Source organism: Electrophorus electricus, unplaced genomic scaffold (assembly GCF_041902795.1).
Source record: "Electrophorus electricus isolate QZ-2024a unplaced genomic scaffold, ASM4190279v1 Scaffold47, whole genome shotgun sequence".
Taxonomy (NCBI): domain Eukaryota; kingdom Metazoa; phylum Chordata; class Actinopteri; order Gymnotiformes; family Gymnotidae; genus Electrophorus; species Electrophorus electricus.
In genome coordinates, this window is record NW_027658765.1 from 2,395 (window position 1) to 74,483 (window position 72,089).

The following is a 72,089-nucleotide window of genomic DNA, read 5'->3' on the forward strand; positions in this document are numbered from 1 at the left end:
AAGGTGCTTTACACTGCAATGAACGAACAGTATTCAGTAATAAAACATTGATCAAATAAAACAGTTAAAAGTCACAAAATATAAATGTAGAAAATGAAATTAATTGAAACAGAATTTAAATTAAACCGGCTAAACAAGCTGAACAATTAGATCAAGCTAAACAAGCCACTATTTAATCTGTATTAAACACCAATAGAGCTTGCACTCTAAATACTTTCTGGACTATTCCAAAGTATCGGAACGATGAAACATGAAACAGATGAAACATGTTTCATCAGCCTTGTTATTTTAAAAGATTAGGAAGTAATGTTAAAGGAATTAGTCTTATTTTCCTTATAATGTGCTAAAGTAGAATAAAATAATTTTGATTGTATTGTGCAATTAACAAAATACAACATGGACCTGAGCTCTATGAGTGATTCATCCATTAAATAGAGAATAAGAATAACAATCTATAAACTTAGACACAAGCTCTCTCAAAATAATTTGATCATGGATTTTAGTTCAGGCTGTTGATGTTTGAAGAATGACAAACAAACAACATTTCCTTATATATTTTTTTTGTTTCCATAGTAAAATTCCTTCACCTCCAAAAGTGGCACGGGCTTCTTCAGTATTTAAAAAGGTGAGTTTAAAATGACCAAATTTGTTATTCATCATAAAATCGAATTGTTGCTAATAAGTGAGATGTCAGCACAGTTGTTATGTTATCCTGATATTTAATTTCTTTTTATTCAACCTCTTCTATGGTTCTCAAAACAAGAGCAAGTCAAAAAGCACAAGACAAGACGAGAATAAACCTGTGAGGAATGACAGCAAAATGCTCCTTGATAGAGCCAAAAAAATCATCCCAGACTTGGAGAAGCTCGATATTGCACCAATCTTGACCCATTTTGTGATGGATCTGACTAATGAGTATGCCATTTTTAAACCTTTTTTTCTTCTTCTTCTTCTTCTTCTTCTTCTTCTTCTTCTTCTTCTTCTTCTTCTTCTGCTTTTTCAATTTATCATTTTTATTTTTGGTATACTTTTGAATGTATGAGATTTTTAGAATAAATATTAATTATAGTTCTAAAGAATGCTTTTATTCACATTCTTTTAGGCAGTGGACATCTATCCGGAAAGCAATCCCTAGTCCAGTAAGTCATACTACATTGCTTACACATCAACATATTTTAAATGGGATTCATATTAATTCTAAACCAAACAACCAAAACCATTTTGGAGCAATTTTCAATGTTCGCCTTTCTATGTTATCTCTCCTTTCTTTCACAGGAGACAAAGGTCATGATCTCTCATATGGGTTCATTCATTGCGGACATTGTCACTGAAGTAACTGTGATGGGTCTTCTTTCATCTCTGGAAGAAATGTTAGATGTTGATCTAAAATCAGTGTTGCTTTCAAATTCCAAGAAGGAAACTGCAGATTTGCTGAATGCTTTCCGTACCAGATCTTGTGAGATAAATCATTCAGCTTCAGTCCACGTGAAGGAGGGGACAGCTCATATAGACTCTCTAAGCAGAGATGTTAGGACTGCAGTTATTGATACGCATCGCAGTTGCCTGGATGACCATGAGAGAGACCAAATTGTGATGAAATTCCACTCGACTATGGAAGATACAAATTCAGAAGCAATGAGTGAGCTTCTGATAGGAGATACTGAGAGTTTGACATCGTTATCCTCAGATGTCCATGACGATGGTACATCTAGACCTATAAGTACCATTCCTATAGCTGGCTCTCCGGTTTCGGATATGCTTCAGCGCTTTGATGATGAGATGGAGGAATTTGCTGAACTGTCGCAAGACATCAATCCCCACATAAAAGGAAGGACACATTTTTTGTCCCGTCATTTAATAAATCCTGACCTTGAAGGGGTCTCATCTTGTGAGCTCTGTGGTATGGTCATGCCAATCTACCTAGAGCAGGATGACTTGAAATCATCACAGGCATCATCAGAGCTATGCACAGATAGTATGAACACCTCCTCCGACGTCATGGCAAGCCAAGTTATGGAGTTGGTTGTCCCACCCTCTGTGAAGAAGGCTCAAGAGTCCCCCAGTGTACACAATGACTGGTCTTCCCTGTTCAGCATCGATATACATAGCTCTCCATCACTACAGTCTGAGATGTCTGCTAGGTCACCATGTACTGAGCCTGCTCTGGACAATCAGAGCAAAACCATGAAAGCCCAGAAGGGGAGATTGCATTTCCTATTCCCCTTCAGTAAGGTCTCAAAGAACTTAAAGGTAAAACATTTGACTTATTTCTTATTTAGATTTTGTTACATTATTAATTTTTAAAGTAGTGCATATTTGAATTTCATTTCACACTGAATGTGTATATATCACTTTGCATAAATGACATAATTTGTTCTAAATTATATTCTGTTGCATTATTACTGGTTTGTATCTGTACTTTTAGTTATAAATGTACTTATGCTCTGATATTTTTCTACTAAATCATTGTTTTGTTTTTGTTAGAAACTCAAAAAGAAAAGCAAGGAGCACCCTAACACTGTGGCTGCTGCTGCAACTACAGGTAAGAACATATTGCTAGAAACATATGACAATTTAGTTGTTAGACAGAATATCACAGTTATATCCATTTTTTAAAAATCAATAACTTTTTTGTCTTATGATAGGTAGTGAAGATGTTTCCCCCATCTCGTCACGTTTCACGAGGATGTTATCGTTCTTTACAAGGCAACGCTCAAATCATCAATAAAGCCTGAAACATCAATTTGCTGAAAATGTGCAAAAATGGCTGGTTTTTGATTACATTTACATTTACATTTACAGCATTTAGCAGATGCTCTTATCCAGAGCGTCTTACAAAAGTGCTTTGTCCTTTACTCAAAGAATATATCCTAGTACAGTACAGTAGGTTAGAGTCCAACATACCAGTGAACTAGAATATGTAAAAGTAGATTTGGTGAATACATTGTAACATTGGTAGTGGGATGGACAATTCTTTGTGCAAGAATGATGTTATTGGTTCATTTTTCTGCGGTTGCATTTAATATCACTATCCTTATGTATTTATATATCGCTTTTTACTGCAGATGTTGTCACAAAGCAGTTTTACAAATGTCCAAGTCCAAGCCCCCAGTGAGCAAGCCAAGGGCGACAGTGGCGAGGAAGAACTCCCTAGAGCATGAGGAAGAAACCTTGAGAGCAACCAAGACCCAAAGGGGAAGCCCATCCTCCTTTGCCTGGCAACGCTCACCACAATAATATCAATTTTAAGAGAGAAATAAATAAATAAATGAAAAAATAAGCAGTTAATGTCCAGTCCAATTTGCTAGAGGCCCTAGTCTTGACGCGATGGTGTGCATGTGTCCAAAGCCCATCCCACAAGAGAGCATCCATTAAGAGCAAGGGAGAAGCAGTTGGCTAGGGTGGAGCTGTGGTGGCCTACAGCAGGGCACATCAGGGGGTGGTGGGAAGAGCCATGGCAGCTGAGACGGGCTGAGGCTCAGTAACATCATGACATCAGGAGTAGGTGTACCTCGGCAGAAAGAGAGACTAGATTATTAGGCATGTCCAGGTACAAGGGTGTGTAAATTAGGGAACTATAATGTGCAAAGATGGGCTCCGGCAGATCTAGCTATGGCAGCACAGCTAAAAGGAAAGAGCCAGAAGGAAACACAGGCACGAGGGCACCCTGGAACATCAGCACTCCGCCGCTCTCAGTCAACACACTCGAGTGACAAAAGAGAGGTGAAGTGACAGCATCATAACATCCCAGTTTATCATAACTCTCAAAACCCATGGACCCCCAAGATGGGAAGTAGTTAATAAAATACCTGACTGTACAGATACTAAAAAGAAATCTAGGATTATTTTTGTTATTTTCTATTGGGCTCAAGAGATAAGATGTTCGAGCAGTAATAAGTGTTTTTCTATAGGTGAGTAGGCTCTCCTTCCATGCAAGCTGGAAGACTACGGGCTTAGTGCGGTGCCATTTATGTTCTATTCTTTGAGTGTTTTGTTTTAAATTGCGAATGAGATCATTATACCAAGGTACTACATTTTTGTAGCTAATTTTTTTATTCTTAAATGGAGCAACATCATTAGGTGCACAGCAGAATACTGATTCTAAGCATTCAGTAATTTGATCAAGTTCCGTTGGGTTTGAGGGAATCCTAGGCGCAAATTATTAGTCTGGGAGATTCCCAATAAATCCAGGTGCAGTGGACGATGTGATCGTGTGTCTGGTATGATAGCGAGGCGAGGTTACGATAGTGTGGCTCATGCATAGTTTAAATGAAATTAGGGAATGGCCTGAGATGGCACCTGACTGGGGTAGTATAACTACCTTCTCCATGTCTACACCGTATGGCAGTACTAAGTCAAGCGTATGTTTACATTTACATTTACAGCATTTAGCAGTACGCTGTTATCCAGAGCGACTTACAAAAGTGCTTTGTCATTTACTCATAGAATATATCCTAGTACAGTACAGTAGGTTAGAGTCCAACATACCAGTGAACTAGAATACTGTAGAATACTGGGATCAATGCTGATACCTAGAAGTACAAAACACATAAGGTCTATCTTAAACAATGATAAGTGCAATAAACAATAAGTGATAGAGTTTGTTAATCAACATCATTGTAATAAACAATACCCTACAATAAGTACTAATTTAGTCAGTCAATATGAGAGCAGGGTAAGTATGTCCACCAGAGTGTGTGGGTTCTCTTTGTACATTGAAACCAATTGATTCTAATATAGAACTAAAGGCCAAGTTCAGAGGGTGTTGGGCACTATCAAAGTGAATATTGAAATCACCAACAATAATGGCACTTTCTACTAGAGCAGATCCCTCTCAGTATCTACAGCTAGACAAAACGCACCTGCCACCTTGTGGTCAGTTGAAGTATTTGCTAGTGATTCTAGACAGGTTTTCCAAGTGGACTGAGGCGTTTCCTTGTTCTAAGGAAGATGCCCGCGCTGTGGTTAAAATCCTAGCCAAGGAGATAATACCGAGGTACGGTGCGCCTCGGGTAATAGATTCAGATCAGGGACCCTGTTTCATTTCTATGGTAACTCAGAAACTATGCACCTACCTAACTATTGACTGGAAGTTTCACATCCCTTACCATCCTCAGTCATCTGGCATTGTTGACAAAATGAATTATACATTGAAACAAAGGCCATGATGGAAAACAGGAAAGAAATGGATAGATCTTGTCCTTCCTAGGTCTTCCTAAGTTCAAGACTGTTAACTCAATACACACTTTAAAACACTCAATACACAATTTAATTTTTTAATAATACTTGTTCAGGTTCCACTATTGTTCTCCAAACCATACATTATTCAATGTATGCATATTAATATTCAATACTTACACCAACCGGTTCTTGGTACCATTATGTTCAACCTGAGCTACTTGCATTTTATTTAAAAGGCGATCCTCTTCCATATCACCGGATGCCCATATTGCTTTTATTACCTCAATCTACTGCCAGCAGTGTTGTGTGAGATCAGAATGATGCCCAGTGCCACCACCAAATTGTCACTATTTGAGGTCGTTTTTGGTAGACCATTTACCACCCCATGGGTCAGAGGTAACCCAGGTGTTTCTCAGTCAGGTGACACAGCCATAGCTGATGACTGACAGACAAATCCTCTAAGACTTGGCTTGCGTTGCTTTGGTGTTACAGGAAAGGTTTGAAGCCCTTGTTTTTGTCTGTCTGGCATTCAGATTTCCTGAGCAGCCATGTTGTGGTTCCTAATTAGGAACATGTTCCAGCCTGCTCCATGCAAGCTGGAGCACTGGATCCACTCTTTAAATGTGCCTTTTTAAGGTGACAGCTTATAAAAGTCATCTCTGATTATTTTTTTTGTTGTTAGCTTTTTAATCTGTCAAGTCTGTAATTTTCCAGATTTATATCCATTAAAAAAACAGATGCTCTAAAGGGAGGGGGTGGACTCCTTCAGTGGTACAGCAGAAGTTGATAACTTCAAAATCATTTACAGCAGCTTCAACCTTGTACTAACAGAACAAATACGGACACAGCATTAACTGAACTATGGCCTGAGTGATTTAAGTAATTAGTGAAACTGGCACAGCACCACCAACCGTTTATTAAAGAAAACGTGTATGACACATGATTATCTTAATTCTTTTAATTAAAATAGTCCCTTGCAAGGCATATTATTCAATTATGTTCAAAGAGGTACATAGAGCATGCTGGCAAAACCGAACCGTTGAAGATACTACAGGAAATAAGAAATTTCCATAATGTGAATGAAACATTTATTTAAATGTATTGAATATTGCACATCTCAGAGCCTCCAGAGGTGGAAAAGACCAGGCCAGGTGAGCCATAGGTTGAATTGGACCCCGAATCCGAGGGCCAGGGTGTCCCCACCCGAATCCGAGGGCCAGGGCTCCCGCCAGACGCATGACGCTCGAATTTGATCTTCTTGAAGTAATTAACTAGAGTTAATTGAAAGCGGAAGAGGATGCCTGGAGCTGCGATGCCATACCTTTAGGGAAAGATGAAAAAAGGAACACGAATCAAATAAATGAGACTGTTTGTTCTTCGAGGCTGAATGGGATGTGCCATAATAACCTTCAATTACTATATTGGTGTCCAAGCTGAAATTCAACTTGATTACAATAGCCGCAAGCCATGCAGATCTAGTTATGGGCTTTATTCAAAATTAAAACTAAAACAGAAGTAGATTTTAAAAAACACAACCACAATTCTGTGATTTATCTAATGCCAGCTAGTTAACTTCATAACTTATTCTCTGTTGATTTTCCCACCCTTAATCTTGCAGAAAGAAGGCTCAAGAAAATCAAGCGGATGTAAATCACAATCATCCATGTTGTTTTGCCTCCACATCACCCTGAAAGCGCTTTATTTAAATAATCTAGCTGTGCTGTATCGACAGGTATGAGAAGATTCCCACAGAATATCAATTTACTACTCTATGGATTCTTCATGACTTGGCAGTAAGGTAATAATAACAGGCAGGTGTAGCATCTAAAAGTGGAAAGTCCAAGTGCACGTGTTATTAGCTAGCCAGTAGACAAGATCAAATACAAGGTCACAAATTTTAACCTGCCCTTTATATGGAAAATCTGCAATATTTTATATTTGCCACATCGTTAGTGGATAGGTAGCTAGCTATAGTAATTAACCTGCAAAATGTGTTCTTAATCTGTTGATTGCAACTGTCAAACATTTTTTAAAAATGTGTTGAATATTACCCACTCACAGCCTACAGAGGTGGAAAAGACCAGGCCAGGTGAACCATAGAACAAGTTGAACCCTGAATCCGAGGGCCAGGGCGACCGCGCCCGAACCCGAGGGCCAGGGCTCCCGCCAGACGCATGACGCTCGAATTTGACCCTCTTGAAGCAGACGAGCCCACTAGAGGTAACTGAAGCGGAAGAGGATGCCTGGAGCTGCGATGCCATACCTTTCGGGAAAGATGAAAAAAGGAACACGAATCAAATAAATGAGACTGTTTGTTTTTCGAGGCTGAATGGGATGTGCCATAATAACCTTCAATTACTATACTGGTGTCCAAGCTGAAATTCAACTTGATTACAACAGCCCCAAGCCATGCAGATCTAGTTATGGGCTTTATTCAAAATTAAAACTAAAACAGAAGTAGATTTTAAAAAACACAACCACAATTCTGTGATTTATCTAATGCCAGCTAGTTAAATTCATCACTTACTCTCTGTTGATTTTCCCACCCTTAATCTTGCAGAAAGAAGGCTCAAGAAAATCAAGCGGATGTAAATCACAATCTTCCATGTTGTTTTGCCTCCACATCACCCTGAAAGCGCTTTATTTAAATAATTTAGCTCTGCTCAATTTCAGCTTGATTACAATAGCCGCAAGCCATGCAGATCTAGTTATGGGCTTTATTCAAAATTAAAGCTAAAATAGAAGTAGATTTTAAAAAACACAACCACTATAGTAATTAACCTGCAAAATGTGTTCTTAATCTGTTGATTGCAACTGTCAAACATTTTTAAAAATGTGTTGAATATTACCCAAGTCACAGCCTACAGAGGTGGAAAAGACCAGGCCAGGTGAACCATAGAACAAGTTGAACCCTGAATCCGAGGGCCAGGGCGACCCCGCCCGAACCCGAGGGCCAGGGCTCCCGCCAGACGCGTGATTCTCAAATTTGACCTTCTTGGAGAGGGAGATCCCACTGGAAGAAACTGAAGGGGAAGAGAATATAACTTTAGCGAAAGATGAAAACTGACCACTAACCAAACGAATGAGAGAGATTGTTCTTTGAGGCTGAATATGATGTGTCATAATAACCATCAATTACTATAAAGGTGTCCAAGCTGAAATTCAACTTAATTACAATAGCTAGCCAGCAGCCAAGATAAAAGGTCACATGCCACACAATTTTAAGCTTCCCTTTATACGAAAGAACTGCAGTATTTTAAATTTGCCACATCGTTGGCGGACAGGTACCTAGCCATAGTAGCTAATTATCCTAGCTAGTTCACACTTCATTCTCCCCCAAATGATCCCATTATCGACAGGTATCCGTGCTTAGACATGAAGACAGTTCATCGACCGAGGACTGACATGCAGCTGTCACAGCTCTTTTAGAGCAATCCGACGGTTAGCGAGCCAATGCTAGATAATAACGTTAATTGCAGCTACAGCAAATAGTTGGCAGTTAATCTGCAAGTTAACTAACGTGCTCCATCGCCATGAAAATTAGAATCTGTTGCCGCAAGAGATGTGCATAAGTAATGTGTGAACTAGCTAAGTTAACCATCTCAAATAGACAGCTTGTCTGTTAGCTAACCTAGCTAGAGAGCCCAATGTTACCTGAGTCGTTGAATTCAAGTCCGACTTGACACTTTAGCCTTTCCCATTAGGCCTCATCGTCTTTTTAAACAAAATTAACATACTATTCATAAAATCCATATAGAGCAAGTTTTATGGATGATCTGCTCAGTGAAGCTGCATTATTTCTGTTATAATACGGACACGGCAGCATTTTCACGGCATGTTTTCTTAATCTGTTTATTGCAACTGTCAACACATACGAATGATTAATAATTAATGTAAACTGTTATGCAGCGAATTAAAGATACTATATTTTCCTGTTTCCCTAGAAATAATCCAAACTGCAGTGTCTGCTTATTTATGCTGAAGCACACTTAAGTGGGTATAATTTTTGTGGATTCCACATATACATTAAAAGGAAAATGTTGCCCAATCATGTCAGAAATAGCAAAACAAAAAAACACAGGCTCCGAGTTACTGAAAGAGAAGTACGCGATGAGGTCCTGGTAGAGCATAGGCACAGGTTGGTCATACGTGTTTATGAGGAGTTTAATTTAAGCAAAATCCTCATCACACACCCAAGAAGTCAAAGCCTGCAAAATCCCCAAGCAGCAAGACTGCATCAAGTTAGCACTGGCTGAAGCAAAAATAGTGCTGTGTCCTGCTCTGTGGCTCATCCACTCTACCAGTCTCTTAGTATTGGGCTTAGTGTGCTTAATTCATCTTGATGTCCTAACTGACATTCAAAAAGAAATGGATGTGAGAAGACAGTGTAGGAGTTCAAATTTGAATTGGCTTGAAATGTAGGCTGAAGTGCTCTTCTGCAGCTGAGCAGCTCATTTTCTGCTGAGCATCTTCACAGCCCTTACAAGGAGAGCATGAAAATGATGGAGGGGACAAGAAAAATCAGAATAATGCTTTAAGGACTGGACACATTTACAGCTTCTCACACTAAACAAAGTACTCCAAGGTAAAAAGTTCATCAAAGTAAAACATGTTTCATCCATCTTTCTGTGAACTGATATTTTAATGACTGACAGACAAATCCTCCAAGACTTGGCTTGGGATGCTTTGGTGTACAGGAGAGGTTTGAACCCCTTTCATTAAAGAAAACGTGTATGACTCAGGTGCTAGGGTATTATCAGAATGTAATTTATTCCAAATGTAAACACATGATTCTCTTAATTAGAGATTCCCTTATAAGGCATATTATTCAATAATGTTCATAGAGGTACAAAAAACAAAACAAAACAACAAAACCCTACTGAGTCTGGAAAAGAACATCTTTATCAATAAAAAGTATCAAATGACCTGAACACAGTTGTACCACCATTACAAACTCCTTGCTTGAGTCTGCATGTATACATGTATGATAGTAACATATCAGCCAATGAATGATGGACTCGAGTTTGTACTCGAGGAAAGAAAGAAATTTTCATAATGTCATAAAGAATCAAGTGTTTGGAAAACGTCTAGGAAAAGAAAGAAACATTTATTTAAATGTGCTGAATATTGCACAAGTCGCAACCCTTGAAAAACCAAGAAGAGTTCTCGGTCTGCTTAAGTACTGTGTACTGCAAAAACACAAGTAGAATTGAATTTTCCACAAATACACATACAAGAACCATAGAAGAAAGCATAGTGTTGGTCTTATAGAACGAGAGACACAAAAACCTCAGCTACAATGATCAACAATTACACAATGAAGTTTGGATTCAACGGAATTTCGTTTTGAACTACGGTAGAGGGGCCTCTTTATCGGCTACTCGAATACTAGGCAACAACCTGATTCACCATTTGTGGATCACATTTGAGCAGTAACATGATTTGGTAGAACACTTGCATTTGAAACCATTTTTGTCTTCTTTTATAGGTGGAATCGGAGGCCAGTTTGGTGATGTTTTAAATCTACTTGAAGAATAACAAACAAACAAAAAGCCAACCCTAATGTAACATTTAAAAGAAGCACCAAAGTGGGCATCAGATTTACCATCAAACAGGGTCTTGCTGCTGTCGAAGCCTGTGCACTGCCGCTTGCAGATCTCCATGTTCTGCAAGCAAGATTTCACACTGCAGCGAGAGACACACACACACACACACACACACACACACACACACACACACACACACACACACACACACACAGGTGGGGGGGGGGGGGGTTACAGTACTAGCAGAGAAACTCTGATGCTATTTGGATTTCTAAATTAACACGGTGTTCCTTAAAATGTTTTTGAAACACTGACATGTAGATTGGAAGGCCTGGAGCAACTCACTGTGCACTCTGAGGGAAGTGGAGGAGGTGGGTCATGGTCAGAAACAGGTGGTTCACGGTCTTCACTGGCGTGATCCTTTTGTGAGCGTCTAGCGTGAGCATCTTCTTTAGTAGGTCGATGAACTCCCGCCGGTCGGCCTTCTCCGCCAAGACGTCGGTGCCTTTCAGACTGGTCATATTGACCTGCGAGAGAGACCCATGGGTGAGTCATATTATTCACCAGCAGAGGGCGGCAATGCACCCAATACGAACGAAGTTCTGCAGCAAATTTCTACGCACTGCTCTGCCCTTCGCAGATGCCGTTCTCCAGAGCGACTTACATGCGCTACTCATTATGACAGCAGAAACGCTCGACCTTTCAGCTAGCACCTTGTTCTACCTGCTCTATAATGTGAGCTGCGGGAGCCCTTTGTCACGTTCTTCAATTTCACATCGCAACACTAAAAGAAATGCGTATAGTTACGCGCACAAAAGCCCAAATAACCTGCATCATGTCGTCAAGGCAGTTTAAAATGTACTTCCGAGTCTCTTTGGACTTGATGCCACGCTCCGCCTCATGCTCCGAAGGTGTCTGGAGAAAGGAAAGAAAAAACAAACCATTCAGCTCCACCATTAAGTTACATGAAGTCATTAAGTTACGTCCCTTATAAAAAACACATGGCATTTGGCATTTGAAGACAGGCAAACCTTGAGTCTCCACAGGGGGTAGCAGTAGAAATAGTAGTGCGTCTTGGTCCCTGCGCTCAACATGCACTCTGCTGGTAGGCCCTGCGTCTCGGAGATGTAACGGATCTGCAGAGACACCATACGGCAAAAGGATTATGACTTTATTTTGAGTTAATCCTTTCATTTTCAAAGTGCATGTCTAAAAAAACAGGCCATAGAAACTCATTTATATTAATCCTAAAAATGAGCGGGCCGACAAAGCAGCTAAAAGGTCAAACTACACACACACAAACACACACACACACACACACACACACACACACACATATCACTACAGCCACAAAACCACTACAGGTCTGCACCACTGATGCTGTACGGGCGTTAAGGCACAGCTCAAAGGACCATGTGCTTACCTGATCATATTCGGAGGCTCCGGGATACAGGGGCCAGCCCAGGAACAGCTCAGCAATGACACAGCCCAGGGACCACATATCGATGGCCTCACAGAATGGGAGACCCAGGATGATCTCAGGCGATCTGGACCAAAAACACAGAGATCGCCATCATGAAATCAGCCTCGGCTGATAATTCCGTGGGGGGGGTGTTTGTGTTCCTAGACATTACACACCCACTATTCTAGTGTAACATGGAACCAACACTACAATGCACCAACACTACAATAATGTTCTGTTTTGCATTAAGTAAATACAGAGTACCAATGCAGTTAAACACCCGTTACTCAGTATATTACACTGTTAATTAACAGTGTAGCTACAATGTAATAGCGGTTTTGTACAGACTTGCTAAATACTGATATTACCAAAGCCTGCAGTTCAGCGCATCCTAACTAATCTCAGACACCGAAGACGGTTCATTAGGTGTTTTGCTAAATAACAGCACTCACATGACCCAATAAAAATAAACCACTTATAAATCAATCGTGCTCCAGTTAACTGTAATGCTCATCATAGGCTTTTAATGTGTAGCAGGGTTATTACAACTGTCCACAACATGCAGCTCTACTCTCAAGCACACTAGAGTGCAACGAGTGCATACTTATTTCTAACACGCCTCAGCACGTGTCCCTCACCGGTAGTATCTGGACTGCAGGTAGCTGGGGCCCTTGGAGAAGTGGCTAGCTGAGCCGAAGTCGATGACCTTGACGCGGTACGGCTGCCTGACGGGGTCCACCAGCATGATGTTGTCGGGCTTGAGGTCGGTGTGGATCAAGCCCAGGCTCTTCAGTTTCATGAGCGCTTTGGCGACCTGCTGCAGCACGGGCCGGATGCATTTCAGCAGCAGTGGGCTGAACTTGCTGCGCTTGAGGAAGTCGTAGAGGCTCTGCCCCAGCATCTCGAACACCAGGCATATGTGCTTCTTGTGCTGGAAGCACTCGTACGCGCGCACGAAGTTGAACTCGTCGGCGTTCTCCCTGCTCAGCCGGCTCAGGATGCTCACCTGAGGAGGAGCAAAGGAGGGAAGACAGAATACGCGTTAAGCCGAAGCTACGTGGTCACAGCTTCAAAGTTTGATACTGCTGACAAATAGCCTACTTATTTTCAATAGCATCAAGCACTTTGTGTACTTCCCTTCAACCATTTACTTCTACAGGATTTGGGAGATGCAATTATGGAAGTGGTCCCTTGGAAATGAACCCATGAACTTGCTTTTGGTACTCAAACAATGCAGATTAATGCTCTTTCATAACAATAACATTTTTAATGCACATCCAAACAGGCATGGCTTACACAACTGAAGCTAAATCTTCTTTTTAGAGTAAGCTTCAAGCTGTCCGTGTGTTATCCGAACTAGTTCCTACTGAACTAGTGAAAATTAGAACTAGTGTGCCAAACAAGTATTTCTGTGCTACCCTGGCTGTATACAAATTCCACGGTGTGCGTTAGCACATCTGACACCAACAGAACATATGTTGTAAAACTGAAACAAACAATAACAGAATCAGGGCTACAGCTGATTCTAGGCCATATCAATAGCTCATTTAAAGCAGGCACAACTTTCCCACCTCGTTCTGGCCCTGTCGAGCATAGGACGGATGACTTTTCAGGATCTTGATTGCGACTACTTCACTGGTGCCCCGCTTCCAGCACTTGGCGACCTGGCCAAAGGTTCCACGGCCCAGGGACTCCAAAACCTCGTAGCTGTTGGAGACGGAGCGGAGGATCTCGTTCTGCACCAGTTGGTACTCGCAATCGCTGCCCCTGGCCACACGCTTGGACAACCCAGGGGAGGAGAGCTCCTCCAGGATCTGTACACTGTTGCTGCTGTGTGCCTCCTCTCTCTTCCTCTTGAGGCTGCCCCGCTTCTGATAGCCGTCAGCACGCCGCGAGGTCAATGCCTCGTCTCCGCCCTGCCAGCTGGAAGAGGAGGAAGACGACGACGAAGCCTCGTCCGAGGCTCCAGAGGGGGAAAAGACCATGGCAGGTAAGCCATCGATTGAATTGAACCCCGGATCCGAGGGCCAGGGTGTCCCCGCCCGAATCCGAGGGCCAGGGCTCCCGCCCCGTGCAGGATTCTCAAATTTAACCTTCTTGGAGTGGGAGATCCCACTGAAGGAATCTGAAGGGCAAGAGAATATACCATTATGGAAAGATGAAAACAGGACTACTAACCAAATGAACGAGAGAGATTGTTTGTTCTTTGAGGCTGAATGTGATGTGCCATAATAACCATCAATTAGCTAAATTAGCTAAATCACAGAGCTTTGATTTTTTTTAAAACATCTACTGCTGTTTTAGTTTTAATTTTGAATATTTCTTTCTGAAGCAGAGCAGAGCCCTGATCGATGCCATTGTTTTTTGGGCAGGCTTTAGCAAGTGATTGCTTTCTCTTTACACGCTTCTCAGAAAAGACAAGTTCTTTGTCTTGCGTTACTCAAAGGTGGTTCTGTGTGCTAAAACAACATCTTGACCTTTCAGCGATGCTGCCACACTGAAAAACAGAAGGCCAAGAAAAAAACAGCTTCTATTCTTAGACTCTCTGGCACTCTAAGTGCTTGCTGATACCTTGCTGACTGCAGTATTTCCTACACCTTTCCAACTGAGAGGCTCCTGAACTTGCAGCACCTCTGTCAATTAATCAATTGCATAACAAGAGTTCATCCACTCTATAATTGAGGGAGATACCCCCTCTAATCATTAATGCTCATCATTACAAAGACCATTAGTGTAAGCTGATGAAAAATGTTTCAATGTATTTAAAAGGTAAAGAACAGAGTAGCAATGTAAAGATACCATTTATAATGCATTACATTTTAGTCTTTAACACAATCTCTTGCCCTGAAACAGTGTTTAGGGCGATTACAATGCTGTTTCAATATGTTTAAAAGGTAAAGAACAGAGTAGCAATGTAAAGATTCCATTTATAATGCATTACATTTTAGTCTAAAACACAAACTCTTGCCTTGAAACAGTGTTTAGGGCGATTACAATGCTGTTTCAATGTGTTTAAAAGGTAAAGAACAGAGTAGCAATGTAAAGATACCATTTATAATGCATTACATTTTAGTCTAAAACAAAATCTCTTACCCTGAAACAGTGTTGTTGGGCGATTACAATGCTGTTTCAATGTGTTTAAAAGGTAAAGAACAGAGTAGCAATATAAATATTCCATTTATAATGCATTACATTTTAGTCTAAAACACAATCTCTTGCCCTGAAACAGTGTTTAGCGCGATTACAATGCTTTGAAACGCTGTTTCAATGTGTTTAAAGGTAAAGAAGAGAGTTGCAATGTAAAGATTCTACTTATCATGAATTACATTTTAGTCTAAAACACAATCTGGGTTTGTGTGTATATAAATGATGTAATGTTACTGTTGTGGAACAAATTACTTCCATTTCCATTTTTAAGGCAAAAATATTAAATGTTGGAATTTATCATTACATATTCATATGAATATGACTTTAATTTGTATACATATTTGTTGACATTAGCTATTTTGATCAGTCATTTTTGTGTCTGGTTGTTCTAGCTCATATTTAGCACGTTGTCCTTGACCATGTCCCTCTGTCCACAGGGTGGTGGTGTTGGACTGTGTTACAGACACGCTGCTGTTTTCCTGCAAGGTGCTAGTGGTCGGATTTGTAGGTGAGAAATATAGAGTGAAGTCATGTGTATATTACCCATACTACACTTCATCACATTCTGACCATGATGGCACATGGCAACACACTTTAATAGGTAACTCTGAGGGTTTTTCTACATTCCCTGTAAGGTCTGCTGGCTTTCTTCTTCTTCTCTGGGAGAATCAGGCTGCCATATGACAATTTCCAGCTTCAGCTGCTGCATTATTACTGGTTGCCCGTTATTGTACGTATTGTAACCTCAGAAAAGCTCAAGTGCTGACACTTGCGTCTGTGTGAGAACAAAACATCAGCATATTCAGTACACTGAAGAAATGGTTCTTTCTTTTTTAGATTCCAAAATGCTTATTGACAGTGATTGTAAAGTCACTTTGTTTGTAAATAACCATGATTTACACATTTATTCTGGACAGCAGTTCCTCTCATAATACTGAAGGCCCAGCATGTATATCTACTACTGCTGTTTTTTTAGACGGTGATTGTGGGAGCTTATTTCATCGCGCAGGGCTTCTTTAGTGTGTACAGCATGTGTGTGGACACCCTTTTCCTCTGCTTCTGTAAGCTGCACACACACACACACACACACACACACACACACACACACACACACACACACACACACACACACACACACACACACACACACACTCTCTCTCTTCATTCCAGCAGTTCATAATGACATTGGGCACACACAGTCGAAAGCTTGTATGGTCTCGTCCCTTTACTTCAGGGAGAATAGAATTATAAAAAACATTATTAGCTCACATTTCACTCTCAAGCTACTACACATATGCCAATCATGAGGACTATATTGGTTTTATTTCCACTATGATGTTTCTGTCTCCTCTAGTGGAGGATCTGGAGCGTAACGACGGCACCGTGCAGAGACCATACCTCCGATTTACTCCTCCACATCAGCCGACTTTAAAAAACCATTTAAAGCTCTACACATCATGGATCACAGAATGTCTGTTATTAACGCTATACAAGAACTATACTAAGGCCATAGATCTAGACTAAGACTATAAAGTTATTTCACTTAGCTAAATAACTTTAATACATAATTTAAATCATGCAATGTGTAATAATATTTCTTGTTTTTGTTCAGGAGATGTGCAGACATTATCTGCTGTATTATTTTTGTGGCTGCCATTGTCACCTATATTCTTATTCGCTCCCTGGGTAAGAAACATTTCCAACTACACTTTCATGGGGGAAAAAAAATCATTATTATTGTGGGCTCAAGCGGAAGGTCTTTTACCCATGTATGGCTTGTGAGATATCCTTCTAACGGAGGTTCTAACACAGCGTGGCTGCTTGGAGACTCTCGTCATGTCGTGTTGCCCCAGAACTCCACTGGGATGTTTTGTGGAGCTGGAGTCAATGTGTAAGTCCCTCACATACTGGATAAGTATTTATATCTTCACAGGAATACCAAAACAGCACACCCAGTATGTAAGGAACACCGTCAGTATTCTTTCGAATGGACTTTAGTGAGTCGGACTAGGGTTACAATGGAGCTGTGCAGGTGCAAATCATGTGGAAACATGAAACATCAACAAGACAAGATGGGTTAGACTTTAGCTTTAAGATTTTCATGATTGGCACTGCACAGCAACAAGTGGAACCAATCAAATCACTTGTGTTTAATGATTGTCTCTAAACCAAGGGGTCCAAACTCAGGTCTAGGAGTGTCACAACACTGCAGAGTTTATTGGTTACCCCAGTCCAATTCACCCTCGAAGAAAGAACACTTAGCTGGGTAGTGGTGTGACTCTCCAGCACTGAATCCTGATACACATACTCAAAAAATTGAATAAAAATTGTTTATTTAATTGGCTAATATTCATGTGTCAAGCTGCATTTGTTTCCTGCATCCTCTCGTGTTTCAGTGACAAACCAAACGTCCTCTACTTTGACCTTCTGAAGTGTGCCAGAGCAACGACAGAAATGGACGCCATTCTAGAGGGTCTCCAGTGTCCAACCACTCAAGTGAGATTTCCACACAAATGTCCTGTTGACATTGTACAGAAACCAAACACGTATGTCAGTAGCCTTTTAGAAATATGCACATGAGACTCATTTATTACAAAACAGTTTAGCATGTAGTATGTGAATGCCAGTTTGTAAGTCTGGGGGCTTGGGTCTCCTTTTGCTGCTTGGTTTGGGAGCCTTTTGCTCTATCATGCAATGAACAATGTGTAAATAGTGTAGATAGAAATATAAAAAGCAACACTGTGTTTAGCTACTCAAATAAGATCTCCTTCACTCTGTGTGTTTGTGCGTTGGTTTGCAGGTCTGTGTTAAAAAATGCCCTTCAGAGTTCTGGAAGTTGCCCCCAGAGGCGTATGCCCCAAATGCCCTGCCTAAAGACTTCTTTCAGCAGCAGTATTGTGACCCTAGACTTGACCTCGCCCAAACCACATTGGTAAAACCTCACACTGCAAATAAGCAATGTAACCAGCTTCATCTCTGAGAAATAAACCCTCACCTCACTCTTGACAGAACAGAATTTGTCGTATCAAAAGTCTTTGCAATATGCAACTCTTTGTACATGTAATTCATGCATTGGCTTAGCCACTCACGCATACATAGCATTTGTGCATACATAGCATTCTGCATGTTAATGAGATTTTCACATGCATTTCCACTACAGAGTGTCCAAGACATCCTCAATCAAGAGCTTTGTCCATATTTCTACACGCCAAGTAAACCAGGTAAAGACAGCAGGATTACACAACTACCTGTTAATTTGTCCATTCTGTTTTGTAACAGTTTGACTATGCTATGTACCAAAACATAACCAAACCACCAGGAAAGTACTTATACCTGCAGTGATAAGTCAGCAGGTTTAATTGTTAGTCATATTATTTTCTGTCTCTCCCTCCACCCAGAACTAGGGAGATGTCTGCCTAGCTTTGACTGGCAGGACGTTCCTCCAGACTTCTCTCTCCCTGGATTCGCTTCCGTTAATGAAACAGTCGAGCACATAAAGGGATATATGGAGTAATCCTTCACACACACATTTCACTCTCAAGCTACTACACATATGCCAATCATCAGGACTATATTGTTTTTATTTCCACTGTGATGTTTCTGTCTCCTCTAGTGGAGGGTCTGGAGCGTAATGACGGCACCGTGCAGAGACCATACCACATGCCCAGGTCTCTGTGGCAAATCCTCCACAAGAGAGACAGCTTTCTCCCTTAATGAATAAACCATCCAGCATATATTTGAGTCTTTTTTCTGTTGTTGTAACTGTAAAACTGTTCTCAACAGCATTTCGACCACTGTTTTGTTCAAAAGAGATCTGACGGGGCGGCCTCTGGACTGATCCAGTTTTGACCGAACGGCAGACACACACTGGATGTTCTGGCAAACATTTACATATCTGGCTGGACCTTAACCATGTTGCTCTGTTTATTTGATACGCCTACTCTTTTCATATACCGCACTGCTTATTGTGTAGGAGTAGGCTTGCTCCTAAATGTGGAGTATATGAGAGGCTTAAGGGGAAGTTGATATATTTAATTGAGTTTTAGTTCTTTGCCAACCTCTCTCATTATGTGTGAAAGATCACATTTCATGGGATGCTACAATATATTTTTTTTAATTCCTGAGTGTAATAATGTCAAGATTGGCCACCCTCCTGGACTCCCTCTTTCCGTGGTTTCACGTCTTGCGCTGCAGGCCGCTCCCCCCTGCAGCGTTGGTCAAGACGGGTAGACGCTTACCTGGGATCTCGTCGTTATCAAAATAAACGTGAGCCTGCTTCTTCCGGGAACGACGAGATGCCCGTGTACAGGCAGCCACGACCAAGGCACACAGCAGGGTTTAAATACATGAACTAGAAACGAGGGACAGGTGTACGCAATCAGTGTGAGGACAAAATGAAACCGTGGAACGGAACAAAACACAAGACATGGAAAACACGGAACATGGAAGGGACTGATCGTGACAATCAGCATAGATTATTTAACACAAAGATTCAGAACTGCTGGTGCTGTGTATTTAATCATCTAATATAGACACCAGTACCTCCACTAAAGCCTGCCATAATGATATCAACATCAAATGCAAAAAAAGTAATTTTGTTTCCAATAGTAAAACCAAAAAAAAAAGCCAAACAAATAAAACGTGATGATGGACATGCGCCTCTTTAAAGGATTTTCTCAATAAATATATGTAGAATTTATGACTATAACAGAAAACAGCAAAGAGAAAAATGCAAGAATGCATATGGCGAAGGACGTATGGCAAGTATGGCAAATTCCTCCTAAATGTCTATATGGTTCCATCAATGCAATATTTGAAGCTCTATGAAATAAACAAACCAAATTGTTATCAGAACACTCCACTATATTCATGAAAAACACTTTCTCATGTACTCATGGTATAACTCATTTTTACTGTAGGAATTTGGAATAATAGGATGGCAAAATCCTGTTCATGCCTATTCTGTTCCATATATGCAATAGTTGAAGCACTATAAAATACACAATTCATATTGTTATCAAATCCTTCCAATATATTCTTGAAATACACTTTCTTGTGTATCCATACTATTACGTTCCAATGTTTTTACTTTAATTTGGAGTAAAAGGATGGCAAAACCCTGGTTTTCTGTATGGCTTTAGCCACTCCTGCTGCATGTTGGGTGTCTTTTTTCCATGTTGTCTAGCTGTGTGCTCACATGCATGAGTACTTGTCTCTCTCCCCCTTTCTTAGCTCACAATCTGATTCCAGTTTTCGAGTGCAAAATACAATCCTTGCTGTCACGTAGGAACCCAAACCAGGCGAAACTCTCTCTCCTGGGGGCTACGTGTTGACATACAAGCTGACAGCAGGGCCCAAACTTCGGGAATTAAACCTTAACAAGCTTGCCTCTCTAGGTAACTCAATTAGCGAGTAGGCTTAGTTAAAATAACAGCTTTAGTGAGCAAGGCTCCGATGAAAAACGTAAGTTATGATGGCCATTCACACTCCAGACACATTTTTTCGTAACTCAACAATGACTCCTAAGTTCTTTCAAACTTCTCAGTAAGGAATTCAAATCTGAAAAAGGACGTTCAAGAATAGTTTTGAGATGTCATTCACCTGGTTCTGAAAACTTGACTTGTAGAGTAACATACCATGCTGATGAGGTTACAGTGTCAAGCGTGAATGTGTGGAAGCTTGACTTGGAAAAAAGACAATGAATTGGCCATCAAGTCTACAACAAAAGCATGCCAGCTAACATTGGTACTCACCCCAACCTGCCTTTGCACTGTGCAATTCCAGCAGTCTTAAACATTGTTTTGCATTTCAAACTGTACAAGACGATGCATCTGAAACCTTGACCAAACTCCATGGCACAGTGCTCCATCGATAGTTGTTCTCAATATTGGTCTACAGATTTTCTGGAAACTATCATGCTAGATCATTAAGATATTGTGCTTTTGTCACAACAAATGTGAAATCAAAAAGGCATTCTATCTGCTGCCACAACTGCACAAAATATTTTTGTGTCCCACATACTTCATGCTCATTTCGCTATACCGCTGTTATTTGTAGTTGGCATGTGAGCTATGGCAGGCTGTTTCCTATTGGTTGTTTTTATACGCGTGTTGCGTATATGTGTACTGCGAGATTTTAGAGCAAAATTTCTGACACTGCATGAGGAGACATGAGATGCCCAGTCCAACATTTCAGTAAAAAAAAAAAAAAAAAAAAAGTCAATCATTCATATTTTGAAGCACTATAGACTTTTTATGGTCTGAAGCTATAGTGGAATGGTTTTCCAGGCTGGACGAGGTATGAAGTGAAAACACGGACTCGATCATCTCCACGTGTGGACTCTGTGTCCAGCAGGGCCTCTCCAGGAGCCTGGATAGTGACCGATTTGTCCCCTCTGCTGTCCCTGCTCTTAGAGCGGTGCCTGTCTCTCCGATCCCTGAAACAGCACCACACACGCACGCGCACACAGATGAAAGGATGGCAAAATCCTCATAAACATGTATTCGTTCCACTATATAATCAGTTTTTGAAACTCTAGAAAACAAACTAGTCAAATTGTTATCAGATCCCTCCACAATATTCATGAAATCCACTTTCTCATGTACCCATGGTATGACTTTCAAGTGTTTTACTGTAGGAAGCTTGAGTAATAGGATGGCAAAATCCTCTTAAACATCTGTTCAGTTCAACATATATCACTACTCGAAGATCTATAAAATACACAATTCAAATTGTTATAAAATCACTCCACTACGTACTTGAAATAAACTTCCTCCTGTACCCATGATATGACTTTCAGTCATTTTTACTGCAGAAATTTGGAATAATGGAGTAGCAAAATTCTGTCGAATGTCTATTCAGTTCCATATATGTAATAATTGAAGCTCTATAAATAAATCAAATCAAATTGTTATCAGATCACTCCACTAAATTCTTGATATACACTATCTTATGTACCTGTGGTATGACTTTCAGTCATTTTTACAGTAGGAATTTAGAGTAATAGGATGGCAATATCCTGTGAAATGTCTATTCAGTTCACTATATATCACTACATGAAGCTGAGTGAAATGCACAAATCAAATTGTTATCAAATCACTTCATTAAATTCTTGAAATACAGTTTCTCTTGTACTCATGAATGACTTTCAGTCATTTTTACTGTAGGAATTTGGAGTAATAGGATGGCAAAAGCCTGTTAAATATCTATTTGGTTCACTACATATCACTTTTCCTTGTACCCATAATATAATGTTGAATATATTTACTGTAAAAATTTAAAGTATTGGGATGGCAAACTCATGTAAATTGCCTGTTTGGTTATATACATGCAACTTTAGAAAGTCTTTAAAATAAACAAATCAAATTGTTATCACATATCACTACTATACTCTTGAACTACTATACTATACTACTATTCTCATAGTCAGTGTAGACGTAGTTTAGGTAGGGGACGGGAGACGTTGTCACTTAGCCTCACAGGTTACATCTTGGCGATAAGCCTAAGGTTACATTATTATGTAAAGATTATTTTATTATTTGTGTAGCTTTTTTTGTACGTTAAAAGCACAGTAACCACGGACAGTTTAATCGTATAGGCCTAAATATTCGATACAGGACATGGAAAATTGAGCGCGAGCATCCCATAGCATGGAAAGCAGGTGCTCGTGACCAAGCTGCCTTTGTTGATGAGCTAAGAACGAGAACGTGCTGTGACTTCCAACATCACAATGTGTCAATAACCTGGAATGATGCGTCATAAGAATAGATTATCGAATGCAAGATTATTTTTTACTGAAACATTACACATTGCGGACTCTGTGTGATGGCGCTTATCGAAAGTGCAAGGGAGTGTACTGTAGTCAGCATGCCAGATTATTGCGGTGAGTTTTGTTGTTGTTGTTTTTTCCAGATATAGCCATATGCCAAAGATTTTATGAGAACCCATACGTCAAATACAATGGTTAAAAAAGAAAAAAAAAATGTACAAAACTAGCTTGTACATTTCATGTTAAAATAATAAATGTTCTTACGTACTTGGTAGGTCTACCTTATATTAAAAACATTTATATAGTGTACGATCTGTAACTGTGTATCAGATCGAAAGCGTATGTGTGCAGAAGGTGTCATAAAAAAAAAAGAAAAGTGTTGTAACGGCCCTAGTGTCGCTGGACAAGGAGCAGGACGGACAGACGTGTATTAACACACGATAAAGACACCGGCGCTCATATGCAACATAAACAGTGAACATAAAACACGAATACAGATAACGAACTATGTGAACACGAACATGGGCATTGACCGACTAAGATGCACACTCCCACAGCGGTTTAAACACACAGACGTTACAAGACTAAACCATGTGCAGTTGCGCGTTAATTACACAGGCGTGGTTACAAACAAGACTATGAACTCCCACTGCACGCGGCGGGCCGTACCACATGGCTAGTGTGAAGGGGAGCGTTCCATGACAACTGTATATAAAATGTGTTAGACAAAATATAGCGTACCGGTCAAAGGTTCAGACACGCGTGACTGAATATATGTTTTTCAAAGGTTTAAATTCATTCTAATGTAATGGTATATACTTAGAATTTATAGAATATATATATTCTTCAATTCTATCTTCTCAGGGGAACCTCCTCCGTATGAGCCCATTTTCAGGCGACCAGTTAACAAGAGGCGAGTCCGGCAATCTCTCAGTGCTTCTCCGATTTACTCCTCCACATCAGCTGACTTTAAAAAACCATTTAAAGCTCTACACATCATGGATCACAGAATGTCTGTTATTAACGCTATACAAGAACTATACTAAGGCCATAGATCTAGACTAAGACTATAAAGTTATTTCACTTAGCTAAATAACTTTAATACATAATTTAAATCATGCAATGTGTAATAATATTTCTTGTTTTTGTTCAGGAGATGTGCAGACATTATCTGCTGTATTATTTTTGTGGCTGCCATTGTCACCTATATTCTTATTCGCTCCCTGGGTAAGAAACATTTCCAACTACACTTTCATGGGGGAAAAAAAATCATTATTATTGTGGGCTCAAGCGGAAGGTCTTTTACCCATGTATGGCTTGTGAGATATCCTTCTAACGGAGGTTCTAACACAGCGTGGCTGCTTGGAGACTCTCGTCATGTCGTGTTGCCCCAGAACTCCACTGGGATGTTTTGTGGAGCTGGAGTCAATGCGTAAGTCCCTCACATACTGGATAAGTATTTATATCTTCACAGGAATACCAAAACAGCACACCCAGTATGTAAGGAACACCGTCAGTATTCTTTCGAATGGACTTTAGTGAGTCGGACTAGGGTTACAATGGAGCTGTGCAGGTGCAAATCATGTGGAAACATGAAACATCAACAAGACAAGATGGGTTAGACTTTAGCTTTAAGATTTTCATGATTGGCACTGCACAGCAACAAGTGGAACCAATCAAATCACTTGTGTTTAATGATTGTCTCTAAACCAAGGGGTCCAAACTCAGGTCTAGGAGTGTCACAACACTGCAGAGTTTATTGGTTACCCCAGTCCAATTCACCCTCGAAGAAAGAACACTTAGCTGGGTAGTGGTGTGACTCTCCAGCACTGAATCCTGATACACATACTCAAAAAATTGAATAAAAATTGTTTATTTAATTGGCTAATATTCATGTGTCAAGCTGCATTTGTTTCCTGCATCCTCTCGTGTTTCAGTGACAAACCAAACGTCCTCTACTTTGACCTTCTGAAGTGTGCCAGAGCAACGACAGAAATGGACGCCATTCTAGAGGGTCTCCAGTGTCCAACCACTCAAGTGAGATTTCCACACAAATGTCCTGTTGACATTGTACAGAAACCAAACACGTATGTCAGTAGCCTTTTAGAAATATGCACATGAGACTCATTTATTACAAAACAGTTTAGCATGTAGTATGTGAATGCCAGTTTGTAAGTCTGGGGGCTTGGGTCTCCTTTTGCTGCTTGGTTTGGGAGCCTTTTGCTCTATCATGCAATGAACAATGTGTAAATAGTGTAGATAGAAATATAAAAAGCAACACTGTGTTTAGCTACTCAAATAAGATCTCCTTCACTCTGTGTGTTTGTGCGTTGGTTTGCAGGTCTGTGTTAAAAAATGCCCTTCAGAGTTCTGGAAGTTGCCCCCAGAGGCGTATGCCCCAAATGCCCTGCCTAAAGACTTCTTTCAGCAGCAGTATTGTGACCCTAGACTTGACCTCGCCCAAACCACATTGGTAAAACCTCACACTGCAAATAAGCAATGTAACCAGCTTCATCTCTGAGAAATAAACCCTCACCTCACTCTTGACAGAACAGAATTTGTCGTATCAAAAGTCTTTGCAATATGCAACTCTTTGTACATGTAATTCATGCATTGGCTTAGCCACTCACGCATACATAGCATTTGTGCATACATAGCATTCTGCATGTTAATGAGATTTTCACATGCATTTCCACTACAGAGTGTCCAAGACATCCTCAATCAAGAGCTTTGTCCATATTTCTACACGCCAAGTAAACCAGGTAAAGACAGCAGGATTACACAACTACCTGTTAATTTGTCCATTCTGTTTTGTAACAGTTTGACTATGCTATGTACCAAAACATAACCAAACCACCAGGAAAGTACTTATACCTGCAGTGATAAGTCAGCAGGTTTAATTGTTAGTCATATTATTTTCTGTCTCTCCCTCCACCCAGAACTAGGGAGATGTCTGCCTAGCTTTGACTGGCAGGACGTTCCTCCAGACTTCTCTCTCCCTGGATTCGCTTCCGTTTATGAAACAGTCGAGCACATAAAGGGATATATGGAGTAATCCTTCACACACACTCACACACACATTTCACTCTCAAGCTACTACACATATGCCAATCATCAGGACTATATTGTTTTTATTTCCACTGTGATGTTTCTGTCTCCTCTAGTGGAGGGTCTGGAGCGTAATGACGGCACCGTGCAGAGACCATACCACATGCCCAGGTCTCTGTGGCAAATCCTCCACAAGAGAGACAGCTTTCTCCCTTAATGAATAAACCATCCAGCATATATTTGAGTCTTTTTTCTGTTGTTGTAACTGTAAAACTGTTCTCAACAGCATTTCGACCACTGTTTTGTTCAAAAGAGATCTGACGGGGCGGCCTCTGGACTGATCCAGTTTTGACCGAACGGCAGACACACACTGGATGTTCTGGCAAACATTTACATATCTGGCTGGACCTTAACCATGTTGCTCTGTTTATTTGATACGCCTACTCTTTTCATATACCGCACTGCTTATTGTGTAGGAGTAGGCTTGCTCCTAAATGTGGAGTATATGAGAGGCTTAAGGGGAAGTTGATATATTTAATTGAGTTTTAGTTCTTTGCCAACCTCTCTCATTATGTGTGAAAGATCACATTTCATGGGATGCTACAATATATTTTTTTTAATTCCTGAGTGTAATAATGTCAAGATTGGCCACCCTCCTGGACTCCCTCTTTCCGTGGTTTCACGTCTTGCGCTGCAGGCCGCTCCCCCCTGCAGCGTTGGTCAAGACGGGTAGACGCTTACCTGGGATCTCGTCGTTATCAAAATAAACGTGAGCCTGCTTCTTCCGGGAACGACGAGATGCCCGTGTACAGGCAGCCACGACCAAGGCACACAGCAGGGTTTAAATACATGAACTAGAAACGAGGGACAGGTGTACGCAATCAGTGTGAGGACAAAATGAAACCGTGGAACGGAACCAAACACAAGACATGGAAAACACGGAACATGGAAGGGACTGATCGTGACAATCAGCATAGATTATTTAACACAAAGATTCAGAACTGCTGGTGCTGTGTATTTAATCATCTAATATAGACACCAGTACCTCCACTAAAGCCTGCCATAATGATATCAACATCAAATGCAAAAAAAGTAATTTTGTTTCCAATAGTAAAACCAAAAAAAAAAGCCAAACAAATAAAACGTGATGATGGACATGCGCCTCTTTAAAGGATTTTCTCAATAAATATATGTAGAATTTATGACTATAACAGAAAACAGCAAAGAGAAAAATGCAAGAATGCATATGGCGAAGGACGTATGGCAAGTATGGCAAATTCCTCCTAAATGTCTATATGGTTCCATCAATGCAATATTTGAAGCTCTATGAAATAAACAAACCAAATTGTTATCAGAACACTCCACTATATTCATGAAAAACACTTTCTCATGTACTCATGGTATAACTCATTTTTACTGTAGGAATTTGGAATAATAGGATGGCAAAATCCTGTTCATGCCTATTCTGTTCCATATATGCAATAGTTGAAGCACTATAAAATACACAATTCATATTGTTATCAAATCCTTCCAATATATTCTTGAAATACACTTTCTTGTGTATCCATACTATTACGTTCCAATGTTTTTACTTTAATTTGGAGTAAAAGGATGGCAAAACCCTGGTTTTCTGTATGGCTTTAGCCACTCCTGCTGCATGTTGGGTGTCTTTTTTCCATGTTGTCTAGCTGTGTGCTCACATGCATGAGTACTTGTCTCTCTCCCCCTTTCTTAGCTCACAATCTGATTCCAGTTTTCGAGTGCAAAATACAATCCTTGCTGTCACGTAGGAACCCAAACCAGGCGAAACTCTCTCTCCTGGGGGCTACGTGTTGACATACAAGCTGACAGCAGGGCCCAAACTTCGGGAATTAAACCTTAACAAGCTTGCCTCTCTAGGTAACTCAATTAGCGAGTAGGCTTAGTTAAAATAACAGCTTTAGTGAGCAAGGCTCCGATGAAAAACGCAAGTTATGATGGCCATTCACACTCCAGACACATTTTTTCGTAACTCAACAATGACTCCTAAGTTCTTTCAAACTTCTCAGTAAGGAATTCAAATCTGAAAAAGGACGTTCAAGAATAGTTTTGAGATGTCATTCACCTGGTTCTGAAAACTTGACTTGTAGAGTAACATACCATGCTGATGAGGTTACAGTGTCAAGCGTGAATGTGTGGAAGCTTGACTTGGAAAAAAGACAATGAATTGGCCATCAAGTCTACAACAAAAGCATGCCAGCTAACATTGGTACTCACCCCAACCTGCCTTTGCACTGTGCAATTCCAGCAGTCTTAAACATTGTTTTGCATTTCAAACTGTACAAGACGATGCATCTGAAACCTTGACCAAACTCCATGGCACAGTGCTCCATCGATAGTTGTTCTCAATATTGGTCTACAGATTTTCTGGAAACTATCATGCTAGATCATTAAGATATTGTGCTTTTGTCACAACAAATGTGAAATCAAAAAGGCATTCTATCTGCTGCCACAACTGCACAAAATATTTTTGTGTCCCACATACTTCATGCTCATTTCGCTATACCGCTGTTATTTGTAGTTGGCATGTGAGCTATGGCAGGCTGTTTCCTATTGGTTGTTTTTATACGCGTGTTGCGTATATGTGTACTGCGAGATTTTAGAGCAAAATTTCTGACACTGCATGAGGAGACATGAGATGCCCAGTCCAACATTTCAGTAAAAAAAAAAAAAAAAAAAAAAGTCAATCATTCATATTTTGAAGCACTATAGACTTTTTATGGTCTGAAGCTATAGTGGAATGGTTTTCCAGGCTGGACGAGGTATGAAGTGAAAACACGGACTCGATCATCTCCACGTGTGGACTCTGTGTCCAGCAGGGCCTCTCCAGGAGCCTGGATAGTGACCGATTTGTCCCCTCTGCTGTCCCTGCTCTTAGAGCGGTGCCTGTCTCTCCGATCCCTGAAACAGCACCACACACGCACGCGCACACAGATGTATATAAACATTTATATACACAGTATACTCCAAGTTGGTACATAAAGCAACATAAAATGGATAATCGTTAAATAACGATACGGTGGTACCCTCAGTGTTTGCAGTAGTGTACATTCACATTTGTATGTTCTAGACAAAACATCAATGCCCGCCCACATTTAGGCAAAAGGGAAGAATGTCGGGAAATGGCATACGCACCTGTGCTTGCGAGAGCTACGGGAATGGGAGGACTTGTAGGAGTAGCCTGAGTACTGTGACTCGTTGTCCATGTCTGGGGCCAGTGCCTGGGGTTTGTGGACCTCAGCTCCACCCCTGGAACGTTCTGTTGCTCTGCGCAGTTGAGTTTTGCGCTCTGAGATAGATTTAGAGGATAGCGCCAGCGGCAGCTGCAGCAGTTCAACCTTACTCCTGAGAGAATCTATTTTGAAGGCTGAAGAGGAGGAGGACTAACCTGAGGGAGGAAGAGAAATAAGTATACCTTTAAAGCAAATACCATAATCCAGAGCAACACATCTCAGAGTGAACACGCTCCCTGTTAATCAAACCAAAGACTGGTGGTGTCAGCACAAAGCTCTATCTGCTCTTAAAGGTGAGCTACAAGTGCCCACAATTTCATTACAATCTGTTCTCATTCAGAATGAACAAGTGCATATAAAATCAGAGCAACACCATAATATGTAGAGATCTATAAAGATCTCTTTTTATATATTTCAATGAATCCATTAATGTCCCGGAACAGTGATAGTATAAAATTAAGTCACATTTTGAAAATGAACATCTTGAATACACACTGAAAATTCAAACAAAGGTTGTAGTCTTCATCTATTAATTGAACTGTGCAAGAATAATGAACAAACCAGAAAATAGCATTACACACTACTTCACCTTCAAGGTATTAAATGTGTTTCACCCTAAGGAAGCAATTTACAAAAACAGGCCCATCATTCAACAACTTTGTGAATCAGTGCTTTCACAATTCTCACACTCACCACAAGGTCTCATCACACACACACACACACACACACACACACACACACACACACACACACACACATACACACACACACACACACACACATTCCCCAGCCATCTCCCATCATCTCCAGGGTTACCAAGCTTGGCTCTTACCAAGGGAATGAATAAGGGGGTACAGGAGCAGTGAACAGTGTGGGGGCTACGTTTCTATGGTTACATGACCTTTAACCACACAACCCTATTTCTGGGGAGAGCAAAAATATGTCAGTGAGCTGTTTGTATGTTTACCTGGGTCTTTGTGTGTGTGGTCAGCTCTAAAATAACAGCAGCAACTGTCATTGAAGAAGCTGTTGTGTGGGCCTGAGTAGGTACTAAACACATTCTTAAGAATAGTGACTCTTAATCCAATTCCTTTAATGAAGAACCACAACTTTCCTCACTTTCTATTTCTAAATGTCTGTCCCCTTCTCTCTGATTGGCTGTATATGAAGGGAACGCAAACTTGATTAGGAAGCCAAAAACACAGACCTCCTCTTTCTGCTGTGTCTATGTGCATGCACTTCTCACTCACCCACTTGTCAGGGATTGTTTACAAAACTGATAATACAGTCAAGGATACTATTTGTCGAGGGCAGACTCCCAACACATGCCACTCATCAATCTCAAATAGGGGCTCTTGGATTCTCTCACACACACACACACACACACACACACACACACACACACACACACACACACACACACACACACGCACACACACACACACACGCTTCTCACAGGAATTGTAAAAACAGTAGGCCTACATTTGAACAGAATAGAATGGGACCATAACCCCATACATTTTATGATAAAGTTTAAAATAAAAACTCATATATAAAAACATAACTCTCGAAGAAAATTAAGAGATCAGTCCAAATTAGTATCTCTGCGTTTGGCAATGATTTCAATTCCACAGTCTGTTGAATTCCACCACATGTACAGCTCTTTGTATTTAATGAGATTCTGATTAGGTAATCAAAGCTTATTTAACAAGCAGTGTGAAAGACTGGTGGAGAACACCTCAAGATGCATGAACAAGCTACAATCAAAATCTGAGATATTCCACCAAATACTGATTTCTTAACTAATCCTAAATTAAAACATTAGTACCATAATCCTTAGTCCTTAACACTGATCTTAGACTATTTCATTCTTTTTTGAACCATAACATTAGCCATTATACAACAAAGGCCAAACTGGAGTCAGTGTAAAGGAGCCACTTCTACCAACATCTTAACAGATCAAAGTATAAATCCTTTCATATGTGTCAAAAACCAACCCTGGCATCACTGAGCCATTTCAAGAGGTGAGGGACGAGCTTCACAGAATTTACACTACACAGAATGTGCCTCTTCATCGGTAATGACATGATATCAGACAACAAATATGTTCCTTTTTGTCCCCTGCAATGTTGACAGGAGTCAGTCCAGAACAGGGCTGCACAAATAAGTATACAGTAATGAGCAGTGAAGATGATGTCTTGCCACAACACAATGGCAATCCCAGTAAGCCCTGCCTTATCCATTGTGCGTAAAGAGAGGCCAAACCTTTATTTTCTATTCTGTAGAACGCTTAAAGAAATAAAATAAACTCCTTCCACACTCTTTATTCTTTGCTCTCGCATAGTGTTAATTTATAAAATAAAGGATACAACATAGACATATGATGATATTAATGCAAAATACCCTCTTGGAGCCCATGTGCCTTGCAGGGGTCCCAGTGCAAAAGAACCTGAATTTGTTTAAGTCACCCATCCACACATTCCATAAGGCGAAGAGAGATGAGGACCACCATCTTGCCTCAAGTTGACATGGGCACATTATGGGTTCTCGAGCAAAATGGCACCTGTTGGATTGCCAGTTTGTCACTGATGGCGTGAGTGAGTATTAACATACATGTATTGGGCAAAGTGCTTGGGGGGGGGGTCCCTTTAGTGGGCAGATTCATTTCCTCAGCCATACATTTTCAGTCTCATTTTAGTTCCATTTCTTCATCTTCACTGACTAATTTTTTTTTTTAAACTGTCACCTCAGTTCCCTTGTTCCAACTTTAGCTTTACCTGATAAAAAAAAACACCTCACATATCTGGACTTTCATTTGAATGCTTTTTATTCCAACTCGGTGCATGTGCTGAAGGTTCGTCTGTCCTGTCTCTCTCTTCTCAGTTGCAGACAATACAATATTTGCAGGTTTCTCCCAGGAGAAAGGCATGCTGGGATTCTAGTAAAGAGCTACACCGGATGTATGAAATGGCAGGAATGCCACACCCTTATTGTGTGTGTTCATGTTTCAAATGTGTAAGTAAAACTCTTTACAATGTCTCGTGTAATAAATCAGAATCCTGTAGAATGGATCTCGGGCTGAGCTGGTTCTGTTGGCCCTTCTTCGTTACCTAAACAGGTTGGAAAGATGACCATACAATTGTTACAGTCTGCAGGGGTAGTACACCATAAGCAACATAATTACATCAACTCCAAAATCAATACTAAACATTATTCAAATACATACATAAAATTCTTAAAGTTGAAATTAGGAATTGCTACAGGTTTGACGGCCAGTTTTCAGTCTGGCAATAGCAAGACCCAAGATCTGCGGTGATGTTTTAATATTCAACTGTGTGCTCCATTTAAACTCAACCCCAAATTATCCCAGTGATTCCAGATTAGTTCTTTTTGTTTGGTACAATCAAAAAGAATTGTGCTACAGCATTAAACAGGTTTAGCCCCAGTATTTATAAATTGCTTCTTTGACACACTTACCATCGCTCGACCCAAGATAAATAGATGGTGTCCTGATAATGGAGGAAGACCCATGGATGGTGTCATCTGAACTGACTGACAGGTGACTTTTTTCTCACCATTGTGAGCAGTCTACACTGGTCTGCTTCAATCTCCTATGAAAATGAAAACAAGGAGTTAACCAGGATCTCACAAGTGCACAAAGCCATTCTTTTAAAACATAACATGAAAGTGCTAGCTAGCTGCAATGATAGTGTGTGTGTGTGTGTGTGTGTGTGTGTGTGTGTGTGTGTTTGAGAGAGAGTGAGTAATATATCCACTTTACCCTAAGCTGATGCAGGTTTTTCATCAGTCCCTCCATTCTTTGAAAGATTCCATCCACATTTTTTATCATGCGCTGCCGTATGCTTGCTCGTGATTGGCAGGGCCTCGTTTCATGCCTCAGCATCTCCAGGTGTGAACGGCCTTTTGGTGACTGGCAAGGCATCTCCTGCCCTTCTTGCTGTGAGGACAATGATGTCACTTTCTGCTTCTGACTGGCAGCCTCTAAAGGATCCAAGGATCCAAGGATCAACAGTCTTAGTGTCCTGACTGGCAGAACACAAAGGGTGCAAAAAAGTTGGTAAATATCTGAGCTGCTAAAATTCTATTTATAAAAACACCACCACCACCACCAGAAATATACTGTTTAACTATCATAGTGCAACAATGACTGTGTAACGGAGTGTAACAAATTCTTACCATCTTGAAAAGCAGCATCAGCCACTTTAGCTTGTCCTCCCACATAACCCTGCCCACCAGTATGCATGTAGGCTTCTGATTGGTCAGTTGGGATAGTAGGTGTGAGAACATTTTCATCATCACTCTGTGAATCTCTCTCTATCGAACCAGACTCTTCTGATAGGGAGCCATCTAGGGACCAAAGGCATCAGCCATAAGTACCACAGAGAGCAAATCCTATGACATTGTATACAAACAAAAACAAACATGGGCTTACCTAGACGACCGACTTGATTACCATGCAACCGTAGAACCGCAGACCTAGAGGAGATGTCAGGAGTCCAATCATTGTAAGTGCATCTTTGAAATTCTGCCTTCTCTTAACAGCATTACAGCAGCATTAGAAAACTTTAAAAATCCTGAGTACTTACGGAGCTGTTGATCCTTGCTCGGTGGCTTCAATGCCTCCAGAGGCCGAGGAGATGGTCTTTTCTAACAGGTTCTTCCATCTGTGGAAACATCGCTAAAGCCATCAGGTCCCAATTTCTACAACAGCACAATGTTGTTAAAATCATCTGAACATAAATGGCCTGACACCATAAATGTTATCACAAAACAGACACAGCAGTGCTGACTGGTTGACCTTGATGAGAAGATGGTGGGTCAGAGAGAGACAAAAAAACAAACTCACGTGTTTTTCTCAGAGGAAGTCCCAGCCACCAGCTCGTATATCTGTCTCTCTGATGTACTGATCACATACAAGGCCTTGTTATCTGATAGAGAAGAGCAGGCTGTCAAACAATGTATTCAAACTAACCCAAATGCAATTTGTAACTGGCTTCTTAATTTTTTAAAAATAAAATAAAGACATAGTTATTCCAGACCCATTCATCTATTCTGTCTATTCACAGCTGTAAGAATAACTACAAATATACCTGTAGCCACAGATCTGACAAGAGATGAATCCAAGCGAACAACGGGGCAAAAGGGGGTTTTGAGGTCCGTGTTCCTACCCCAAACCCCACCCAGTGAGCGCGCAGGACATCGCAAGATCAAACGGTCACCTGAACCCCTTTGGAGTAGCACCAACAGGTCTGAGAGAAGCAGAGCATGAATGTCTGAAACACACACACACACACACACACACACACACACACACATACAGAGTGAGAATGGACCTGTCAAGTAATCATTTGCAAGAGGAAAAACAAAAATGTGATTTGTTCAGCTGTGATGATCTCTTACCTATAGCTTTATCTTTACTAACTTTCCAAGTCAACGGTCCTTCGTGGATCATTTTCTTAGTGGTCAGGTCCAGATTCTACATAGAAAAAGAATATAGTTAATAATTCATACTCTGGATCAGGTGCTCCAAGACCAGAGAAGCTGTTTGGAAGGCAGATGGTGGATACATAGTAAGGCCGTACCTTGAACTGAGCAGCGACAGGACTGGCCTGCCTCTCCAGAGGGGACAAGTCTAGCCTGCGCTGATAACGGCTGAGCAGTTGCCGGTGCTCCGTCTCCCTGACGACCTCATTGACAGCTCGTAGTATCCCACGGCAGCACGCCTGTGCCCTCACCAATGTCTGCAGGTCTGGAGAACCAGCTGTTGTGGGGGCACATACTAGTGTTAATCCAGGAGAAAGGGTGTGTGTGCTTGCCTCCTTGGTAAACTGGTATGTGTGTGTATACTGAAGTGTTTTCATGGTTCAATACATTGTGTGTGAGTGTTTCTATACATGCCTTCTGTGTGTCTGATGATGTTATCCAGCAGCAAGGGGTATTTGGTGAGTCTCTGCATCTCAGACACTAGAAGGTCCTTTAATTGTAGTCGGCGGCAGTGAGGGCTGGCTTCACATTCCTAACACACACACACACACACACACACGAATGAGCCAAGGACATCTAAGTCCAAATGTGGATTCTGTTGACTGCAACACCAATTTATACCTAAAACAGCATCACTAGAAGTTATGTGCTGCAATAAAAGTCAAATATAAAAGACTGGATAGTCTCCAATTCAAAGTATGGGTCAACCAATTCACAACCCAGCCCACTAACAAATATGGCAGAAGCTCTAGTGTTTGTAGGTTTGTCCAAAGGCTTTATACCTCTAAAAAGTGTTACCTGTATAAGGTGCGCGAAACGCGGGTCTTTGCATTTATTTTTAATGAGCTCCAGTGCCTGACTCTGCTGACTGCACAGGTGAGACACCTGCTCCTGGAACTCCTCTCCTGCAGCGTCTTCAAACTATCACGCACACACACAAACACATGAGCTACTGACATATCAAGTAAAGCAACAAGTATATCCCACACTGCACAGAACAACCCCTTCATTTTAGACAGCACCAAAAGATGATGTGAACTAGAAAGGGAGTAACACTAGCCAGCTCTCACTCTAGACACCATGATGTCTCCGATGCCTTGAACTATAGAAGAGTCCCTCAGCCTCTTCATGGACTCACACAGATTCGCTGAAACACAAATGCAACACCACAAAACAGAATCTGTTTAAGCGAGCCAGTGTATATGTGGTTTGTTAGAAAGTTGTGTCAGTGGGCAACAGAACTCTACTTGTGTCATGAAGGCCACCGCAGAAACAACATGTACAGCCTCCAGTCCATACCTGCTCACAGTAATGGCATGGTGCCGATAGCTGATATTGTTCTGTCATTAAATTCTCAGTTTGGGTGGGTTTTACACTTCTTTAATCTTGATTATGATTTAGACACCAAGTAGGCTTCAGAAATTTAGGTTTGAAAACACACTAAGACAAATGGAGCAGATTTACACGCACACACACACGCTCGCACACAGAGAGACTGACCATGAAGACTGTAGACCTGGGGCAGGTTGGGGAAGATACAGGAAAGTTCTTCGACGGTCAAAAGGTTCCTCATCTTCTGGAAGAACACCTGATCGAGAACCCTGAGAGTCCGCAAGTGAGATGCTTCCGTTGTGAACAGCTCTGAGGAAGAGGATATAGCAAAGTCACTACAATTTCTTACAAACGTTACACAATTCAGAATTCCACATTTTCATGAGTCAGGATAGAATTATCATATGTGCATAATAAATAGAATACTGTATGTTCAAAAGATTTAGTAGCTATTTAGTTTAAGTTAGATCAGTAAATAATTTTTTTCATTTTACATGTTAACTGTGTACTGGGAGTTGTCTTTTATAGTCAGTTGCTGTGCACCACATTTGCTGTTTTACCATATATGACAGCCTGCCGTTCGATCTCCCGGGAGCCGAGAGAGGCGAGTGTGTGCGGCTCCACTGTCTCCTGCCAGTTCTGACAGTGGACCGTGTCCTCTTCCAAAGGAGGTGCATCAGGCAACAACGCCAGTGGTGTATCCACACTCCTACAGGAAGGGAAGGAGGCATGGGGAAAGAGAGAAAGAGAGACAGAGCTTCAGCAGCAACTTACTAAGATAAATCAAGGTGACGGATATGGATGTTAAAGAACTGGACGGCAGGTGTGCATGTGTGCTCATTAGCATCAGACTAATGAGGTGTATATAGTTATAATTACATCTCAGTCATGCTCACGGATCTCTGCGTCCTGGTGCAAGGCGGTGACATACCTGTCCAGAGTAGATGCTGGAGGCCGGACATTCATGGCTCAGGAACCTCAGCAGCTCTTCCACTAGTGTGTCTACTGAAATATCTTGAATGTTGGATGATCTCTTTAGTGTTCGTTTCAGTATCTGTTCATTCAGCTGAAGAACACCTTTTCTGAACGGGTTATCAGACGCAACAATGGTCCTTAAAAATTCCACATTACCTATTATGATGTAATAAACCGAGGTGTGAGAGCTGCAGTAGTGATCTAAGCCAGTTAGCTAGCTAGCTATGTTCTTGTCCAGACACTTTAATGCCTCATGGCTGGTGCAATGACACAATATTCAACATTTCCCTCTGATTCTACTTTTAATTATGTGACATTAGCTAAGCAACTATAAAGCTACTCTTGTCCAAAAATGCCAGTGTCGTTAGACGTATCAAAACGTATCAAACATAGCTTTAGCTAGGCTAGCTAATCAGACCTTCTATGAAACAATCACAACTTAGTAAATTCATAGTTGTTAATCACAGTAAAGTGTTTTTTCTTTTTGTTGTTTAAAAAGAGTTACCTTGTTACCTTGCTAGCTAACAGTTAGCTAGTAACAATGCCTTCAAAAGTAGTTCTCCACTGATACAAGATACCTAAGAGAAGTTTGGCTCGGAATGTGACTGATTGAAAAACAAAAATACATCACAAATAGCGTTATGCAATAATACCTAAAGTGCATGCATCAAATACAAACAGTCCCCAATGCAAACCTCTTTTACAAGGCAGCTATTTAGCATCTGCTACTTCTGCAAAACAAACCCAGTCTTGCATGTTAGTGTTAGCTATCCAGCTAGCTAGGCATTGCTCCAGGACAGGTTTTAGTATAGCCAAAATAATTTGATTGCCTGTTAATTTTTTTAAAAAGTTGATGTAGAGATGTGACATTTTACTAAGCGTGCCCTGATAAAAAGCTAATAAAATAGCTAAGGGCCAGATTCTGTTATATCATTAGTTAGTGTCATGTCCGTTGATGCAGGAAAGAAGAGACAGGAAACAGTGCGTTACCCTGTGGCCTTTTATTAATGCAGAGCTCTTGAGATGTCACTTCACAACACAGTGCGAGTGAGATCTAAAGCATAACTTTGCAACAGACAGACATATTTCTCTCGCCTTGTGCCACTTCTGCTTTTGTGTTTTTCCATCTCAGCCGTCACCTCTGTTTGACCGTCTCGTACACATGTCTTCTTGCATAATCACACATATGCACGTCTAGGGCATTTCCTGTTATGTCTGGACATACAGTAATTATTTTATTTATTCAAGCATTAGTCCTATTCCATTCTGCACATTATTCTCTACTAGTGTAAGCTTAGCATTCATTTAATTTCTGAAACTCCACAATTCCCCCTTTTGATCTCTACAAAGAGATCACCAATCACACTCCTTTATTCTGGCATCTCCTGTCTCTACGTCCCTTTCCCCCTGTATCAGTGGCATCATCGTGGTACCCTCATGCACATCTTTCCTTTCTATCATAGCTGAAATTAGTCTAACCATTAACGCCCTAATACATGGAATACAGCAGCACCCGCATGTCACAGCAATTCCTGTGAATGTGGCTAATGAAACCATCAATGACACAATTAAGTCTTTCCACTGACCGAACCGGCTCACCATTCAGGATTCCAACTGGTTGTTTATGCCTGAATTCTCATGCATTTCCTCTGATAGGGTCTTCAAACCATCCAATGCTCTACTAACTGACCCATCCGGAGCGGTATTATTAGGAATGAATGTACAACACACATCCTCAAGCATAGCGCAGACACCCCCCTTTTCCGCCAACAACATGTCTAATGCCATACGATTTTGCACCGCCATCAGTGAGGTTGGTCCCAGCTGATCTCTAAGTCCTTCCACTGCATCCCTAGTCAGGTTGGCTAGCCTGAGGACATTATAATGTACATAGTTAATCCGATCCACATTTTTATTTGGAGTAATGGGGAATAATGCAGAAAGTATCGGAATATTCTCAAATCCCCCTGCTATCTGGTCTGCTAACTTATATCTGTCCGGAACTCCGCGAGGTATTCCTATTGCATCTATGTATGTGGGGGTATTCCTTGTTAAATCAAAACGGTATGCCTCTCGCTACTGTCTTGCTGCATCAGTTACCGGGTCCCTGTGTAGTTTTTTGCCTATCAGTAATAAAGGAGCTGCTAACCTGACCATGGCGCATGTCGCCTCCGAATTCTCTGGCATGTTAACAACCAAAGTCATCCTTCCACAATAATCATACAATCCTGCTCGTGCCCATGAACCCACAGACTCGTTCCCAGTGACCGTGCGGTTACACCATTCCGCCGGGATGTGCGGCAAGCGTACTTGAGGTGTGCTTGAACTTCTAACGAAGCACGTGTAGTTCCCCTCCCCCTTTTCGGGTGAAAATAGTCCTGTCCTGGTTCTGTTACTGATGGGGGGGAAAATAACGCTCAAAGTGTCACAATTCTTAGGGTTTCTTTCCTTAGTCAGGCCAATCATGCACGCATAACCCTTGGGGTCTTTTTGTGGGAATAGGGGTGCCGGGGTGGTTATAAGTCTGGGTCTTGCGGCTGCACATGCTACACATCCACCAATCTCTACCCCCATTCTTCTTCACCGTCTTGTTGTTAATGTTTTAATCCTTTCCTACTGCCATGCTATTATTTAACCCAAGCGTGACCAAACTGTAAATGGAAACACACAACACAATACACCAACAAATAATCAAACAACACAATTGTCCAGAAGTCATCACTGGTGTTCTGTTCTTCTTACTTCGGGGTCTAAGGGTGGACTACCTTGACCCTTTTGCTCCCGGGGATTATTCTGCCCCTTCCGGGTCAGGTGAGTTAGGTGATGTTTCAGCAAGGTCCCTCGCTGTCTCTTGCAGACTCCTCTGCGGTGACTCTGCGGCGGCGCACTGGCTCAGATGAAACCACGTTTCCCCTTTACCCTTCAGGCGTACGGCGTGGCTGGTTCTTTCTGTCACCTGGAATGGACCTGTCCACCTCGGCTCACTCCATTTTCTCTTGATGACTCTCAGCAGCCCCGAGTCCGTAATGGGTATCGTCTGGGTTTGTCTGCTCCCCATCCGGTCCCCCTCCTGCGTGGAGAAAGCTGAAACGATACTTTGCAATTCATTAAAGTATGATGTGTGTGTGAGATGTTTTTCTTTTCTCATTTATTGTTAAGGGTCCCTGGGGTCCTGGAAATCCTCAACCTGTCTGCAATTCAAAATGGGTAAAACCAGTTGTTGCATTCACTGAACATCTAATTTGCATTAATGCCAAAGGTAAGGCATCAACCCAATTTAATTTTGTCTGTGCACAGATTTTGGCCACTTTGTTTTTCGCATTTAGATTCATCCTTTCCACCTTACCTTGAGACTGAGGATGATACACTGCCCCAAATGAATGTTTCAGACCCAGCATTTTCTCTAACTCCTGCAAATTGCGCGCTGTAAAATGAGTGCCATTATCTGATCTCACCTTTCTCTGAAACCCATGGTGAGGAATGTACTGGTTCACCAGGAACTTTACCACTGAAGCACTGTCTTCCCGTTTTGTTGGCCACGCTTCCGGCCACCCTGTGTAGTTGTCTACGCACATCAATTCGTACCTGTCACTGTTAAAGCTGGAGACTATGTACTGGTGAAGGTGAGCTCTTACTTCAGTTTGCTACTCCTACATGTATATCTGTCTGTGTTGAGACTAAAACAGGAGCATGTTTTTACACACACACACACACACACACACACACACACACAGATATATATGAGCTGTATGTGTGGAATATTTATTCTGGTAAGCCTGTCTGTGATATGTAATATACATGGCTGTGAAATATACTGTACAGTTGTGGCTACATTTCCATGATTATTGGTGACTACTCTCTCCTTTAGAGATTACCTCAGCCAGCTCTCAGAGTCTGCAAGGCCACGCCTTCAGCCACGCCTCCCTGAGTGATGGACACCCCAGACGCCTATTGATGCACAAGCAGCTGCATATTAGCCTGTAGGTTCCACCTTCTTAGTATCAGGACTGGGTGGGAGTGTGTGTCACAGACCTATAGGTCTTCCCAGCTCCAGCTCTTGGAAGCCAGTATGCTCAGTGAGGAGTGTTCACTGCCTCAGTCACCCTGTCTCCTCATTATCAAGCTCATTATGAGGTGATTCAGGCATGGTGAGGCAGAAAACCCCTGAAAATATGCAGGGAAGTTTCCTCAGAACTTGAGCTCAGTGTTCCTGAAGTGCAGTTTGAAATGAAATAAGGCTTTTCATTTTTTCATTCATTCATTTATTCAGAATCATGTCTGACTCATGTATGACTCGGTGTTAAAGGAAAGTTTTAACACAGATTTTGTCTGGGTACACACTTTGCAAACTTCAAACTGCATGATTAGCAGACAGTATTGTAGCTATTCAAGTTTATGATCAATAATGTAAGGTAAGTGTGTGTCAACTCTGGGTGGGTCAGGGTGTGTTCTCCCCTAAACATACTTCTGACATAATGATTTGTTTAAACACTACAATTCTCTATATCCTAATAATTACTGCCACATTTTAATAACCTGTAATACACTGTAAATACAGCATTTGTAAGCTTTAAATTTACAAACATGAACAATCATACTATAGCAAATACATGATACTCATACCTGTGACATAGTGTTTTGAACAGACATTTGCTGCCACACCTGCTATTTTAGCAGGCTAAATAATCTACCTTCAGAAATGCTAATATGCTTAATTTCATGCAAGTGCTAGTGTTCCTATTTGCTTGCTGATGTGCATGGAAGCACCATATTATTATTATTATTACTATTATTATTATTACTATTATTGTTATTACTATTATTATTATTATTATTATTATTATTATTATTATTATTATTACTATTATTTTTATTATTTTTATTATTATTGAGTCAAACTGCTATCAAGTTAGCTGGTTGCTCTTAACTAGTAGTGCGAACAGGACAGGGGACTTGGGGAAGACCCAAAGGGTGAGGTTTGTGTGTGTACATTCACAAGTCCTGGTGCACAGCCACTGACATACATAAACACTGCTATCTGGATCTGGAATTTTTAACATTAATGTACAGACTATTCTTTCTCCTTAAAAAATTCATTATGGTAATAATTATGGCAGTATATGTTCCCCTGCAAACAAATGCTAGGCTGCAGGCTGCACGATGCTGCAATCAACCAGCTGATGGCAAATCCAGACAGTGTTGTTATTGTGGCAAGAGACTTATTGTAAATGCATTGCCATTAATTGAGAGTCATTTTAAAATATTTTTACTCTCCCACTGCGCATACTCCCGTTTTCATAAATTGGTAAATATACATGTTGCTGCTTGTCACACAAACTTTTGTTGTACACAAGTAATAATGAGAAAAGGACTCATCATATGTTTTATGATATAGCTAAAGCTATGCATTTATCAAGAGGATTTAACACATTACAGAACACATCTAGTTAATCCTTTCCATGATTGACCCAAGGGCAGATAGCAATTATTTAAGTGTTACTATGTTTTAATTTAATAATAAAAATGACCATATGAACCTTTTTGCTTTATATTTGTTTATATTCAGCTGCCTTTATAATGACAATTATTTATGACAATTTATGACAATGACAATTTACAATACATTTTCAGTGAGTGGTATAATTAAAGTAAAATCATTGTTAAATAAGTCTCATTCTTGTCTCAGATTCAAACACTACAAAATCTTGGTCTTTGCTTGAATGATTTTTTAATGGTCCTGACTACAACACTATCCTTTGATAAGCTTGGAAGTTGTACACTACTGTGAGAGGAAGTTACATTCAGCTAGGAAAGAACCAACAATCAAATAATATACACAGATTAAGATGGCCATTAAAGATCCCAAACTAAGATTAATGCACTAATTAATAAACTACAACTTGTTTGCAGGAGTTCATCAGTGTTTTATCATTGGCATAGGTAAAGGGGTTTTCAGGCACAAGTTAAAAAAGGCACAAGTTGTCAAAGCATAAGAATAATGACCATAATGATCATAAGAAAGCCTTTCTGAGCCAAAGATCTGAATTAACAGGGAATAACAGGAGCACTTGCAAAACTGTGCCTAAGTGTATCCAGAAAGCACTGTTGGGCTTTTGTAGGAAAAAAAGGTTACACAAAGGTTACACTGATAAAACAGTTTAATCTGAACGAAGAATCAAGACCCAGGAGCTGTAAAAGAATAAGTTAATCTCTGCATTGCTCTCTATATAGGGGGAGTTTTACAACATTGGAGTGCACAAGAAACCCGCTTTTGCCCCGACACCATTTTCACTGCCACCTGATGAAAGCAACATGCTGTATATGGGCATCTCTGCCTTCACTGTCAACTCAGCAGGCTTTGTGTAGAAAAATGCAGGAGCACTCACACTCAGAATCACAGACGACATGGTGAGTTTAAACCACTCCTTGCCATCACTGAGGGAAAGGTGTGGATGTGGTTACCTTACAAGACCAGGCTATTTAGTTAGAAGACTGATGAAGAAGACTGATAACTTTATACTGTTCTCCCAGTGCACATTAATAATCCCTTAATAGTGTAATAAATGAATGGACAAATAAATGATCAACAGTCCCTGAAAATGAAACAAACGTTTATCCTTCCAGATTCCCAGAGCCTCTCCATATCGTCTGAACACCAAGACATTTGAAGCCTTAATTCCGCAGGTATAAGAGATCACTTTCTGTATTCATCACACAAGCATGCAGAAACTGCGGATTTTATATTCTCACATAGGTTTCCTAACACAGTAGACTTTGAATCTTAAAGGAATAATAAGGTTTAAAGAGTAACAAATAATATGATCTCATTAGCAACACAACCATATTTAGATGAAGAATTTCCGAAAAGAACAACATTTCACATGATGATGCTTGGATGAAATGTGTTGAAAACACTGAGTTCTTTTGCTTTTGGTGCTAAAGGCACTTGCAAGTACACCTTACACAGATTGATGGTGGTAGTATAGTTGGCATTCAGTTAAATCAATTAAACTTTGGACAGGGGTAGATTTGTCCTTCATACTGTTATTCAGCACAGGTAATAGCCATTTTGGGACTTTGTATCACTTTTGGGAGGCTGCCGTGTTCTCCTTAAAGTACCCAGGTTGAAGAGTGCTGGGCCCAGGAGTATTATCACCTGCTCCTGCATTTCTGCCGATGAAATAGTGAGACGGATCCACATGCTGCCTGCTTATTGGGGACGTACTGTTCAAGCAGCTCTTCCTCATCTGTCCATGCTCATACCATGGGTTGCTGTACTGTTTCCATGCTTATGTGGTACTCTTTCCGCAGGATGCTATGGAACTTTTGGTGCTCCCTGCTCCTCTCTGGCATTTGTAGCTTGACCTTCCTGGTGATTTTTTTGCAGTCCACGTCACTTTGCCAGGAGCTTCCTTTTGCTGATTAGCAGAAGCAGGAATACCTCCTGTCCTGCCAGGCTTTTGCAGTCATATTAGGCACATTGACTGCTCCGCTCTTACCTGCTTTCTATATCTTATGTTTGGGCTACTTGTGGAAGTGACATGAAAGCAGTGTTATGTTTATGTTAGTGTGGAGTTTGATATCTTGTGGAATTTCCACCACGCTGTTAGTATCATGGCCACCCACAAATTGTTGATCATGAATGTTCTTTAATTGATTTGACTGATAAATGGTAAGTCTGACTTTTAGATCTTTGCATAATGTTTGCTCTATGTCTATCCATATTCTGTCTGATATACTAGGTTTTATCCATTTTATTCCATATTGTAGTTGATTTGCAATAATCAACTACAGTTCTGTAATGTTGTGAGTTTGATTTTATGTGATTTATTTTTCCAGTAGAATCAAGTTATGATGTTGTCCAAAGATTTTAGACAGGTTGGTGGCGCTGGAATAATTGAAAACAAACAATTTCGTTTAGGTTATATTCTCATTTTAATTATTGCAGTTTGTCCAAAGAGTATAAGGTGCAACTTTGTCCATCAATGAAGTTCGTCGCTTATTGTTTTAATAATTGGATGACTATTTATTCTGAATAACAGACAACTGGGAAGTGAATTTAATACCCAGATATGTAATATGATTGGTATTCAGGGGGATGGGGAATGTTTTTAATTGCATCATAAAGATATGCTGCTAATATATAGTATAATACACAAATATACTACTGGAGATACAATTTGACCAGTTATGTGTGATGTTCTGTGATGATCATATAGAACACCACAGACAACTGTGTGGCACATCACTGTTAAACCTCCTGATTGCAACCCGGGGCATCGTGAACTGTACAACATGACCCTCAGACAATGATCTCTGAGTGAAAACGATAAACATAATCATCTTCATATCATCACTTTCTCTTCAAGTTCAGTGGAAGAGAGGTCAGTGAAAGGGAGTTTTAATACCCTTTCCATTTTTAACTTTAATAAAAACACAGATGGAAAAATTCCAGAAAGTGAGACAGAGAAAGGAAACTAGACTTTAAAATGGTGCTGCCCTCTTGACTTACAACTGTAGATTATTGAAATTATTACAAATGTCTGACGCCAAAAGGGATTGTGTCAGTGTTTCACTACTCAGTATTGCATTTGGTAGACAGTATAAACAAGCAGACTATGGTTAAAAAAATCACAGAAATAAAGCAAACACCAATATAATCTTGAACCACCTAGTGCCAGGAAACATTAGATTACTGGAACAAAATCAGACAACTAGCAGAACAACTTTTTAACCAATGATGCAGATGCACTTTTAGTGGATTTATTTATCTGTATTTCAATCCACTAAAGTTTTTCACTTGATCTAACATTACATTTAAGACCGAAATCCTGTTACGTCTCACAGAAGATTCCACTGATCAAGCTGCTACTTACCCATCCTGGTCCTGGAGTACCTTTGCTCTGTACACTTTAGTGATGTCTTTGCTACCAACAAGCCTATTTTAATCCATCAGATAGTAACCAAACGCTCCTTTGCTGCAGAGCACAGAAATCATTCAAATTTGCAGTCAACAGATACATCTGGGCCAGATTTTGGATCAATGGACTAGGCTGGAACTGCACATATACTGTATATGCAAAATTCAAAATACGGGGAGTGGTTGGTCTCTTTTGCAATCAAATCTGAATACTATGGAATTCGTTTCACATTTGTTTAATTTGACAGATTTTAAATGGATAATGGACATCACTAGACAAAAAGGAATAAACAACTATATGAAAAGGAACAAAACCAAAAACAAAGGAAGACTTTAACACAAGACTAAATCTGACAAAAATAGATCAACCAATGACATAGCTGTTAAGAAACATATTAGCCATTGTTTTCTTGATATCAACAGTAATTTTAACTGATTGTTAACATACTGTTCAAGTCTTCAACTGTTTTGCTCCCAACATACGAATGGGTACAAATGTGGTTCATTACCCACCTGCACAAATTGCTTCTGACATACTGGGCAGCTACAGGGTTCTTCTCCCGTGTGGATTCTGACATACTGGGCAGCTACGGGGTTCTTCAATTGTGTGGATTGTCTTCTGTTCCTCCATGTGGCCTGTTTCACCAAAGCCCTTCCTGCAGTATTTGCAGCACTATGGCAAGCGGACACCCTTGTGTGAGCGTTTAGGTGCTTCTCAAGAGTCTGGGCACATTTGAAACACCTGCCCCAAACATCACTGACATTATTTCTTTTAGGTGATTAGCCACGTGTTTCTCTAGCCACAAGTACTTTTGATTTATTTATTTTTTTAAATAGGTAATTTTATATATAATGGCAACAAATGACATTTTAAGTTTTATGACAAAATATGCAAACAAGCTGGCCTGAGAGGTGTGTAGCGGGATATGACTTATTGCGTCTCTGGTGCTGCTTTTGATGAGTACAGTGTCATGAGTGTGTCTGTCCAGCGGTGCAAAGAGGGGATACAGCAAGGCATGGCATGGTGTTTATTCATTCGTTTGCATAGAAAATGACGCCTTTTCACATTCTGGGGCTACAAATATGGCGGTCTTTTTTCTGCAGCGTAATAATGACGCATGTTGTGGAATTTTGAACAAACAGGAAGTCAGACGTTATTAAGAGAGTAATTTAATAAGAAAAAGAATAAAATAAATGTTTGGCTCTCCCGAGGTAGGGAGCCCCGAGTATACAAAACCATCTACTGCTCCGTAATTTGACCATTCGGAGCTCATATGTTTAAACATTGAAAATACAGGCCTTTATTTTTGCAGGAATGCAAATTTACACTGAAAATCCATTACTGTTAAATTTGAAATGGCCTTAAGGCATTATAAATATGATCAAATGACATTATTTCGTAATGAAAACGCAGAAACTTTTCTTATCATTAGCAAATTATTAACAATTAATATGATGCAAAAATAAAGAACTAATGAAGAGCAACTGAACCATAATGATTTTCTTTCAATTATATGCTGTGATGGGCAGATAAAATAACATATTTGTTAATGTCCTAAATCTGTCATGCTGTCATCTATCTAAATATTGACAACATATTCCTTGTTCACTGTAGTCACATGCACTTATTTTATTTTATACAGCGAACATAAATAGGAAAGTGTTAACATTTCAGCTTAACCCTCAAATGTTTTTTCAGAGGCTGTAAAAATAGTGCATATAATACATTTTTAGAAACCTATTACTACAGTATTACTACTATCCTACTGATATGCTGTTAAATATAGGTCCGGTTGCAGAGGTCTTTTTTTAGCAGCCGTACTAATACGTGTAGTAAGACAGGTAAGCGTGGTCGGGTCGGTCCGGGGTCGTACACGGGGTGGCGTTCAGGAGGTGACGGAGGGTCAGGCAGGAGACGAGGTCTAGAAAGCAGGCAGGAGTCAATAACCAGGAAACCACACAGGATGAGGAAACGCTCGTACGCCATATAGGAAAGCAATACTTCGCGACTAGTATGCGATGAGGAGAAGCTTATTAAAGGGGTTGGTAATGAGGGGAATAGGACTCAGGTGTGGGCAATATTTGAGACAGGGATAGGTGCGGTGATCAGGATAGGTATGTGATCAGGACTACATAAAGAATTACTAAACAGTCCAGGGAAGTTATCATCAGGAGCTCCAGCCAGTCTTCCTATAAGGAATTACTAAACAGTCCAGGGAAGTTATCATCAGGAGCTCCAGCCAGTCTTCCTATCTTCGGCTGGGTTGGACCGGCTGGGCGGGATCTTCCCTCGATGGCTTGGGTGGAGGCGGCTGCTCACGATTTGTCGCCCGCAGGTCCGGAAGCGCACCAGCTGATTTGTCCGTTTCAGGGGTGGGCACTGGTGACGTTGCCTCCTTGTCTTTACGAGGCTTAGGCGTAGGCGCTTTAAGTTCTGGGGCTGCGAGACTTCACGGAGGGAGTGTCCTCATAGGACAACGACGCTTCTCTGAAAGCCCCCCCAAGGGAGAATCCCCAAGGAGGACCAGCTCCACCTGCCTCTCAAAGGCATTCAGGTCCAGGACACTGCAGTCCCTTACTCACCTAACTGACACACACACATACAAACAAGGAGACGTTTGGAAGCAGGGGCCGTATCGTGACAGTATGTAAGTAGGATTGCTGAGCTTGTGAAACAATTACATTTACATTTACGGCATTTAGCAGACGCTCTTATCCAGAGCGACTTACAAAAGTGCTTTGTCATTTACTCATAGAATATGTCCAAGTACAGTATAGTAGGTTAGAATTAAACATACCAATGAACAAGAATACTGTAGAATACAGGGATAAATGCTAATACTTAGAAGTGCAAAATACATAAGGTCTGTCTTAAACAATGATAAATGCTATAAACAATAAGTGCTAGAGTTTGTTAAAAAGCATAAATGCCCTACAATAAGTATTAAATTGGTCAGTCAATAAGGGAGCAGTGTCAGTTGTCCTTTAAATATTCTGCAAATAAATGGGTCTTCAGTCTGGGTTTGAAGACTGCAAAGGACTCTGCTGTCCGGACAGCAAGCGGGAGTTCATTCCACAATCTTGGAGCCAGGACAGAAAATAGTCTCGATGCTTGTCGTCCATGAGACCCGAAGCAAGGTATTTCAAGCCGAGCCGTACTTGAGGTTCGAAGTACTCGAGGTACAGATCGGGCTTTGACCATTGACCTCATGTATGAAGGGGCTGGTCCATGAAACCAATTTTAAACATCTTATGTGTAGTATAATGTACTCCATGCATTATTTTGTAGTGAATGCATTGTAGATTAGTGTTGCTGGTCATTTGGGTGCTTACTATATCATACTTTTGGGATACTTGTGGAAGTGACATGAAAGTAGTGTTATGAGGAATATGTTTGCCTTTTTCTATCCAAGGTGTAAAGTTTAATAATTTTTGTTGTTGTTGAAGGTAAAGTCTTGATTGTTCCAAATACGAGAATGAATAGTTCTTTGTTATCTTGTGGAATTTCCACCAGGCTGTTAGAGTTATGGCCTCTGTCAAACAGTTGAAACATGGATGTTTTTAATTGATTTGCTTGATGGTAAGTCTGCCTTTTATATCTCTGCATAATGTTTGTTCTATGTCTATCCATATTCTGTCTGATATACTGGGTTTAATCCATTGTATTACATATTGTAGTTTATTTGCAATAATCAACTACAGGTCTGTATCATTGTGAGTTTGATTCTTTGTGATTTATTTTTCCAGTTATGATGGTGTCCAAAGGTTTAAACCAGGTTGCTGGAGCTGGATAGCAATAATTGAAAACAAATCGTTTATCTTAGGCATTATCCCTTTAATTGTTGCAATTCTTCCAAAGAGTATAAGGGGCAAATTTGTCCATCAATGAAGTTTGTCACTTATTGTTTTAAAAACTGGAATGATATTAAATTTGAATAACTGACAACTGCAGAGAGAATCTAATACCCAGATATGTAATGTGATTGGCATTCAGAGGGATGGGGAATGTTTTTTAATTGCATCATAAAGTTATGCTGCTGCAATAGTATAATATACAAATATACTAATTGAGATACAATTTTACCAGTTATGTGTGATGCTCTGTGATGGTCATAGAGAACACCACAGACAACTGTGTGGCACATCACTGTTAAACATGCTGATTGCAACCCTGGGCATCATGAACTGTACAATATTAACCTCAGACAACGTTCTCGGAGTGAAATCTATAAACATATTCATCTAACTATCATTACTTTCTCTAACAGCTCATTGGATGAGAGGCCATTAAGTGAAAGGGAGTTTTAATATCCTTTCTATTTTTAAGTTTAAAAAAACACAGACATAAAAATTTCAGAAAGTGAGACAGAGAAAGGAAACCAGACTTTAAAATGGTGCTTCGCTCTTGAGTTACAACAGTAGCGTAACGAGGGGTGGCCCGAGTGCCGCAGGGTGAGGGGCAGGACGCACAGACTCCAACGTCTGGGACGTAAATTTATTAACATTTAACACAGAACACTAACGGCACTCACAAGAATCACACGCGATTAATACAAACAAGAAACGGTTAACTGCAAATGCACTGTATATGCAAAATGAAAGATGCAGGGAGTGGTTGGTCTCTTTTTCAATCAAATCTGAACAGAGTGAAATCTTCACATTTGATTAATTTGACAGACTTTAAAGGGATAATAGACAACATATAAAATGGAACAGAACACGATATAAAAAGGAACTAAATGAAAAACAAACGAAAAAATACTTTTTATCACACTTGCCCAGACAAGCACCAAATCAGACCAAAATAGATCAAGCAAAGGCATAACTGGGAAGAAGCATATTAGCCATTTATTACTCTATTGTTAACAACCTAACAACAGTAATCTGATTGTTAACTGATTGTTAACATACTTTTCAAGTCTTTAACCGTTTTGCTCCCAACATCCTATATGAATGGGTACGAATGCGGCTCATTACCCGCCTGCACAAACTGCTTCTGAAATACTGGGCAGCTAAAGGGTTCTTCACCTGTGTGGATTCTCATATGCTGCTTTCTGTGGCCTGTTTCGCCAAAGCCCTTCCTTACAGTACTATGACAAGCAGACACCCCTGTGTGAGGGTTTAGGTGCTCCTCAAGAGCCTGTGCATGTTAGAAACACATGTTGCAAATATCAGTGACGTTATTTCTCATTTTTGTGATTAGCCATGTTTTTCTGTAGCTACAAATACTTTGATTTTGAAAAAAAGTTTTTGGTAATTTAATAAAACAGACATCTTAAGTTTTACGACAAAATGTGCAAATAAGCTGGCCTGAGAGGTGCGTTCGGGAATATGACTCAGTGCGTCTCTGGTGCTGCTTTTGATGAGTGCAGTGTCATGAGAGTGCGGCCATCTAGCAGTACAAAGAGGGGTTACAGCTTCTCCCGGACGTTTCCAATAAATGTCTAGATTTGTGAGTTATAGAAAGACAGCTGGAAGAGAAGTCCTCCCAGCCCAGCACACAGGGCCAAGTGTCAAAGCGCTGGGAGGTGAACTGAACTTTCATCTTAGTCAGGTACTCCTGAACCCTCTTACAGTCATCAGACAGCAGCAGCCACGCATGTTTGGTCATGGGGTCCAATGTGACCTCATCCACAGCACTGCAGATCCAGTTCCACAATGAATTTGGAATGGATTTTGAAGTTCTCCAGGATCGCTGTTTACTGAGGACCCAAAGCTGTGAAACTACATCCTGGTTATGTTTGAGTAGAGACCATGCGATGAAGTCCAGGACAGGCAGCATGGGTTCCAGCTTCTTCTTAAGCTCCAGCTGCCTGAAATTCTGTGCCAACTCTGCCCTCATCATGCCGCACCGCTCTGAGACTGTCTGGAGTTCTTTAGCCCATTCAGTGTTTCTCTGCTTGGTCTCCTTCACTGCCTAGGTCCTCTCTTCACTTCCTCTCTCCTGCTGCCCTTCACGTGGACTGAACAATGTATCAACAGCTTTGAGACGGCTGGCCCACTGAAAAATGTGCTGGCAACAGTGTGGGGGTGTACGGTTCCACCGCAGTCATTACTGCTACTGGATGCAGCTGCAGCGCCCTCGTCAGGCTTACAGACACGCTCCACCTCTTGTTTCCACTGAGCGATAAACTTCACGCACTCCTTGAGACCGTGCAAATTCCTCAGGTCTGGTGCTTGAGGTAATAAAAAGAGAACAGAGGTTTAACATTGAATTAGACATATTAATAACATAATCACAGAATGGTATGTGTCCTTTCAGAATGATTTGTGTACAGGGCAGAGGCCTCTGTAAAGGCCTCTGCAGGCTTCTGCAAAGGATGGTGGATAGGCTCCAGCACACTTACAAGTATGAGATATTATTTCCATCAGGCTCAGGACCATCTCTTTAGGATAAGGTCAAGAGAAATCTCTTGGAATGTGGTGTTAACAGGTTCCAACTGGTGTGGGTGTTTTATATTACTTTGCATATATTGACAAATGTATGGTTTGGATGCAATGGACGTGAAGACAAACGCAAATATGTAAAGGAATGTGGGGTGAATACATAACCACTACTGAAAAATGTATGAAAATGTGGGTTCTCTGATTTTTAGACATTCTCCAGAGGGTGCCTCAATAATGCGTGTTAATGTTAACCTACAATAAAGTACGTGCACAGTTATGCTCTTTAACCAATTCTGAAGTCTGCATTTTTATTTAATATTTGAATTGAACTTTAAAACAAGCCGACTGGGCACCTAGGAACCACATACTGTTGCTATGTGCAGAGATGTGGGCTTGCAGCCCATTGTTGGGCAGAGTCCATCGCACTGCTCCAATAGACCTGCTCTGACTGCTACTTTCCCACGTCGGCAGTCGAAGTCGTTTCTCCTTCACAATGCTTTTCACCTGGTTGGCCAGTTTCACCGTCTCAGTAGACAAGCTAAAAGAAACTGTTGGCAGCCTCTCGTTGCTCCTGTAATATGACCGTCGCCAGACCAGAGAGTGGAACTGGATGGCAGTGTGGCACTTGCAGCTGCAGTTTGTTTGCTTCAAGATTTAATACGTGTAAGTGACCTTTGCTTCTCGTCCTGTCTTTACTGGTTTGTTAATAAGGTCATTTGAAATTGTGTTGTACATAAAGGAATATTACAGAATTATTCTCTATTTTAAGCTACACTGTGGGGTTTTGTTTTTTTGATCTTTACATTTATATTAATGCAACCCAATACACTTATCTAATGATCAGCTATGACCTGTAAGAACTGACAATCTGAACATTCAAACTTTAAGAGGAATAAAAACAAAAAAATGATCAGCTGTTCATGTCAAAATCTGTAATATGTAATAGAAATAACTGTAATATGTTCAATATAACTGTAATATGTTCAATTACCACCATGTAACATATAACTGTAAATATGTCAATTGCAAGATGGGACTGTACATTCTGTACATACATATATAAATATCCATATATACATTGTACATATAAACATAATATATATATATATATATTGTACATGCACTATTAATATATTTTTGTATATATATAGAATATATTTCTCTATGCACCCCTGTTTTTCTTTTTCCTCAGATTGGACAGAGCACTCAACCATTTCACTGTGAGTTATACTGTGTATGACTATGTATGCGACAAATAAACCAAACTTGAAATGATTTTACCTTTTTCTGTCGTTTTCATTTTAAGCTTAGAATAACCAAGGCCTGGACTTTGTAAGGTGGTTTTGAATCCAGGTCAGCTAGGTGAGGACACCAATAGCTTACTGGGTAAGCAGCCACACTCTAACAATGGTGGGCTCGTGTGCAGAACAGTTAGAGCTTGGATCAAGCAAAACAAGAGGAAAAAACGAAACACCTCGGTGAGCGTGGAAAAGGGGAGAACAAAGAACGCCACGGAAAGAAATGGCAACCCCGATGCACTGGGGAAAACTCGAACTAAAAGTTCCCAAACAAAACCAGAAAACGGGGAGAAACTTGAATGGCTAAGGGAAGCCTCAGGAGAGAGACAGACTCGAGAGGGGAAAACTGGAGAAGGGAGGGGACGTGTAAAAACACTGACACCCTCGCAGAACAGAAAAGAGGCATAGCACAAGGGCTCACAGACCTCAATACCCAGAGTTACCGGCTAGGAGCTTGGCTCAAAACTTTATCAAAAACCCAGCACTGAATGACCGGGTCACTGGGCTTATATAAGGTCTAGCCCAGCTGTTGGGTGTTGATCCTGATCAGTGGCGTGGTTGACTCGACGCCTCCCTCTGGTCGAGGGGGCCTCGGCCTGGTGCCAACCCTTACAGGCTTGATGTCTACAGACATGGCAAAAATATTTCAATGTTCAATGCATTTCAGTTTCAATGTTTATTTTTTTCAGTTAAAATGTTAATTTTTTTTACTGCTTATTCTTCCATTAGACAGCCAGAAGCGCAGCACTGGTTAAAGTTTTTGAGCGGCTTCCTGCGCGCACTGGTCCTGGAGCACAGCGACTGCCTCATCCACCTTAGGGTGCAGAGACTCAGGAGACTCCAGCATATGCAGTAGCTTCGAGTTGTTCAGTTCCAGGAACATACACGTGATCTTCCCTGCAAGGGTGGGCTGCATGTTCTGGATCAGGGGAAACAGACGCTCACCCAGTATCTGCTTCTGCTCCTGTGGAGGTGCAGCAGCCAGCATGGAGGCACTGAGAGGTTCCTGACCCTGCACATGGACCGCAGCCAGCTGCACGGGCACCTGGAGCTCTGCCCCCAGGTGCTGCTGTGGGTTGAGAAACATAAATGTTTTATAATTGATTTGACTGATAAATGGTAAGTTCGACATTTATATCTAAGGGCTGTGTGCCCAGGTGTTGCTGTGGGCTGTGAACGCCTGAGGTGGTTTTGTACTGTGGTACTGCTCTCACCAGCGACGCCTTGTTGGCAGCTTCCGCGCTGGCCATCCCTGTCCCCGGAGCCTCAGATGCCATGGTCTGATAGGCCATCGTGCGTGGGACCTGGCAGGCGGTGGTTGGTCGGATGGCGCTGAAGGCCTGCGGGCAGGATGCGGCTGGACCGATGGCACTCGGCATATCCTGGACTTGCTGTGGGTGGACGCACTGCATGGCCCAGCAAGGGCTGGGGAGGAGTTGTGCCAGCTTGCTGCTTGCGCAGTAGGCAGGCCAGTTCTGAGCTTGTGGAATGGCTTCCATGTTGTAGCCGGAGGGCGGGGCAGGCTGGTAGGGGTTGAGCACGAGGTTGGGCAAGGCACTCACGCTGGCCGTGCGCTTCATGTACTTGTTGGAGAGGTGGGCCTGCCGCTCCTCCTTGCGCTGCGCCAGAGCCACGTACAGCGGCTTGGTGCCTACAACGCGCCCATTCATCTCCGTCATGGCCGTGGCGGCCTCCTCCGGCGAGGAGAAACACACGAAGCCGAACCCTTTGGAGCGGCCGCCCTCCATCATCACCTTGGCACTTGTGATGGTCCCGAACGGAGAGAACTCCTTACGTAGACGCGCGTCGTCCAGACCGTCGTCTAGGTTCTTGACGTACAGGTTGTCTCCCTGGTAGTGAGTCATACCGTCCTGCTTCATCTGCTCAAACTTTCGTTTCAGCCCTGTCTGCCTCTCGCCTTTCTTCTGGGCATAACCCACATACACCTTCTTCCCATTCAGCTCCTTCCCATTTATCTCATCCACAGCCCTCTGGGCATCCTCGTGCCTCTCGAAGTTCACAAAGCCAAAGCCCTTGGACTTGCCGCTCTCGTCGGTCATGACGCGAGTGCTCAGCGTTTGGCCAAACTTGCTGAAGATCTCCTTCAGCTTGTCGTCGTCCATGTCCTCTCCAAAGTTCTTGACGTACACATTGGTGAACTTTTTGGCCCTGGCCCCCATCTCAGCCTCTCGCTCCTTGCGAGACTTGAAGTGGCCAATGAACACTTTGCGGTCATTGAGCAACATGCCATTAAGTCTCTCAATTGCTCTCTCCGCAGCCTCACGGGTCTCAAAGTGCACAAAGCCGTAGCCCTTAGAGCCATTCTCGTCACACACCACCTTGCTGGAAAGGATGTTCCCAAAGGCAGAGAATGTGTCGTAAAGAGCTTCGCTGTCAATAGACTTGTCAAGGTTCTTGATGAAGATGTTGCCAACTCCACTCTTCCTCAGAGAGGGGTCTCTCTGGGACCACATAATTCGCACAGGTCTGCCTTTGATGATGTTAAAGTTCATAGTGTCCAAAGCACGCTCAGCATCTGCCTGCTGCTGAAAGTTCACGTATGCGTATCCAAGTGAGCGGAGGGTCATCGCGTCCCTGCAAATCCGTACGGAGACTATTGCGCCAGCAGGACTGAATTTCTCGTATAGCATGGCCTCGGTAACGTCTGGATGAAGGTCACCCACGTACAACGAAGTCATCGGCGAACTTGGAGCACTTGGATTCATTTTCGTGAGGATCGTCGGTCAACCTTTCTGGAAATCGTAGTCGAAAGTAGTAAATGAATAAAATAAAATCGTAAATGATTTAACCAAATGATCTAACTGCACGAATTATAAAACAGTTTGAAACAGCAATTCAACAGAGCCAGGCAAGTGTCGACCGACCAAAGCGATCATAGCAACACTTTAGCTTTAGATTCAAATACATGACAACTTGGTTGTTACGTAAGAGTGCTTTTACGTAAATGTTTATTTTTAAATATTATACAAACGCTATTTATTTATTTATGAATTATTCAATTATTTTAACTTATAACGTTAATAGCGTGAATGAGAGGCTTTAACAACGCCTTATATTTCAAAATATTACCTAGTCACAGCATTTTCCAAAAATCGTCCATATGCTGCTCACACTGAATCATTTACCGCATGGCTCAGAATAAATACTTTTAGTTTGATAAACGCAACAACATTCATTTTCTTTAGCCTAATGCTCGGCAAAAAACATCGCATTAAAGTTAATTAATGGGATGAAATCAGTTTGCCTTGGAGCAGGCCTATGTTCTTTGAGGTTAAAAATAATCGCCTGGATTGTAAACCTTAGTAAAGTTCCACAACGAGGTGCGATTTGTAAAAGGACGTCTTTTTCTCTCCGAGTTAGAAATCTGGAGAAATAAATATATCAATTGATTTCCGCCCATCGGAGGACCTTTAGAACTTTATTATTTATTCATTATTTATTTCTAACTTCTCACTGTGTCCAACTATATCGGGTGTATAAAACGTATGAACAGACATAAATAACGTGGGGGAAACGGGAATAGGGGAGAGAGGAAAAATAAGACGAACAGAGACGAAACAGACAAACGGGAAATGCAGATAGAGTATTTTAAGTATTAGCCACCTGCACCATTATGGGAATGTGTGTGTGTGTGTGTGTGTGTGTGTGTGTGTGTGTGTGTGTGTGTGTGTGTGTGTGTGTGTGTGTGTGTGTGTGCGTCTGCGTGTGTGTGTGTGTGTGTGTGTGTGTGTGTGAGAGAGAGAGAGGCTATGTGCGAGTGCACTGTATATGTACACGTACTAGATTGGGATATTTATCATTTATGGATTAGCTCTGTAAACTTTTTATCAAAGTAGTCCAGTCTAGGTTATTGGTTCTTATTGATTCATTCTGAGATTTTTTTCCATTGATATGTAGTCTATCAATAGATTTTTCCATTCGGTGACACTAATATTATTTTTTGTTTTCCAATTCATGAGTATGTTTGTATTTGCAATTAATAATGTTATATATATATATTATCCTGTTTTTTTTATATTGACACATTGGTTGATGACATGTCTCCGAGGAGACATAAAGATGGTGTTGGATGGATAGGGTTATTTAAATCATGGTACATGTGTGTGATGACCTATTGCCAAAATTACTTGATAGGTGTGCTCTGCCACACGATGTGAATGTAATCGTCAGCTGTCTTTGGCGTAAAGTATGTACAGATTGCTGAGCTTGTGAAACCAATTTTAAACATCCAATGTGTAGTATAATGTAATCTATGTATTATTTTGTACTGAATGCATTGTAGGTTAGTGTTGCTGTCATGTGGTAATTATTATTATACATTTTAATCCAGACTGTGGCGTCGGGGGCTAGTAATAAATCTTCCTCCCATTGTCTCGATGGGAGAGTAATTATGCGATTTGATTTCATTATTATTTTGTATATCTTATGTGATAGTTTTTTTGTATTAGGAATGTTTATAATACTGATATGGATGCAGGTGAGTTTAATGTCTCTGAACTGATAGTTGCTCTTACCTGCTTTCTATATCTTATGTTTGGGCTACTTGTGGAAGTGACATGAAAGCAGTGTTATGTTTATGTTAGTGTGGAGTTTGATATCTTGTGGAATTTCCACCAGGCTGTTAGTATCATGGCCACCCACAAATTGTTGATCATGAATGTTCTTTAATTGATTTGACTGATAAATGGTAAGTCTGACTTTTAGATCTTTGCATAATGTTTGCTCTATGTCTATCCATATTCTGTCTGATATACTAGGTTTTATCCATTTTATTCCATATTGTAGTTGATTTGCAATAATCAACTACAGTTCTGTAATGTTGTGAGTTTGATTCTATGTGATTTATTTTTCCAGTAGAATCAAGTTATGATGTTGTCCAAAGATTTTAGACAGGTTGGTGGCACTGGAATAATTGAAAACAAACAATTTCGTTTAGGTAATATTCTCATTTTAATTATTGCAGTTTGTCCGAAGAGCATAAGGGGCAAATTTGTCCATCAATGAAGTTCGTCGCTTATTGTTTTAATAATTGGATGACTATTTATTTTGAATAACAGACAACTGGGAAGAGAATTTAGTACCCAGATATGTAATATGATTGGTATTCAGGGGGATGGGGAATGTTTTTAATTGCATCATAAAGATATGCTGCTAATATATAGTATAATACACAAATATACTACTCGAGATACAATTTGACCAGTTATGTGTGATGTTCTGTGATGATCATATAGAACACCACAGACAACTGTGGCACATCACTGTCAAACCTCCTGATTGCAACCCGGGGCATCGTGAACTGTACAACATGACCCTCAGACAATGATCTCTGAGTGAAAGCGATAAACATAATCATCTTCATATCATCACTTTCTCTACAAGTTCAGTGGAAGAGATGTCAGTGAAAGGGAGTTTTAATACCCTTTCCATTTTTAACTTTAATAAAAACACAGACAAAATCTGACAACTAGCAGAACAACTTTTTAACCAATGATGCAGATGCACTTTTAGTGGATTTATTTATCTGTATTTCAATCCACTAATTTTTTTCACTTGATCTAACATTACATTTAAGACCGACGCCCTGTTACGTCTCACAGAAGAGTCCATTGATCAAGCTGCTACTTACCCATCCTGGTCCTGGAGTACCTTTGCTCTGTACACTTTAGTGATGTCTTTGCTACCAACAAACCTATTTTAATCCATCAGATAGTAACCAAACGCTTCAAGGACACTTGCATAACCATTTTTATTTTTTCATAATACTTGTCCAGGTTTCCACTATTATGTTCAAACCATACATTATTCAATATATGCTAATTGATATTTAATAGTTACACCAACAAGTTCTTGGTACTATTATGTTCAACCTGAACTACTTCTATTTTTTTAAAAGACGATCCTATTCTATATCACCGGATGCCCATATTGTTTCTTTTGGTGATCTCCATATTGTTTCTTCCAGTGCTTGGCCGGGATGTCCCATCCTTGAACCAAGGCTCTCCCTTCAACGGAATCCCCTAGAGGCTTTTTCAAAGAGGCCTCCTGAAGATTTATGCTGAAGCCTACACTGGTCTTTCCTGCATGAAACCAGTTTATTCGGGACCATCCATACTTTTCTGCTTACAATATCATTTTATTACCTCAGCATTTTCATTACTAATTTAAAAATCAATCACTTTATACTTCTAAAGCTTTCACAGACACATTTAGACTTTTCAGCACTCTCAATGTCCAAGGCTAAATGCTACAAACCACTCATACCCAAACAGAAGAAATAGCCCAAATATAGCCACACATATTCCTCCAACCTCTACATACTTCTAAGCTATATATAACGTTTAAAGCCATTAAAAGCAAAGTTATGAACATTTAAAATACACCTTGATAACACAGTTTATAGCTCTTCAAGAATGTTTAGTTGTCATGGCAACTATTCCTTTCTCGACTGTTTTGTTTTGGGTTTTTTTTGGCATACCTTTCTTTTTCAGTCATGAATTCCCTTTTTTGTTAAAATCTCCTCACCTTTTCTACAGCGCTTTCTCTCTCTCTAATTTCACAGGTAATTGTCTCTTTCCTCCAAGGGTCTGCATCTCACCTGGACCTTTTCCTCTTTGCTACTTCAGCTCCTGTCGTAGCTGAACATCAATAGTTTAATAGTTATTAGGAAATATTACTTAAAACAAAACAACAAGAAAACAGCAAAGAAGGTATATGCAAGTATATGTTCACTGTATTGTGCAACTGTCATGTCAGCAGGTGGACAATTTTAGCTAAAGTTAGCATTTCAAACATATATTTTGATATTCTAAAATAATGTTTATTAACTCAATATTTCATCACAATGGGGTGGACATTTTTAGCTTTAACTCATCTGAGTATGGAGACAAAGTGAGAAATTCAAATGAACTGATATACTATAGGAGCATGCAGTTTATGCCTTTAGTCGAATGAAGATAGACCTTTTTTAAAGTTGTGAGGTCACTGATGTCAAAGGTCGCATTTTTACCAAGATGGTTATCCAAAGATGAGAGAGTGGACAGCAATTCTTGGACATGTTTAAATAACTTGATTTTTTATTTTTATTTATTTATTTATTTTTAATCAAAATTGCAAAATGAATAATCAAAATACCTAAAATATTAATGAACGTATTTACAACCTTACGGTAATATTTAAAAGTTTAAAAGGTTAAAACATGTTTAAAAGGTTAAAACATCCAAAATACCCATTTCCTCATCAAAGACAATGTAATAAGGTTAACATTCCTATATATTCGTAAAATGTGTTCATTCAGAGTAAAACTTTAATCAGTTAATTAAAAACATTAATTGTTTCACAATCTTTGTATCAGCACATTTAAACGAGTATGTTGTATTGACCCTTAGGTAACAGAACGAAGTGTGAAGTCCACTTATAAAATAAATTACGCATTCGTCATTAGATCAGAGTTGGTGAGGGACAGAGAGCCATGTGTGAAAACGAACAATCATCTCACAAAACACTACTTATGACTAACAAGTAAACACTTGCAAAATAAAAGTAGCCGTTTATGTTAAATATAAGATTTCACAAAACTATTAATTAAAAAACTATTAATTACAAAACTATTAATTACAAAAATATGAATTAAAAAACGTAAATCGATATTTTTGCGATTGATCTCCCTCCCAAGTTACACCGTTTACTTGTCTTAGAACTGAAACACGAGTATCACTGTTACGTTTTAATGAAACCGTTATTTTGAAAATTACAAAACTGCATGTCAATGTTAACCGTGTGGGGTCATACCTGAGTGTATGTTACAGCTGAATTATTAGGTTACCTAACTAAGCTACAGATATTTTTATATTTATTGGCTGCTTGTACAGATTTGTTAGCTCGCTGATAATATACTTTTGTATGTAAAATTGTTCTGCGCAAACCACAGCACCATTGCTAAGTTAGCACTTAGCCTTAGCTAACGTTACTTTTAAAGTTAAATTGAGTTTCTTGTCTTGTTCATGGCTTTGTAGCCGAATCTCCCGTTTAGACATGATGTCTGCCCGCAGGCTTAGACTTCTAGTGTTTTCTGTTCAAAAGTGTTTATCTCGACTCGCCGACAAATGCAGAGGTTATTGCTCAGTGTCTCTATCTAGCACTCCTACTAATGAGACTGATGAGACGAGAGTGAGCACATTTAAGACCAAGCTGTCGTCATTAAGAGTTCTTCAGGCAAAAGTTCAACTGAGACGCAACAGGAACATGAGGAATCGTATCTTCCTGAAGAAAGTGGTCTGGCGCAGCTACGGAAAGGTATGTAACAAACTGCATTTGTTGCCATGATAGTTCAGGCTTTAGGATTTTAATTCCCATGTGTCAGTATGCCGGTAGTCGTTGCCAATTTTATTTTGATGTTTACATCTTGCAGTGTATTTCGAAACATACGGCTGTCAGATGAACGTCAACGACACTGAAATTGCGTGGTCCATTCTTCAGAAGGGTGGATATGTTCGGACCCACGAACTATCAGAGGTAAGTGTCAATGCCTTGACCTTTGACCCTTGATAAACACAGCGCTTCCTTTATTTGAAAGCTTTCATTCTCATCTTTCCTAATTTTTTTTTTTTTTTATACAGGCAGATGTGGTGCTTCTTGTCACATGCTCCATAAGGTAGGAAAAGCCTATTTCTGTTTGTATTTTACACAGTGAATCTATACGTTGCCAATCTTGTGCAACTTGACAGCAGTCCTTGACTTCAGTGACATTTTTTGCTTGGATGTAATGCTATTTTCTGTTGGAAAAAATAAAAATCATTGTGACAGGGAAAAGGCAGAGCAGACCATCTGGAACAGACTCAAACATCCAGCAGTTCTGAAAAAGAAGCATCTAAAGAGCAGCACTCCATTAAAGATAGGAGTCCTGGGTAACTTCTCACTTCACCATAGTTCTTCATTCACGTTCAAATGTATCTCTCAGTCTGAAATGTTCGTGTGTGCGCATGTATGTTTGTGTGTGGGTTCACGCGCCCGTATACGCATATGTGTGCTTGCTCTCTTGTAGGTTGCATGGCAGAGAGACTGAAGACTGAGTTGCTGGAGAAGGAGAGGGTGGTGGATGTTGTAGCAGGGCCAGATGCCTACAGAGATCTTCTCCGACTCCTTGCACTGGCCCATGGGGGTCAGAGGACCAGCAATGTCCTGCTCTCCCTGGAAGAGGCATATGCTGATGTCATGCCCATTCACCATTCAGGACACAGTGCCTTTGTGTGAGTGCCATAATAATATCTGGCTGATTTATACGGGAGGAGTTCCTGCTAAACACTAACTCTTAAATTAACTTTGCACTGTGTGATTTTGTAAAGATGGTACAGTTCAATTTTTAAGTTAACATGTATAGACAGTTTTTGGTGTTTTCATATTCAACTCTAATACACTGAATTTAATCTGAACAGCAACTGTTAGATTAAAATACAGAAAAGTCAGCTATAATTTAAAGGCATTTGCTACCATATTGCATGAAACATGGGACTTGCATCCACAATAAAGCCAAAAACAGCAAATGCTCATAGTTCAGTTGTTTATTATTATCATTTTACTGAACACTTGTCAATCTGCATTTTTTGGTTAAATATTTATACATGACTGACCCTCCTACACTTATGAAGGGATATAAAACTTCAAACACCGTGGTGGCTCATCTTCAGCTCCTTCATGCTTTTAGATGTAGCACTTCAAATAATGGTTTGATATCAGGGGTGTCGATACTTTTAAAGTCCTTTCACGCTGTTGACAGTACAGACCTTGTGTACTGCAAGCCTTGTTGGTGGCACCTTGTCTTACAGTGGGATTATCCAGTATATTTTGTCCCTCTTTGACTGCTGTAGGTCTATCATGCGGGGCTGTGACAACATGTTCAGCTACTGCATTGTGCCGTTTACCTGGGGGAGGGAAAGGAGCAGACCTGTGTCCTCCATACTTGAAGAAGTGCGCATGCTGTCTGACCAGGTCTCTTCCCTTCAGCGACTATGTGTGCAGTCTGGCTTTACTAGTTTCTGTGTGTGAAACTTGGCCAGATGTGAACACTAAGTATATGAAATGATCATGGCCATAGGGGGTGAAGGAAGTGACCCTGCTGGGTCAAAACGTGAACAGCTACAGAGACGTGTCTGGGGACGGGGCCAGCAACTCGGAGCTTGGTTCGCACCTCAGCCGTGGTTTCAGCACCGTGTTCCCGTGATGAGCAAGGAGGCCTACGATTCTCTGACCTGCTACACCACGTCTCCCTCGTAAACCCTGACAAGGATTCGCTTCACCTGGCCACATCCTAAAGACTTTCCTGATGAGGTAGAAACCCCAGAGTCATGGATGTGAGCATGTGGTTTTTGGTTGGGATACCCATGACTAGTGTGGGGAAGGTACTTTTAAAATGTATTTCATTGCAGGTGACAAAATACAGAACACAGAATACATGCTGTTAAATGTAATTTAAATGTAATTAAAGTGAGTTATATTTGAAATAGTCTTGGACAATGTTGAAGTATTCCAAAGTTTTTAAAGTATGTTCCTCGCTTGAGTAATGTAATGGAATATGTTACCAATTACATTTAGGGGCATGTACATGTACACTGCCTACAGTGGCAGATTAAACCCTGTGGAGGCCCCTAGGCAGTCATAATCTTGGGGCCTCCCTTGCAAATTATCTCCTAATATGTTTGTTTTTTTTAATTCCTTGTTGCATGGCCCCTAAAAGGTGTGGGACCTACAGGTCACTGCCTGCTCTGGTAATCTATTGGTAATCCGGCCCTGACTGTTTATGGCTTGTGTGGTGTAGTGGATGTTCAAAGAGTTTAAGTATTTAGTTGAACAGTTTCTTATAGTCTGAATTCATGTGCAGATATTGCTCATAGGCCATTTTAAGCAGCAGATTGGATAATAATTTAGGATTCGCAAATTTGGATGTGAGCAGTAGAAAAGATCATTAATAGATTATCAGATTGAAAAAGCCTTATGCTTATCAGATATGTGAAATAAGGTTTGACTGCCATAGTCAATTTGTGCTGTTTTCGTTTGACCTGTGCTGGGGTGGGTGAGTATGTTTCCTGAAGGTGTTATAGCTAATCCAAGAGCGGAGGAACATCTGTAAGCAGATCCACTTGCCAGCTCAGAGCGGCAGCAGCAGAGTCTTACAGACCATGAGGCGTGGGTGAGAAACGCTCCTAGAACGACAGCACTCACCACAAGCACAGTAGAGATTAGCCTGCTTATCTCAAATTTCTTGATGTCTCATGTGTTAAAACTTAGTTCTCACTTTAAGTCATCATGCTCTGGGATGTTTTCATAGGTATACTAGGGAAGCCTACCTTGAGCTTGTGGAAAACATTTGAAAGATAATACCAGGTGTCCTATCATTACCAAACATTCAATATGTAATTATAAAATTATTGTAGCTATAATAGGTCTTGTGTGAATATATATCTATGTATAATTTCTTTTTACAGGGGTCAGTCTGAGCAGTGACTTCATCACAGGCTTCTGTGGGGAAACCGAGGAGGACCACCAGCAGTCAGTCTCTTTGATCAGGGAAGTGGGCTATAATGTAGCCTTCCTGTTTGCCTACAGCATGAGGAAGGTGAGATCCTATTTTGTCATTGTGTTTAACACTATCAAAAAACAGACATTCTCCCTGGTTCATGTGATGGTTCTATCAAGAAATTCACCATTGTCTATTATCATTTGGAGAATTGAAAGGGTCTTGTGGCTGCCAGTTGGGCTTTACCTTCTGACATGAACATGTGTATACCACACCCACAGAAAACTCAGGCATACCACCGTCTCGGGGACGATATCCCAGCTGAGGTGAAGAAGCTGTCGCCTGGAGGAGCTTATCTTTACATTCCGAGAAGATGCGGCTAAGGTCAACACCAGTTTCATCGACAGCAAACAGCTTGTCCTAGTGGAGGGAGTGAGTACTGCAGTGGGTTGAAGCCATGCTGTGTTACAACTGTGTTTGGAGCACTTCTGCTGTTAATAATTTGGGATTGCTGCATCTGTGTGTCTTGGTCATCATGTTTTGCATATCGATTTAACTAGATTTCTGCAAGAAAATAAATAGTTGCAGCAAATTCTCCTCCCTTATCTTATTTAGACCTGCTGGATCAACATCATGAGGTCTGTCTGACAACGATGATGAACAATGGCATTGTCTATCAGCTCAGCCCTAGCACCTTTTGGCATTTCATTTTGGTTTTGGCCTTGTTCTTTTCTGGAGGGCAAATAGAGTTTATGTGTTTATGTATTTAGGGCATTGTTTGGTCTATTTTAGTCTATTTGAGTTGTATGGTCACTTTCCCGTTTGTGGTGTTAGTTTGCGATTGCCGCATGGGTTTCTGTGGCCCTTTCATTTGAAACCCTTCCCTGGTTAGGCATAGCATTGTGTCTGTTTTGGATGCTTTGAGCTTTTTGTTATTTTTGAAGTGTTGAGAGCAGTTCACATCTTTGGTACCGGGAAATCCCAATGACTGGTTTCCCTGTGCTTGTGGTCTTTAGTGTATTACCTGCCATCAATAACTGTTTGAAGATTGGGGTCTTAGTTAATTTTGATTATTGTTAGTGTCCTTCTTTTGAGGACATGCCTGGCGAATGCACAGAAAACTACCCCAAGGTGTTTGCCACTTGTGTGTTAATATGCGCTACCAGTCATGCTGAGATTGGATCTACCGATATACACACTGATAACAGAATTTTATGACCATCTACATAACAGTGGGAATAACCACCCTTGGTTTGGATAACACTAGTGAGACGTTGTGGCATGGTATCTGGAGGCAATGTAAGAGCAGGAGAGAATTTCTGTCTGCTACAGTGCTTAGTCAAGCCTTTTATATTGTACAAATGTTATCTGCTGTTTTTGCTTGACTGAGTCTGTTTTCTGCAGGAAAGTAAGAAGTCATCTCAAGATCTTTGTGGTCGGAATGATGGGAATGTGAAGGTTATTTTTCCAAGAAAGGATTTGCTTTCTTATCCCACGGATACCAACCCTGTCACTGTTAAAGCTGGAGACTATGTACTGGTGAAGGTGAGCTCTTACTTCAGTTTGCTACTCCTACATGTATATCTGTCTGTGTTGAGACTAAAACAGGAGCATGTTTTTACACACACACACACAGATATATATGAGCTGTATGTGTGGAATATTTATTCTGGTAAGCCTGGTCTGTGATATGTAATATACATGGCTGTGAAATATACTGTACAGTTATGGCTACATTTCCATGATTATTGGTGACTACTCTCTCCTTTAGAGATTACCTCAGCCAGCTCTCAGAGTCTGCAAGGCCACGCCTTCAGCCACGCCTCCCTGAGTGATGGACACCCCAGACGCCTATTGATGCACAGGCAGCTGCATATTAGCCTGTAGGTTCCACCTTCTTAGTATCAGGACTGGGTGGGAGTGTGTGTCACAGACCTATAGGTCTTCCCAGCTCCAGCTCTTGGAAGCCAGTATGCTCAGTGAGGAGTGTTCACTGCCTCAGTCACCCTGTCTCCTCATTATCAAGCTCCTTATGAGGTGATTCAGGCATGGTGAGGCAGAAAACCCCTGAAAATATGCAGGGAAGTTTCCTCAGAACTTGAGCTCAGTGTTCCTGAAGTGCAGTTTGAAATGAAATAAGGCTTTTCATTTTTTCATTCATTAATTTATTCAGAATCATGTCTGACTCATGTATGACTCTGTGTTAAAGGAAAGTTTTAACACAGATTTTGCCTGGGTACACACTTTGCAAACTTCAAACTGCATGATTAGCAGACAGTATTGTAGCTATTCAAGTTTATGATCAATAATGTAAGGTAAGTGTGTGTTAACTCTGGGTGGGTCAGGGTGTATTCTCCCCTAAACATACTTCTGACATAATGATTTGTTTAAACACTACAATTCTCTATATCCTAATAATTACTGCCACATTTTAATAACCTGCAATACACTGTAAATACAGCATTTGTAAGCTTTAAATTTACAAACATGAACAATCATACTATATCAAATACATGATACTCATACCTGTGACATAGTGTTTTGAACAGACATTTGCTGCCACACCTGCTATTTTAGCAGGCTAAATAATCTGCCTTCTGAAATGCTAATATGCTTAATTTCATGCAAGTGCTAGTGTTCCTATTTGCTTGCTGATGTGCATGGAAGCGCCATATTATCATTATTATTATTATTATTATTACTATTATTATTATTATTATTATTATTATTGAGTCACACTGCTATCAAGTTAGCTGGTTGCTCTTAGCTAGTAGTGTGAACAGGACAGGGGACTTGGGGAAGACCCAAAGGGTGAGGTTTGTGTGTGTACATTCACAAGTACTGGTGCACAGCCACTGACATACATAAACACTGCTATCTGGATCTGGAATTTTTAACATTAATGTACAGACTAGTCTTTCTCCTTAAAAAATTCATTATGCTAATAATTATGGCAGTGTATGTTCCCCTGCAAACAAATGCTAGGCTGCAGGCTGCATGATGCTGCAATCAACCAGCTGATGGCAAATCCAGACAGTGTTGTTATTGTGGCAAGAGACGGTGAGGTTTGTGTGTGTACATTCACAAGTACTGGTGCATAAGAGACTTATTGGAAATGCATTGCCATTAATTGAGAGTCATTTTAAAAGATATTTACTCTCCCACTGCGCATACTCCCGTTTTCATAAATTGGCAAATATACATGTTGCTGCTTGTCACACAAACTTTTGTTGTACACAAGTAATAATGAGAAAAGGACTCATCATATGTTTTATGATATAGCTAAAGCTATGCATTTATCAAGAGGATTTAACACATTACAGAACACATCTAGTTAATCCTTTCCATGATTGACCCAAGGGCAGATAGCAATTATTTAAGTATTCCTATGTTTTAATTTAATAATAAAAATGACCATATGAACCTTTTTGCTTTATATTTGTTTATATTCAGCTGCCTTTATAATGACAATTATTTATGACAATGACAATTTACAATACATTATCAGTGAGTGGTATAATTAAAGTAAAATCATTGTTAAATAAGTCTCATTCTTGTCTCAGATTCAAACACTACAAAATCTTGGTCTTTGCTTGAATGATTTTTTAATGGTCCTGACTACAACACTATCCTTTGATAAGCTTGGAAGTTGTACACTACTGTGAGAGGAAGTTACATTCAGCTAGGAAAGAACCAACAATCAAATAATATACACAGATTAAGATGGTCATTAAAGATCCCAAACTAAGATTAATGCACTAATTAATAAACTACAACTTGTTTGCAGGAGTTCATCAGTGTTTTATCATTGGCATAGGTAAAGGGGTTTTCAGGCACAAGTTAAAAAAGGCACAAGTTGTCAAAGCATAAGAATAATGACCATAATGATCATAAGAAAGCCTTTCTGAGCCAAAGATCTGAATTAACAGGGAATAACAGGAGCACTTGCAAAACTGTGCCTAAGTGTATCCAGAAAGCACTGTTGGGCTTTTGTAGGAAAAAAAGGTTACACAAAGGTTACACTGATAAAACAGTTTAATCTGAACGAAGAATCAAGACCCAGGAGCTGTAAAAGAATAAGTTCATCTCTGCATTGCTCTCTATATAGGGGGAGTTTTACAACATTGGAGTGCACAAGAAACCCGCTTTTGCCCCGACACCATTTTCACTGCCACCTGATGAAAGCAACATGCTGTATATGGGCATCTCTGCCTTCACTGCCAACTCAGCAGGCTTTGTGTACAAAAATGCAGGAGCACTCACACTCAGAATCACAGATGACATGGTGAGTTTAAACCACTCCTTGCCATCACTGAGGGAAAGGTGTGCATGTGGTTACCTTACAAGACCAGGCTATTTAGTTAGAAGACTGATAACTTTATACTGTTCTCCCAGTGCACATTAATAATCCCTTAATAGTGTAATAAATGAATGGACAAATAAATGATCAACAGTCCCTGAAAATGAAACAAACGTTTATCCTTCCAGATTCCCAGAGCCTCTCCATATCGTCTGAACACCAAGACATTTGAAGCCTTAATTCCGCAGGTATAAGAGATCACTTTCTGTATTCATCACACAAGCATGCAGAAACTGCTGATTTTATATTCTCACATAGGTTTCCTAACACAGTAGACTTTGAATCTTAAAGGAATAATAAGGTTTAAAGAGTAACAAATAATATGATCTCATTAGCAACACAACCATATTTAGATGAAGAATTTCCGAAAAGAACAACATTTCACATGATGATGCTTGGATGAAATGTGTTGAAAACACTGAGTTCTTTTGCTTTTGGTGCTAAAGGCACTTGCAAGTACACCTTACACAGATTGATGGTGGTAGTATAGTTGGCATTCAGTTAAATCAATTAAACTTTGGACAGGGGTAGATTTGTCCTTCATACTGTTATTCAGCACAGGTAATAGCCATTTTGGGACTTTGTATCACTTTTGGGAGGCTGCCGTGTTCTCCTTAAAGTACCCAGGTTGAAGAGTGCTGGGCCCAGGAGTATTATCACCTGCTCCTGCATTTCTGCCGATGAAATAGTGAGACGGATCCACATCCTGCCTGCTTATTGGGGACGTACTGTTCTAGCAGCTCTTCCTCATCTGTCCATGCTCATACCATGGGTTGCTGTACTGTTTCCATGCTTATGTGGTACTCTTTCCGCAGGATGCTATGGAACTTTTGGTGCTCCCTGCTCCTCTCTGGCATTTGTAGCTTGACCTTCCTGGTGATTTTTTTGCAGTCCACGTCACTTTGCCAGGAGCTTCCTTTTGCTGATTAGCAGAAGCAGGAATACCTCCTGTCCTGCCAGGCTTTTGCAGTCATATTAGGCACATTGACTGCTCCGCTCTTACCTGCTTTCTATATCTTATGTTTGGGCTACTTGTGGAAGTGACATGAAAGCAGTGTTATGTTTATGTTAGTGTGGAGTTTGATATCTTGTGGAATTTCCACCAGGCCATTAGTATCATGGCCACCCACAAATTGTTGATCATGAATGTTCTTTAATTGATTTGACTGATAAATGGTAAGTCTGACTTTTAGATCATATAAGAACACCACAGACAACTGTGTGGCACATCACTGTTAAACCTCCTGATTGCAACCCGGGACATCGTGAACTGTACAACATGACCCTCAGACAATGATCTCTGAGTGAAAGCGATAAACATAATCATCTTCATATCATCACTTTCTCTACAAGTTCAGTGGAAGAGATGTCAGTGAAAGGGAGTTTTAATACCCTTTCCATTTTTAACTTTAATAAAAACACAGACGGAAAAATTCCAGAAAGTGAGACAGAGAAAGGAAACTACACTTTAAAATGGTGCTGCCCTCTTGACTTACAACTGTAGATTATTGAAAATATTACAAATGTCTGATGCCAAAAGGGATTGTGTCAGTGTTTCACTACTCAGTATTGCATTTGGTAGACAGTATAAACAATTAGACTATGGTTAAAAAAATCACAGAAATAAAGCAAACACCAATATAATCTTGAACCACCTAGTCCCAGGAAACATTAGATTACTGGAACAAAATCTGACAACTAGCAGAACAACCTTTTAACCAATGATGCAGATGCACTTTTAGTGGATTTTTTTATCTGTATTTCAATCCACTAATTTTTTTCACTTGATCTAACATTACATTTAAGACCGAAATCCTGTTACGTCTCACAGAAGATTCCACTGATCAAGCTGCTACTTACCCATCCTGGTCCTGGAGTACCTTTGCTCTGTACACTTTAGTGATGTCTTTGCTACCAACAAGCCTATTTTAATCCATCCGATAGTAACCAAACGCTCCTTTGCTGCAGAGCACAGAAATCATTCAAATTTGCAGTCAACAGATACATCTGGGCCAGATTTTGGATCAATGGACTAGGCTGGAACTGCACATATACTGTATATGCAAAATTCAAAATACGGGGAGTGGTTGGTCTCTTTTGCAATCAAATCTGAATACTATGGAATTTGTTTCGCATTTGTTTAATTTGACAGATTTTAAATGGATAATTGACATCACTAGAAAAAAAGGAATAAACAACTATATGAAAAGGAACAAAACCAAAAACAAAGGAAGGCTTTAACACACTTGCCTAAACAAGCACTAAATCTGACAAAAATAGATTAACCAATGACATAGCTGTGAAGAAACATATTAGCCATTGTTTTCTTTTCATCAACAGTAATTTTAACTGATT

The 72,089-nt window shown here is 40.5% G+C and overlaps 1 protein-coding gene across 1 annotated transcript; it reads right to left on the bottom strand.

The window, feature by feature from the left end:
* Positions 1-7,925: 7,925 nt before the first annotated feature.
* LOC145656097 (homeodomain-interacting protein kinase 1-like) lies at positions 7,926-16,368 on the bottom strand. Its single transcript, XM_081709507.1, has 9 exons — positions 16,364-16,368; positions 13,761-14,112; positions 12,828-13,195; positions 12,151-12,274; positions 11,759-11,863; positions 11,556-11,642; positions 11,073-11,254; positions 10,787-10,866; positions 7,926-8,204 (listed from the first exon to the last, which is right to left on the bottom strand). Exons 1-9 carry the CDS (start codon positions 16,366-16,368, stop codon positions 7,999-8,001), a joined length of 1,509 nt encoding a protein of 502 aa, XP_081565633.1. The 3' UTR covers positions 7,926-7,998.
* Positions 16,369-72,089: the final 55,721 nt, after the last annotated feature.

Excerpts from the sequence above, each read along its gene's own strand:
- LOC145656097 (XM_081709507.1), bottom strand. Across the intron at positions 11,643-11,758 it reads ACCCCCTGTGGAGACTCAAG|ACACCTTCGGAGCATGAGGC; the intron begins GTTTGCCTGTCT and ends TCCTTTCTCCAG. Across the intron at positions 11,255-11,555 it reads GCCTTGACGACATGATGCAG|GTCAATATGACCAGTCTGAA; the intron begins GTTATTTGGGCT and ends TCTCTCTCGCAG.